The sequence below is a fragment of the Leuciscus leuciscus genome (genome assembly GCF_965113295.1).
Source record: "Leuciscus leuciscus genome assembly, chromosome: 5".
In the NCBI taxonomy this organism is placed as follows: Eukaryota; Metazoa; Chordata; class Actinopteri; order Cypriniformes; family Leuciscidae; genus Leuciscus; species Leuciscus leuciscus.
In genome coordinates, this window is record NC_138729.1 from 33,530,401 (window position 1) to 33,602,489 (window position 72,089).

General features: G+C 41.2%; 1 protein-coding gene across 2 annotated transcripts; it reads left to right on the forward strand.

Annotated features, from left to right (window-relative positions):
- Nucleotides 1-18,020: 18,020 nt before the first annotated feature.
- LOC309499405 (myosin heavy chain, fast skeletal muscle-like) lies at nt 18,021-29,390 on the forward strand. Of its 2 annotated transcripts, XM_082170629.1 has the most exons (40): nt 18,021-18,045; nt 19,002-19,216; nt 19,318-19,461; nt 19,545-19,701; nt 19,808-19,835; nt 20,007-20,109; nt 20,275-20,367; nt 20,493-20,556; nt 20,650-20,748; nt 20,829-20,932; nt 21,013-21,151; nt 21,376-21,494; nt 21,591-21,740; nt 21,828-21,998; nt 22,091-22,391; nt 22,501-22,565; nt 22,651-22,738; nt 22,838-22,955; nt 23,038-23,161; nt 23,267-23,403; nt 23,492-23,747; nt 23,838-24,080; nt 24,187-24,363; nt 24,452-24,597; nt 24,683-24,773; nt 24,856-25,245; nt 25,321-25,447; nt 25,650-25,768; nt 25,849-26,045; nt 26,129-26,312; nt 26,418-26,583; nt 27,063-27,187; nt 27,305-27,613; nt 27,745-27,948; nt 28,031-28,156; nt 28,252-28,422; nt 28,504-28,608; nt 28,734-28,829; nt 28,932-29,063; nt 29,282-29,390. In XM_082170629.1, exons 2-40 carry the CDS (start codon nt 19,010-19,012, stop codon nt 29,294-29,296), a joined length of 5,790 nt encoding a protein of 1,929 aa, XP_082026755.1. In that variant the 5' UTR covers nt 18,021-18,045; nt 19,002-19,009; the 3' UTR covers nt 29,297-29,390. The 2 variants fall into 2 exon arrangements, with proteins under 2 accessions (XP_082026755.1, XP_082026754.1); XM_082170628.1 differs by lacking the exons at nt 18,021-18,045; nt 19,002-19,216 and having other exon boundaries at nt 19,322-19,461.
- Nucleotides 29,391-72,089: the final 42,699 nt, after the last annotated feature.

Sequence of the window (72,089 nt, forward strand, 5' to 3'; positions counted from 1 at the left end):
TGTGTATTGTTCTTACACAATTTAAAACATGATGAAATGTTTGAAAAAAGTGCACTTTTGATGATCTGTTGTGATATTAGCACTATGAGTTTTGAAAATGTACACCGAACTTGTGAAAATAGTACCAAAGCGAATAAAAAAAACTGTTTATTGATGCAAAACACTACAGTACAATCACAACATAGGTTTATTTGAATCAAAGCAAAAATAATTAGCTGTGAAATAGAAAAGAAAAGACATATGTTTTATGTAAAACATAAAATGCAGTGTTCCTCAACTTGATTGCTTGTACTGTAAGAAACAAAACAGGAGTGATTACTGTACTTCTACATTGTCATCAACTCTGTGTTGTGGATTTGGCCACAGGTTCTCATCTACATCACAATGGATGTTTTCATTAGCCAAACATCTTGGAAAAAACCTTCGGGCATGGCGAATCCAGGCCTGACACTGGTCTGCTGTGATGTCATTGCAGGCGTCATCCATGGCCTGGAGAAGAGTGACTTGTTCAAGAAGGTGCCTATCATGAACCTTCCATCTCCATGCGGAGAAAAATTCCTCAATCGGGTTAAGGAAGGGAGAGTATGGGGTAAATACGGGGTGGTACTGTAAACATGGAAGATTGTTTGTCAGTTTCCATACAACTATGCATTAAGAGTAATGCAACAGTTACTTATCATTTTGAGCAGTTGTTTCAATTGACAGTTAGATCATTGTAAGGAAATTAATAGACACCCATTTGAAATGTAATTTGTGAATTGCCTTTTGAAATAGTAGTACTTTGATGTTAAGTTGTGTCATATTGAACAGGTAATTTTTGTTGAATGAACAAATGATCTAAGTTTTATGTGTATTGTATCCAAGCAATTGAGAAAAGGGTTAGAGTTTTGAAAAATGTGCATTTTGATCATTGGTTGTGAGTTTTGTGTCTAGAGTTGTGAAAAATGACATCAAGGTTCTGAAAATAGTAACAAAGTGATTGTAAAAAACTGTAAATGTCAGGGTGTCAAAAAGTGACACATGGTATATGTTAACACTACTTAATTCATTTACACTGCAGCAGTAAATAAACTATGAAAAGAAGAGTAATCTTTAAAGTCCTCCACTAGAGAGGTTCACTCTTAAGAAATTCAGCAACATATGATTCTGATTAATTCAATACACACACAAAAAAAGCTACCATTAAATTAAACTGTTACCTTTAGGTTGGTTATCAAGAAAGGGAATTTATGAAGGCCTCAGACCTTATTTGTCATAACATGTTTTGGTATTAATCATTTATTTGCAATAAAATATTTAATATACAAATATATAAAGCTCAAGACTCCATTATGCCAGGTAATTTGGTGCTGATCTAAGTTTGCAGCTGTTTGTTCGAAGTCCTTATGGTCCATGTTAGCAGTTGGCATGTTCAGAAATAAATGTAGCTTTGACAGCGGAAACCAGATAGAGGAATGTGGGTGTCCGGTTTAGACACTTTTCACTTCTCAGGACACTTTTCACACTCAGTCTTTTGAATGGGGTCACTGCAGCCAAGTGTCACAATTCAGGACCTTGTATGGAACACGACCAATATAAGCAAACTTTAGATGTCTTGATGACTGTCTTGATAAAAAAAGTATTAAACATTTTTCCTTCAAACATGATAAACAATGTAATCAAACATTTATGGCTTAAAGAAAATCTAGATTGAAAAGATTGTTCTTTATATTGCAACCTTATAAAGCTGAATTATTCAGTTTGTGGATAATTAAAAATGTTAACTAATAAAATAACTAAGCAAAATAATTTATATATATCAACTAGGCGGTTCCATGAGTTTTGACATTTAACGTGTTAAAACATTGAATGCACTTTTCTTTAATTTGTAAAATGTATTTTTTAGAAATCAAAACACAATAAATACTGTGTGTAAATCATGTTCTGCTTTATCTGTTTATTTCTGTGCTAAACACTATATCCCCTGAAGGCATTTAGGGCTGTGAGTGATGAGAAACTTGATAGTTGTTGGCTGTTTGTGGCTATCATTTATTGAAGCCTTTATGAGCTGCTGAACTCAGACTATTTAAAACACAGCAGGAGTGAAGCTGTTAACCTCTCATCTTAATGTGTTTTAAATGTTAAAGAGTTTATGAAGCCAAGCTGCCTTACTGCATACTTCTCTAATATGTTCTGGCACGTTACTGACAGTACTTTCATACAGTTCATTCACTCTAGATGCAGTTTTTGTAAAAATAGGCTAACGATTGCGTCATAACCACGCGACTCTCTGTCGCACAGTAGAGAAATTACCGTATGGACAGGAGGAGAAGCTTGCGGGCAATTGGGGGGACGTGGAGGCAAAATGACAAAATAATTAATCAGAATACTTAACAAAAGTTGCTCCTGCTCCTAGCTCATGGACAGCTCATACTCACACTCTCCGTCTCTGCAAGTTTCGGAAGGGAATGATTCAGATTTCTCTTGGCACAGCTACCTGAAGACAGACAGGTTGCTCACGTCACGTCACATCTACGTCGTCAAGCTCAGTTTGAATCTGCGCAGTACGCTCGACCATCAGGAAGTGAGAGCTTCTAATTGACTTCACTTTTCTCTGTTGAATCCAATGGGGGAAGGATCCGCTGTGTCCATTTCTTTTACTGTCTATGTTCCAAATCAAAGTTCACATCTAGCCAAGTCCAGTTCAAATCCCCGGATGTGTTCTTGATCCGCCCCTTTTACCGAGGATGCATCGAGAGGTGACTTGTGCGGACTTGAGACAGCCAGGTCTCCCAGAATGCATCTCACACCAACCAGCAAGCGTCAATAGCAGAGGAGAAACCCCGCGTAATTTAAAAATACTGCTGTTATTGTGTCACGAAATGTAGTTTTAAGAGCTTTTCAGTCGAGAATGTAGTTGTTTAAAGATCAAATCTTCGGTTTATTTATAAAAATAGCGAATATTAGAAAATTTGATCTGACGTTTTCAGAGTTGTGAGATCCAGGCAATCGGACGCTCATGTTCCCCGCCGAGAACAGCCTTTCCTCGGTTAGTGCTGCTGACGTTTGCCGCTGGCTCGGATGTCTCTAGTCTAGTGGTTTAACATGAGATATAAATCGTCTTGTGAATATTTAACGGGCGCTTTATATATTTATTTATTTTATTTGTCTCATTATTCTATAATTTGTTCCCTGGCAAAACGTTTTGGCTGAGGGCAAAGTGAAGTTTCATAGCTTTATATATTTAGTCACTTTAACGTTGTAGCCTAGAGAGCTGACTTATGTTTGACCGAATCGTTTGCTTTATTATTGTATAGCTTCTTATTCCTTTTAGGCTACTTATAATGGCTATTATTGATCATTAAAACTGACATTTAACAAAAAAGGTTAAGTCATTTTATTTTATATATTTCAAACATATAAAATATTTTATTATACATGTTGCCTACATTCTCTTCACTGTACATATAATGCACAGTTTTAATGATCAATATTATAATGTTTTTTATGTATCATATTTTTTGTCAGTGTTGTGTTTTATATTTCATGTTGTTATAAATATATGCAGTGAAGATAATCAATTGCGTTGCCTGAATCACATTTGTGTGGCCATTAATATGTTTAAGATTTCTTCAAATGAAAATGAAAAGAGGCAGAGTGGTGGTTTATAACATATTTTGTTTTATTGTAGCCTAAATATACATAAAGAGATAACCGGAGTAGCCAGAGCGAGCTGAGTGACGCTATCAAGTACGCCGCTGTTCCGTTTGCAGAATTATCAGACTTGAGTCCTTCCGTCCTCGGGAGTTCGTTCTCCTGAGTCGAACTTGTCAAGTCCGAACTACCAAGGACTCAAGTCCGAAGTTTGCGTACTTGGTATTGAGAAACAGCCTGTCACAGAATGGAACGCACAGAATTGTGGGATATTAATTAAAGGCAGAGAAGGATACATCTATGCTGCAGTTAAAACATTTATCAGATGAAGGTATCCATTACAGTTCCCCTGTACTTTGGGGAACCCAGTTCCCCTGTACACTTGGGGTGTTCTGTTGCCATGGTTACTAATTACCTGCACCTGGTCCTCATCACCACACGAATCAGCTCCCCTCCTAAAGGTACACACACTCACCCAGTCTAACAGTATAGGTATGTCAGAAATGAGTATTTTAGAAAAGAAAATGAAGACTCAAAAATATAATTATTATTTATTTTTATTTTATCCGCAGAGTTTGCTGTCTTGTAAACATATCGAAGTATGACTGAAACAACATGATCGGAACTGTTTTTTGATCGGCTGTGTTTGTTGTTTACAATTTACATGCAAATGTTGTACACCTCCCCAAATGACCTACTTCTAAAAACATTTTTTATAGTTGTCTTTATAAAGAAATGCTCGCTTATATGTAGCCTTGGAGCCATTGCTATGACGCAAATGCTTCCAGTGTGAAAAGCTTGCAGTGTGAAATGGCCGTTAGGCTACGTTCACACTGTCAGTCAAAATCCGATTATTTGTGTGTCCAATTGGAATCTGATCTAAAATGATTGATGTCCACACTGTGTATCGCAACAGTTCAAATCTTATTTGTGTGTCCATGACGCTCTTTCATTTTCCGGATTATCCGAATTGGTTTCTATGGCAATAAAGTTTTGTAGGTAGGCATACGGCAACAACAACTGCAACATGGAGGGGTTTGCAATACAGATGTTGTCTGATTTACAACATGACAATGTGTTGCTGCCACGCTGGACTACTGTCTTCTGAGGCAGCGGCAGAACCGTAGGAGGGCTAGTATGAGTGGCTTTATTCCGTGCTGTCATCTCCACCGGTTTCAAAAAATGTCTCCTTTATATTGTCATTTTCTGCTCGTCCTGCACTTTAAAACAACACAACCTTGTTTCTGCAGCAACTTTCAGCATGTTTCCTATAACAACATCTGACATTTGAGTTTTACGTAAGGTGAGAAAGTCACATTAACCACGCGAAATCCGCTCAGAACGGTCTGACTTCCAGAAATATTTTTATAGTATTTCAAACCACATATGAATGTAGCTCGAAACTGATTTGTAAAAAACGTGTGTGATTTTTGGCCGATCACACTTATCATCTTATCATCTAATCGGATTTCAATCGATATGCACAAAAATCGGATTTGGACTGACAGTCTGAACGTAGCCTTATTTCTGGCCTCATCAAGCACTCAGACTTCCTTACCTGCAAACTTACAGTACTCCTATTTATCTCCTGTGTAGCCTATATATTGTCCTGCGATCCCCTGTGTGGATCTGTAATCCTGTGTCTGTGCATGCTGTTCTTCTTCAAGTTTACTTGCCTGTTTCACCTGTTCCTGCACATACTGTTCAATAAATTAAAAATGAATTACCTGAAACTGAGTTATACCACTCCTTGTCACTTGAGCATGGTAAATACTGACTGAAGGCCAGAACTCTTACAACAAGTACCTTGCAGGAACCGGTATGACTCCAAACCGCCCAGCCAACCTGTTGTTCTCTTTCCCAAAATGGCCACCCGATAGAGGAGAATGCATTGGAATTCTGAGAACTTTCTACAGCTGTGTTTTTTAATGATGTGACATTAATGGCTCTTTTCCATGAGGGCTTGGATGAGCCTTTGTTTCCACAGATGTCCTAGGAGACAAACAACTGCACACTGGATCAGTATATCCTCCATTCTCTCCTAAGTGGATCCAACTCCGTGAAATCACTCCTCATGCCTGCCCCTGAGTCTCCAGAGTCCGTTTCAGCCCCGGAGCTCATCCCAGAGTCTGTTACAGTCCCAGAGCTCAGCCTAGAGTTCTCTTCATCCTCCAGTTTGGACACCTAATTGACTCCAGCACAGAGAGGGAGGCATTTGGGGCTGGCATCCAAGTTGGCGGATGTCGGTTCGTGCGTCTATGAAAATGTGTGTCTCCGGGTGTCTCCACTCTTTTCCAACACTCATTAAATGGTTCTACTTCAAGTTTACTTGCATTTTTCTGTTTCTGCACATACTGTTCAACAAATTATCTGAAACACTTTACACCTTTTTTCATTTCTTGAGTCTGGTAAATCCTGACATTATCTCAGGAGACACAAAGTGAAGCTAATAATTGAATTGGACGTGGCTTGATTCCGAACTTCCGAAGGCAGCGTTTTTAAGATTTCATTCGCAGCCACTGACTCTGCACCTGTCTTTTGGATTAGGCAGGTTTTTCACACGATTATTTTTGGTCAATATTGAAATCACGATTATTTAACATGATTATCGGTGGGCGATATGATCAAAGGCTTATTACATGATATGAGTAATTTTAAATATCAGCGAAATTTCACAAAACAATTACATTAGACAAGTAAACATTCAGCAATTCAAAAATAACAAAGAAGCTAATTACAAACAAAACAGACAACTAAATATAATGGAACAAAAATGCAAATGAAATAGTCCATCCATCCATCCATCTTCTTCAGCTTATCCGGGGCCGGGTCGCGGGGGCAGCAGTCTAAGCAGGGATGCCCAGACTTCCCTCTCCCTAGACACTTCCTCGAGCTCTTCCAGGGGGACCCCGAGGCGTTCCCAGGCCAGCCGGGAGACATAGTCCCTCCAGCGTGTCCTAGACCTAGGTCTTCCCCGGGGCCTCCTCCCGTTGGGACATGCCGGGAACATCTCGGGAAGGTGTCCAGGAGGCATCCAGAATAGATGCCCGAGCCACCTCAGCTGACCCCTCTCCATGTGGAGGAGCAGCGGCTCTACTCTGAGCTCTTCCCGAGTGACCGAACTTCTCACCCTATCTCTAAGGGATCACCCAGCCACCCTGCGGAGAAAGCTCATTTCGGCCGCCTGTATCCGGGATCTTGTCCTTTCGGTCATGACCCACAGCTCATGACCATAGGTGAGAGTAGGAACGTAGATTGACCGGTAAATCGAGAGCTTCACCTTGCGGCTCAGCTCTTTCTTCACCACGACAGACCGGTACATCGACTGCATTACTGCAGAAGCTGCACCGATTCGTCTGTCAATCTCCCGTTCCATCCTTCCCTCACTGGTGAACAAGACCCCAAGATACTTGAACTCCTCCACTTGAGGCAGGAACTCTCCACCAACCTGAAGTGGGCAAGCCACCCTTTTCCGACTGAGAACCATGGCCTCAGATTTGGAGGCGCTGATTCTCATCCCAGCTGCTTCACACTCAGCTGCAAACCGTCCCAGTGCATGCTGAAGGTCCCGGTCTGATGGGGCCAGCATGACAACATCATCCGCAAAGAGCAGAGATGAAATCGTGTGGTCCCCAAACCTGACACCCTCCGGCCCCTGGCTGCGCCTAGAAATTCTGTCCATAAAAATTATGAACAGAACCGACGACAAAGGGCAGCCCTACCGGAGTCCAACACGCACCGGGAACAAGTCTGACTTACTGCCGGCAATGCGAACCAAGCTCCTGCTCCGGTTGTACAGGGACCGGATAGCCCTTAGCAAAGGGCCCCGGACCCCATACTCCCAGAGCTCCCTCCACAGGACGCCGCAAGGGATACGGTCGAATGCCTTCTCCAAATCCACAAAACACATGTGGATTGTTTGGGCAAACTCCCATGAACCCTCCAGCACCCTGGAGAGGGTATAGAGCTGGTCCAGTGTTCCACGACCGGGACGAAAACCGCACTGTTCCTCCTGAATCCGAGGTTCTACTATCGGCCGTGTTCTCCTCTCCAGTACCCTGGCATAGACTTTCCCGGGGAGGCTGAGAAGTGTGATCCCTCTATAGTTGGAGCACACCCTCCGGTCCCCCTTCTTAAAAAGAGGGACCACCACCCCGGTCTGCCAGTCCAAAGGCACTGTCCCCGACCGCCACACGATGCTGCAGAGGCATGTCAGCCAAGACAGCCCCACAACATCCAGAGACTTGAGGTACTCGGGGCGGATCTCATCCACCCCTGGTGCCTTGCCACCGAGGAGTTTCTTGACTACATCGGTGACTTCAGCTTGGGTGATGGACGAGTCCACATCTGAGCTCTCAGCCTCTGCTTCCTCAATGGAAGACGTGTCGGTGGGATTGAGGAGATCCTTGAAGTGTTCCTTCCACTGTCCGATAACATCCCCTGTCGAGGTCAACAGCTGCCCACCTCCACTGAAAACAGCGTTGGTAGGGCACTGCTTCCCTCTCCTGAGGCGCCGGACGGTTTGCCAGAATTTCTTCGAGGCCAACCGGTAGTCCTTCTCCATGGCCTCACCGAACTCCTCCCAAGCCCATTTTTTTGCCTCCACAACCACCCGGGCTGCAGTCCGCTAGGCCTGCCGGTACCCGTCAGCTGCCTCAGGAGTCCCACAAGCCAGCCAGGCCCGATAGGACTCCTTCTTCAGCTTTACGGCATCCCTTACTTCCGGTGTCCACCACCGTGTTCGGGGATTGCTGCCTCGACAGGCACTGGAGACCTTACATCCACAGCTCTGAGTGGCCGCGTCGACAATGGAGGTGGAGAACATGGTCCACTCGGACTCAATATCTCCAGACTCCCTCGGGATCCGGTCGAAGCTCTGCCGGAGGTGGAAGTTGAAGATCTCTCTGACAGGGGATTCGGCCAAAGGTTCCCAACAGACCCTCACAGTACATTTGGGTCTGCCGAGTCTGTCCAGCTTCCTCCCCCGCCATCGGATTCAACTCACCACCAGGTGGTGATCAGTTGACAGGTCCGCCCCTCTCTTCACCCGAGTGTCCAAGACATACGGCCGGAGGCCAGATGAAACGACCACAAAGTCGATCATTGACCTCCGGCCTAGGGTGTCCTGGTGCCATGTGCACTGATGGACACCCTTATGCTTGAACATGGTGTTCGTTATGGACAAGCTGTAACTAGCACAGAAGTCCAATAACAGGACCCCACTCGGGTTCAGATCAGGGGGGCCATTCCTCCCAATCACGCCACTCCAGGTGTCACTGTCACTGCCCACGTGGGCTTTGAAGTCCCCCAGTAGAACGGAGCACTTTCCAGCACCCCTCCCAGAGACCCCAAGAAGGCCAGGTACTCTACACTGCCGTTTGGCCCATAGGCGCACACGACAGTGAGAGACCTATCCCGACCCGAAGGCGCAGGGAAGCGACCCTCTCGTTCACCGGGGTGAACTCCAACACATGACGGCTGAGCTGGGGGGCTATAAGCAAGCCCAAGCCGTGCGTGGAGGTGATCCCGACTATCTCTAGTCGGAACCTCTGAACCTCACGCACAATCTCAGGCTCCTTCCGGGCCAGAGGGGTGACGTTCCACGTCCCTAAAGCTAGTTTCCGTGCCCAGGGATCGGGTTGTTGAGGCCCCCACCTTCGACTGCCGCCCGATCCACTATGCACCAGCCCCTTATGGTCCCTCCTGCAGGTGGTGAGCCCGTGGGAGGGTGGCCCCACGTCGCTCCTTCGGGCTGAGCCCGGCCAGACCCCATGGGGGGAGGCCCGGCCACCAGGCGCTCGCATACGAGCCCCAACCCCGGGCCTGGCTCCAGGGTGGGGCCCCGGCTGCGCCATGCCGGGCGACGTCACGGTCCTCGCATTTGTTGACATCATAAAGGGTTTCTGAACCGCTCTTAGTCTGACCCATCACCTAGGACCTGTTTGCCTTAGGAGACCCTACCAGGGGCATATAGCCCCAGACAACATAGCTCCTAAGGTCATTCGGGTACTCAAACCCCTCCACCATGGTAAGGTGGCAGTTCAAGGAGGGGCGAATGAAATAGTGTTTTAAGTATTTCAGGAAGATGTACTAATGATGGTATTCAGTTAAGTAATAGCCTACAACAACAAAAAATTAATATTCAAATGTAAAATAACACTGCATAGTCTCATTGTACACATTAAATATAGATGAAGCCTTATTAAAGCTAAGTTATTCAGTCAAGATCAGTGATTGATTTTCCTTTGTCATTTGTTGTTTGATTATCATTAATGACAGACTGCAGCAGGTATTTTAGGCTGCTGTCAAATTAAGAACTAATGTACGGATCCAATATACTGTTACACATGTCCTTTGTTTCTCAGCTGTGAATGTTTACTTAAGACATAACCCCTTGTGTTTACTTGAATACTCTCCAAAAAGACATTTTGACATTTTTGTGTATAGGCCTACATGTTTAGGCTTGTATCCGAAGCCATTTGCTTATCCGTGTTGAGCTCCGACTCGGAGTGCGCACACTGAAATGCGCTTTTTAATGTGCTTTTAATAACACTGTATAATATCAAACATGTACCGCAGTTTAGTAAGAGTAGACTGCATTTTACAACACAAACTTATCTAGCTAATTTGGATGTTAAGTTTGGGCTTTTAGAGAGAAACGAAAGTGCACCACAGTGAAAGATTTGAACTAGTTTAAATACAATCGGATTATTAGGGTCCATTTAAACGCAGCTTCTGTCTCCACCTTAAAAGGGATGATTATCAGCCCATGACCTAGACACAAATGAAAGACAATACTTATTACACTCAAGAGAACCACCAAAGAGAAAATTTCAATAAAACTACTTCTCACTGGCAACAACCTTTCCCTAACTAGCTTACTACTTGTTTGATAGTGTAAGCCCGTCTGGACTGGTCCAAAGGCGGCATCCGATAGAACGGGTGAAGGTCTCTGCTTGTTACTGTCTTTCCGTGCAGCAAAGTAATTTAATTCCATTTAAGTTTTTATCTGACTCCATTTTATAACGACCTCAAATTTAGGTTAGAATTAGATTGTCAATTAGTTATTGGTCAATCATGTAATAGTTTAGCAGCACATTTGATTATTCTTTTCAACTCTTTACTTATATTTTATCCGTTCATATTAGGAAGCTATGTCGCTCAGAGGTCCTCACGCTTAACGCGGGTCTCACGTTCACAAGCTCGTCAGTTTTCATCATCAAACAGAGGTAATTGCTATATACCTGAGATTGGTCACATTCACGCTTACACAATCAAAGATACTTTGGTAAAGCCCCCATGGAATTGCATACACTTGAATTTAATGTAACGTTTACTTCAGTGGAGGTATGGCCACTACTACAGATAAGTCAACCAACTTTACTTCTCTTATAATAGCTTTGGATTGGCCATGCCGTGGTTTCCCATGTACACTTATCTAAAGTAACATTAAATTAAAACAGAGGTAAGACACCCGGATTTAGGTTGGTCAAGCAGCACGTTTGCTGCCCTAAACGGAAATTCACTTCTTGTCTTTGCAAACCAAGTACACTTGAATTAGTGCCAAATATTAGTCTTCACTAATCTGACGCAAAACTTGCGGTCACATACAAATGTTTTTAATCTACTTGGGAAAAAGTCAGTCTGAATAAATCAAATGTAAGAACTTATTATGTCAGGTAAATGTATTATGCCAAATTCATGAACAGTTCAAAGATAATAAATAGAAAACATCAAATGCTCTGGAATAAAGAGTAAGATGCGAACCTGACATTATAAAATACATGATTCGAAGTGTTTTGCATACACTCAGCATCACGGGCTAATTTGAATTACAAATCACCCCGAGCCTCTTGTTGCAATTCATTATATACCCAGACCAAGACAGAAACTTCTTTCACAAACATTTGCTAACAATGGGAATCTGCATTCAGAGTTTACACCTTTTGAGAGCAGGAGGCCATTTGCCTGGAAGACGCAACCTCCTCTGTGTGCAAGCTATCTCTAAACTCTTAAAAACGTTATTACCTTTTGTTTTACTTCTTTGGGAATGAGACATTTGTATCAGTTACACTGAGACATTTCAAATGATACCAAACATGTATAATTACTTATTGTACACATTTAACATTGCATAGGTTTTTAGTGAGTTTTAGGTGAGGAGGAGAAGAGTGGGAGCAGGGGGAGATGATGAGACTGTAAAAGTGAGGTGTGAGCTGCACTGTGTGGTGCGTCTCGGATGTTGCTGTTACATATGCAAGAGAGAGTTCAAATGTTAATTCTCAGGAGAGCCTTTTGCTTTCTCGCGTGGTAGCCCAGACTTACTGGCACTCGCCTTACAATAGGTTGTCTTGATGACACCCAGATCAGTACAACCATCCCTTGTCTTTGCTCATAAATACTTTCCGTATACACAGTTGCACAACATTAAACTTCAGGTTAAATGATGAAACTTGGGTGTAAAAATAAATAACCTACAGTATATATATGGCACACATACAGTATGTGGCAGATAATCTCTCTTGCATTTTTTATTTGGTTAAAGGGCATACTATGGGTTAAAGCAGTCCAAAAGGACCATGTGTGTTTCACAGGCTGGAATAGAAATTCGATTTTCCAGCATCTAAACTGTTCCATTTAAGAAAGTCCTAATAGAAAAATATTTAATTACCAGATATGCATCTTGAGATGTGGAAAACTTGTTGAGGAGGCTGAAATTACATCTTGGTTAACTGAAAGGTCAGGCTAATACAATGACTCTGAGTATTTGTATAAGGTAAGCTTGCCAGCAGGATCAGGGGAAGGTATCTGTTGGTATAGAGTGTTATGAGATAACACATTTTTGTTATGAAAAGCAGTTTAGATCAGTTCATCAAATGAATATATGATCATCATCGTTATTCATATATGCTTAACTGATTGGAAAATCTGATAACACTTTATTTTACATTGTCATTGTTACACATGTTGTAATAACTAAATTATGCATAATTACATGCAACTAACCCTACACCAAAACCCTATTCCTAGCCCTAAGTACATGTAGTTAATTAGTATTACTCTTTACTTAAATATATAATTATACTGTAACAAGGACACCTTAAAATAAAATGTAACTGACAATCCTCTTCTAGTAGGCTTTTAGCTGTGTCCGGAAATGACATCACTCATAGTTTTGTCATGACAACTCTCAGGAGATTGGCTTGGTAATGGATATAGCAATGTTAATGTATTTGTTCTTGGCGGAAAAGATCTGCTACACTATGGAGCTAATAATATGACAAAATGATTTGAATTTGAATTGTGTAAATTTGAATTATTTACAAGTGTAATCTAACAAATTTGAATTTTATGTGGTATTTTAAATAGTTCTGAATTTGATTTCTTTAAACGAATATTGAACATTTGAAATTTAACGAATTGAAACATTTCAATTCGTTAAATTTCAAATGTTCAATATTCGTTTAAAGAAATCATATTTAAATATGGCTGAATTTTATAGACATGTATTTTCAAACAGCTATTTTTTTGTTCTGATTTCTTAGACTGCAAATATTCAGTTTTAAAAAATACAGATTCAAGTTTTCAAGATGAAGAAGAAATTCAGAACTTACAGAAAGTAGGTCACAGGTCATCCACAGGGAAGAGTAACCTAAAGGATCTCAGAAAAGTCGAACAGAGCATTTTGGCTGCACTGCAGTAGTTTTCTGCCGCAAACGCGGTGGTGGTTCAAGAGAATCCATGTGTCTTTCGTTTAGTCGGTTTTTTTCAATTTAATATTAAGAGTAGAAAAATTTGAAAACAGCTTGAGTATTAGATTTCTAATATTCTAGTAATAATAGTGCTCCGCTGCTGCAGTTGCACGGATTCTTAACGCGCTCATTGCAGCCTACGTAGTAAAAATGTAGGCCTATAGGCTACATTTAATATTTCTCATCAAACAACCAGACTAACCAATAGCTCGACACAACTGTCACAGGAAGAGACAGGGCTTTCTCTCTCTGTAGATATAAATTAACCTACACTTTGCATCAGCTGGGTATGGCAGGGTAAATGACGGTTGTCATAGCCTGCATAGTCGCCCGGTAAGTTAAAAAAAGAAAAGAAATTAAGATATAAATCAATATAATTAGTAGTAAATTAAATGATTTAAACACACACTAATACAAAAAGGAAAGAATAATGCATTGATTGGGTATATAATAGGCCTAACGTTCACGCATGAACTGTCATTCAGACTGACTATCAGAGATATTAAAATACATAATCTTTTGAGTTTTATGATGTAGGCCTTGTGTTTTATTTTAATTAAAATGTATTATAATTTACATCTCAAACGGATACGCTTTGTGCATTCTCTGACATTACATTTATTTATTTCATTAATATTGAGTATCAATTGATGTCAAACAAAACTGTGTGTTATTTTCTCTGACAACTAAACTTCCCAAAAAAAAAAATAAATAAATAAAAAATAAAAATAAAAAAACTTCCAAATTAAAACCATTGTGCATTCTCTCCGCGCTCCGCAGCTTTTCCACACAGATTTTGAGAATTGGCCAGCTAAACAAAATAGGCCAAAGAAGTAGACTAATGCATGGCTAGTGTCCGGGAGATGCCAGGTATACGTTCATATTTATGAAATAAACATAACTGATTTTGTCTACACCTAAATACATTTCCAAGGACCCCCTAATAATAACAGTGTTTAAGCCCAAATGTGGGTGGGGGTAATGAACACAATATGTTTGTTTGTTTTTTGCCCCATATATGCACCCGAGTGCAAGTCACACCGGATCATGTTGAGAGAGAAACGCGCAAGCGTCAAATCGTCATAAAAAACGCATTTTAATATTAGCTTATTCAGCAATAGTGTAAAAGACCTGTAAATAAAATACAACATTTACATGATAAACACTATTAACATGTAGGCTATGTGTAGCCTATTTTACTTTCCCTTACTGTATGACAAATCCTTAAATGAATGCAAAACAACAATAATGAAAAATAAGTAGCCATGTATAATAAAATAGGCTGCATAGCCTATAAAAATAGCCTGTATTGTGCCCTTTATTACAAACAAACCTTTTATTTTAAACGCCAAGCCTAAACAAATTTATTTAAATCGAAACGGTCGCGCATCTCTCATTCAGTCAAAAGTTTTCATATTTGCAATGTAACATTTGGATGCTAACTATTCATTTAAAGAAGGCTTCATACTTCAGTCGAGTCCCAATATACACGTATATTGGCTAAATCAGCGTCTTCACAGCAATTGAAATGTTTGGAATAACAGTAGGACTGTGCGGCACAGCTTTCCCTTTATATTGTACAACAGACCAATTAAATTAGGCAGAATAACTTTTTATATGTTTGGTTGACTGTGTTTTATTTTGATAATGAACAGTCTGCGATATGAAGCAACGCCAGAACTGATACTATGTTGTGTGAGAGCGCGATGCGCCTGCAACCACTTGGATTTGTTCCACTGCTGGGAAATAACTTATTAATAACTTAATACTCTGTTATTTATAGTCATACAGATAATATGACATCATTCGAAACAGTAAAATGTATATTTTTATTTGTGCACATTCAAAATGACTACAAAATATGGCATTGAAAAATAAATAAAAACACATGATGCGCTGCTTTAGCGCGTCTCGGTCTCCTTTAATATCTTAATGGCGCACACCAAAAATTTACCAAAATACAGCGAATAGACTTCTTGGCGCGCCTACTTTTGAAAGTCAACATTTAGATTATTTAACGTTAAATGCATTATATATGCCTGAGTTTCTTTGGAATAAATCACAGCGTGTTTCATGATAAAACGTGACTTAGCCTACAGTCCGGAAAATAGGCTACAGGTTATAGCAAATTCAGACCAACTGCTGGTCTACACAGAGAGAAAGCCCTGTCTAGGCTCTTCTGTTATGTCGAGCCATTCGTTAGTCTAGTTGTTTGATGAGAAAATGAAATGTAGCCTAGTTGCAATACACGCGTTAAGTTTTGTAAGCTCCGCAGCAGCGGAGGACTATTATTACTAGAATATTAGAAATCTAATAGCCTACTCAAGCTGTTTTCTCATTTTTCTACTCTTAATATTAAATAAAAAAACGACTGAACGAAAGATACACGGATTCTCTTGAACCACCAACACGTTTGCAGCAGAAAACTATTGCAGTGCAGCCAAAATGCTCTGTTCGACTTTTCTGAGATCCTTTACTCTTCCCTGTGGATGGCCTGTGACCTACTTTCTGTAAGATCTGAATTTTCCGCGGTTTGAATTTTAGAAAACTGAATTTGAAGTTCTGAATTTCTTCTTCATCTTGACAACTTGAATCTGTATTTTTTAAAACTGAATATTTGCAGTCTAAGAATTCAGAAAAAAAAAAAATAGCTGTTTGAAAATACATGTCTATAAAATTCAGCCATGAAAACATTTCAATTCGTTAAATTTCAAATGTTCAATATTCGTTTAAAGAAATCAAATTCAGAACTATTTAAAATACCACATAAAATTCAAATTTGTTAGATTACACTTGTAAATAATTCAAATTTACACAATTCAAATTCAAATCATTTTGTCATATTATTATCTCCATACTCTGCTGCTGCTGCAGAGCAAGTACCGAGACTTGCTACTGTGAACACCTTCACAGACATTTCTGTGAGCATTTAAGACATGCTGCTGCTGCACATGTAACATGAATTAACCCCGTAGCAGATCTATGCAGGTGGAGCTGGGGAAGGTGGAGGGTTCTAAGAGTGTGCTGCAGACTGTAACAGCAAACAATGCCAACTATTTGAACGTTTGAGCAGCAAGCTCATTGGCCGCTGATGCAACACTAACTGTTCTATTTAGATAATGACATGATTGCTACCAATAAGTTAAAGACCTATCAGCCTGCACCATTCAGAGTTTCATGCCAGAGCTATGTAATTAGAAGTCACAGAGGAAGGCAAAGAGTGCTGCTAGTGAGATGATGGTTGTAGTCACTCTTTGAACCGTGGCACTTTTAATTAAGTGTAGTTGGTGTTTAAATTATAATTTTTGTCAGTTGGAGTTTAAAACAGCCTTGGCTCATTTGAACATTCCATCAATGTAAGTCTATGGGACTTTTCCGAGTTTTTATCATCATTTTAGGAAAAACGAAAGTCCAATAGAAAAGATATAGCAACCCGAGTCAGAACAGTCTGAAGGTCTGAGCCGAGTTTGGTGGATGTAGCTTTAAACCTCTAGAAGGAAGCTTTAAGGCCACCTAAGCACTGCAGCTAAATTCAGCTGTCAGTTCACCTTTTAGTGCTTAATCCTGTTCTGTACACACACAGTTTAGTAATTTAAGGTAGTGACAACTGCATTTACAAAAAAAAAAAAAACCACAAAAAAACTGAACATCTAGTTGTTAGTGACGTACAACGAGAGATATGAGAGACAACAGGCGAGATATTCTGTTTACAGCATGGTAATTAGCATTGTTTGCTGGCTTTGACCACTCAAGGGTGAACATGTGGTTTTTAATAATTTTAGTCTCCATATGGCTGAGGCTTAGACTGTAGCTGTTGAAGACCAAGAAATGTCTACAATCTTTGAATATTTGCAGAAATTATCTCAAAGGGATTTTTTCACAATGGGAATGTGCCATTTTTAGCACTACTGGCTTTCTTCTACACAGAAAAACTGACACTTGTCGTGTGTTTTCACTGTATTAGACATATTTTACAGTGTCTATATTCTTCTATATTCTTGAACAATATATCTTGTCAGATCTGTAACATATTTTATTGTTTAGCCCAATTGCTGCCACATTAGCCTTCTACAAGAACTTCCATAGGTGAAATGTTTTCTGATTCAAAAAAAGGGGGAGGGGGAGGGGTGGCTGTATGTAGGTCTGACTCTACCCTCTTTCCAAAAAAGGATTTATTTTCTTCAGTGTGTGTCATATGTCAAAGATATTAATAGACTAAAAAGAAATAATTATAATACACAAGAACTTTGAAATGGAAGTTTAGGATAAAGGTTTGACTTATAACTGATTTCATCAGGTAGGATGTCTGTCAGTCTGTTAATACATTTCTTATAAAATGGGTCAAGAAAGCTCATCATATATCAAAATATATGAGGTTGCCCATGTATAGATTCTGCTTAGTGTGCATTACCAACTTCTATAAAAGCCAAGAGCGTAGACCAGAAGAGATGCAGAGAAGAGAAGAGATCTCAGAAGTTCCATCAAGTGGTAAGAGCCTGTGCTGACTGTGACTGAAAGGAATTTAACATCATCACTTATGCGTCTGTACTCAAAGTAATTGTGTTTTTTTATTTTATATTAATACATTGAAATTATTATTATTATTTTTTTTTATCCAAGGTTTGTGAACATTTCATCTGGTCTCAAGAACAAAAGGCAAGTGAGTTTATGATTCAGTGTGTGGATTAGGGTAGAGGAAAACTGTCGTTATAGTCTGTATTATAGATGAAAACTGGTGAAGCATGCTGTTTTTAAAAACCTATGTAATTTATTTACAAAGAAATGTGTTTAAAATGTATTAGTAAGATGAATTTAAGGAAGGGGTCCCATTGACCCTTTATTTTGGTGCCAAATATACCACCTATTGTATTCGCTTTTATTGTGTTGTATTGTATTATGTTTTTCTTCTACCACTTTTGAGTCTATGAGAGCCCATAGAACCCCTTGTGGGAAAGTTATACAAATTTAGCCCAAATGCAGAGGACATTTGACACAAAAAGAAGCGGGAAAGGGCCAATTGATGATGCTATAATAGAGCAAAACATGAAATTGGTTCAAACTACAGAACTGATGGTCTGATTAAATTCAAACTTGGGATGCAGTGTTGCTATCATAATCCATCATGAGATTTGCATAAATATAAATCATTAGAAAAGTTAATATAATGAAACCAAATCTGTGACAGAAATTTCGTAATATTTGTTAGGAAATATTTGTCTGTTTCATACTCGTAGCAGGAGGATACACTCAGGCAGAGAGACCACAAGTGAGACTCATAGTTGGCAGTGAAAATCTCTGTATTGTCCTGAAACTCATATATGCCACAATTCATATTGTACTGTATGTGCCATCCCCTGACACCAGCATTTCAATTTCATCACCAGAAAGACATATTCAATTGACATTTTTGCCATTAATGGGCCCTTTACCTGCTTCTTGCTTTCTATCTAAATGTTTATCTAGTATTGTTTTATGTGTCTGTATTCATGTGTAAGCCTACACTTATATGCCTCTTTCCTAACACAATTCATGTGTTTTATATTTTATGTGTCTTGCCTTTGTTGAATATTTATGAAATTTGTAATGGATAAGTTGATATTTTCTCTCTTTAGTAAGCCGCCACCATGAGTACAGACGCGGAGATGGCCGCTTATGGCAAAGCTGCCATTTACCTTCGTAAGCCTGAGAGGGAGAGAATGGAGGCTCAGGCCAGACCGTTTGATGCCAAGTCTGCCTGCTATGTGGTTGATCCCAAAGAGTTGTACCTCAAAGGAACAATCAAGAGCAAAGACGGTGGCAAAGTCACAGTTGTTTTGCTTGACACTAAAGAGGTACATTTGAATTTCCATTTCAAGTAGATGCTCATTAAATTACTTAGGCCTATTACATTGTTTTATTTTATATCTAATATCTTAATTTATCAAATTTATAGGAGAGAGTTGCTAAGGAAGAAGATGTCTACCCAATGAATCCTCCCAAGTATGACAAGATTGAGGACATGGCCATGATGACCCATCTCAATGAAGCCTCTGTGCTGTATAACCTCAAAGAGCGTTATGCTGCATGGATGATCTACGTAAGTTCTGAAACGACATAAAAAGCATTTAAGTTCATTTTTTCTGTGTTGTTAGAATCTGACCATGTCTATGCTCATTTCAGACCTACTCTGGACTCTTCTGCGCAACTGTGAACCCCTACAAGTGGCTCCCAGTGTATGATGCAGAAGTGGTGTCTGCCTACAGAGGCAAAAAGCGTATGGAGGCTCCACCACACATCTTCTCTGTCTCTGACAACGCATATCAGTTCATGCAGTGTGGTAAGACATTATGGAATTAAATTCTACCGAATTAATTAAGATGAAGTAGATGTTGCTGTTAATATAATAAATATTTACCGGATATTTTACAAATTGCAATCAACAGATAGAGAAAACCAGTCTGTCCTGATTACGTAAGTATTTTCATTTAATTTCAGACCATGACAAAAATGAAAAGTATAACATAGACGGAAAATTTATGGAGATATTTACAAAATAGAATTTAAGATTGAACAAAGATTGAATATACTTTGAAAAGTCTACATGTCTTTCAAACTTCTGTCTTCTAATCTCTTATAAACCAGTGGAGAATCTGGTGCTGGAAAGACTGTGAACACCAAACGTGTCATCCAGTACTTTGCCACAGTTGCAGTGTCAGGTGTCAAGAAAGAGACCAGTAAAATAAAGGTATGAGATACAAAACTATGTCATATATATTATTTTAAAAGATGATGATTTACACTCATCTCACAAACTATACGATATGTGAATTAGTGAAATGCCTATAAATTGTGTTTAGTCATGAAATAGAAAAACAATTGAAAATAAATGAAAACCCTTCAAACATCACAGGGCTCTCTTGAGGACCAGATCATTGCTGCCAACCCTCTGCTTGAGTCTTATGGAAATGCCAAGACTGTGAGAAATGACAACTCCTCTCGTTTTGTAAGTTAACCACTGTTTATTTACAGTACAGATGGTCAGTTGTGTTCAATTTTACTGTACAGAGTTTTCTATAAAGAGATTATAATAATTATTATTTATGTATTATACTCTTATGATTTAAACAGGGTAAATTCATCAGAATTCATTTCGGCGCCACTGGAAAACTGGCTAGTGCTGACATTGAGACATGTAGGTGGACATGATTTAATTGATCCATCCTGAACAGTTGTCTTTGTCTGTCACTCTTTAGATGATTGTGACTCAAGTACATTCTCTCAACAGATCTGCTGGAGAAGTCTAGAGTGTCATTCCAGCTTCCAGATGAGAGAGGCTACCACATCTTCTTCCAGATGATGACCAACCATAAGCCTGAGATTGTTGGTAGGTGCACATATTTCATTAATTCAATGTTTCTGATAATATTGTCAGATGCTCTTTCATAAATGCTGTGAATTTTACAGAAATGTCGCTCATCACCACCAACCCCTATGACTTCCCCATGTGCAGTCAGGGTCAGATCACAGTGGCCAGCATTGATGATAAAGCTGAGCTGGATGCTACTGATGTGAGTCATTGCTATTTGAATATTGACATTCTATTTAAATATGGCAAATTATATATTTTATTATTCTCTGTAATTTACAGGAGGCTATTGACATTCTTGGTTTCTCAAGTGATGAGAAAGTGTCCATCTACAAGTTCACTGGAGCTGTGCTTCATCATGGTAACATGAAGTTCAAGCAGAAGCAGCGTGAGGAGCAGGCTGAGCCTGATGGCACAGATGGTGAGACTTGTGTTATCCTGGGCTTTACAATAGTAACCACTGCACCGACTTTGCTGATAACAGAAACTGTGTTTAAAATGTTTAGTGTAAATATAAACTAAAAGTTGCATGCATATCAATAAATCTAAAAATGAAAGGGAAAGTACCTAGTACCTGATTTATTATAATTTTACATAAAAGACTCTATAAAGAAAAGATAATTTATTCAAAAATGTATTTAACAGAGGCTGACAAAATCGCCTACCTTCTGGGTTTGAACTCTGCTGATATGCTGAAGGGTTTGTGCTACCCCAGAGTCAAGGTCGGAAATGAGTATGTGACCAAAGGCCAGACCGTACCACAGGTATAGTAACATTTCACGCATGCCATGTGTTTAACCTAAAAGTCTGGCTAATTATTGCAGAAGCAGAATAAAATATCCATTCTATTCTACTTACAGGTGTACAACTCTGTTAGCGCCTTGGCCAAATCTATCTATGAGAGGATGTTCTTGTGGATGGTCATTCGTATCAACCAGATGTTGGACACAAAACAACAAAGAAATTTCTATATTGGCGTACTGGATATTGCTGGCTTTGAGATCTTTGATGTAAGAATGATTCTTTTATCTCTTTTTATGTCAAAATGAATGCTATTCAGAAGGTAGTAAATGTTTCTGTCATTTTTTGTCCTCCAGTACAACAGCATGGAGCAGCTGTGTATCAACTTCACCAATGAGAAACTGCAACAGTTTTTCAACCACACCATGTTTGTGCTGGAGCAAGAGGAGTACAAGAAGGAGGGCATTGTTTGGGAGTTCATTGACTTCGGCATGGACTTGGCTTCTTGCATTGAGCTCATTGAGAAGGTTATCAATGGTTTATGAATTTACTAATTTCCATTGATCCTATTCTCAAAATCTCCTATTTTTGATAATAAACAACATTCTTTTATAAACAGCCCATGGGTATCTTCTCCATCCTTGAAGAGGAGTGCATGTTCCCCAAGGCTTCAGACACTTCCTTCAAGAACAAGCTATATGATCAGCATCTTGGCAAGAACAAAGCTTTTGAGAAACCAAAGCCTGCCAAAGGCAAGGCTGAAGCCCACTTCTCCCTGGTTCACTACGCTGGAACTGTGGACTACAATATCACTGGCTGGTTGGACAAGAACAAGGATCCACTGAATGATTCTGTTCTGCAGCTGTACCAGAAGTCGTCTGTCAAACTGCTGGCTACTCTCTACCCACCTGTTGTTGAGGGTAAAGAAAAAATCTATTTAACAAAACTTTGACTCAGTTTTGAACTTTCTTTCTTGTTTTTGCATTTATTTTGCAACTTCTAGTTTCCTTTGTATTTTTATCTCAATAGATAATACTAAAAAGGGAGGCAAGAAGAAGGGTGGCTCCATGCAGACTGTGTCCTCCCAGTTCAGGGTATAGAGATGACATCACAGCAATATTGTTTTATTTTAGAAAAAAAGAAATACAAAGCATGCCAACCTTTTTCTATTCTCCACAGGAGAACTTGGGCAAACTCATGACCAACTTGAGGGCCACTCACCCTCACTTTGTGCGTTGCCTGATTCCTAATGAGTCCAAGACTCCAGGTAAAGTATAAAAAAAAAAAAAACGTACAGATATTTTGGTTCTCAATATATATGATGAAGTTAATTTACCAAGTTCATGGTGTAAACTGTTTGTTTTAGGTCTCATGGAGAACTTCCTGGTTATCCACCAGCTGAGGTGTAACGGTGTTCTGGAGGGCATCAGAATCTGCACAAAGGGCTTCCCCAGCAGAATCCAATATGGTGACTTTAAGCAGAGGTAAATGGGACCACATGAAAACAACATTTCCTAGGAGGCTCCTAATTAAAAGATATGAAGTATTTTGATACATTTTCCACAGATACAAGGTGCTGAATGCCGGTGTTATCCCAGATGGACAGTTTATGGATAACAAGAAGGCCAGTGAGAAACTTCTGGGATCCATCGACATTAATCATGACGACTACAGATTTGGACATACAAAGGTTCATTATTCAGCTTTACAATCTCCAAAGATTCAGTGATCATGGTCATTTAGCTTATACAGTTTAAATCAATATATTTTGATTTACTGTTTTACATAAATTCAGGTGTTCTTCAAAGCTGGTCTTTTGGGTGTTCTTGAGGAGATGCGTGATGAGAAACTGGCTGCTCTGGTCACAATGACTCAGGCTCTCTGTCGTGGTTTCCTGATGAGGAGGGAGTATGTGAAAATGATGGAGAGGAGGTGATTATTGTCATGAGTAAAGATGACATCAATGTTAACTGTGCAAACTTAATGATGATTATGCCATTTAATGATGAATTATTCACAGGGAGTCGATTTACACCATCCAATACAACATCCGTTCATTCATGAATGTCAAACACTGGCCATGGATGAAGGTTTATTACAAGATTAAGCCTCTTCTTCAGAGTGCAGAGACTGAGAAGGAGCTGGCAAACATGAAAGAGGACTATGCAAAATGCAAAGAGGCTTTGGTTAAGGCTGAAACCAAAAAGAAGGAGCTTGAAGAGAAGATGGTAGCACTGTTGCAAGAGAAAAATGATCTGCAGCTGCAAGTAGCATCTGTGAGTATATTTTATAATTAACTGAATTTTGGCTACATTAAAAAAGAGCAAGGTTGTTTCCAATGAAATAGCAATCTATTTTACAAACAGGACTCTGAGAATCTCTCGGATGCTGAGGAGAGGTGTGAGGGTCTGATTAAAAGCAAAATCCAGCTTGAAGCTAAACTCAAGGAGACAACTGAGAGACTGGAGGATGAGGAAGAAATCAATGCTGAACTGACAGCCAAGAAGAGGAAACTGGAGGATGAGTGCTCTGAGCTGAAGAAAGACATTGATGACTTGGAGCTCACCTTGGCTAAAGTGGAGAAAGAGAAACATGCCACTGAGAATAAGGTTAGAGATTGAGTTGGTTTAAGATTAAATTGAATCTCTGTTTTATATATTGATATAGAATATGAATTGTAATATTTAAGCTTATTTGGAACAAAAAATCCTACAGGTCAAGAACTTGACTGAGGAAATGGCAGCTCAGGATGAGAGCATTGCTAAGGTTACGAAGGAGAAGAAAGCCCTCCAAGAGGCACATCAGCAGACACTGGATGATCTTCAGGCCGAGGAGGACAAAGTCAACACCCTGACCAAATCCAAGACAAAGCTTGAGCAGCAAGTTGATGATGTGAGTTGATGATGTAAATTAATTATATTAATTCATCAAATCAACTGTTTTCGGCTGTTAACATATTTTATATATCATTGTCCTGTAGCTTGAGGGTTCCCTTGAACAAGAGAAGAAGCTCCGCATGGACCTGGAGAGAACCAAGAGAAAGCTTGAAGGAGACCTGAAATTATCCCAAGAGTCCATCATGGACCTGGAAAATGACAAGCAGCAATCTGATGAGAAAATAAAAAAGTAATTAAAGCAGGACATCTTTGAAAAAATTGACATTTTTTATTGTTGTGTTATGTTTTTTTTACAACTACTTATTGTTGAACAGGAAAGACTTTGAAACAAGTCAGCTGCTCAGCAAGATTGAAGATGAACAATCTCTAGGTGCTCAACTCCAGAAGAAAATCAAGGAGCTTCAGGTATTTAAAGATTTTTCAAACATTACATCATTATGATCAAATACAGATAACCAAAAATCTAATTAACTACTTACCACCATAGGCCCGCATTGAGGAACTGGAGGAAGAGATCGAGGCTGAGCGCGCTGCTCGTGCCAAGGTTGAGAAGCAGAGAGCTGATCTCTCCAGGGAACTTGAGGAGATCAGTGAGAGGCTTGAGGAGGCTGGAGGAGCCACTGCTGCTCAGATCGAGATGAATAAGAAGCGTGAAGCTGAGTTCCAGAAGCTGCGTCGTGATCTTGAAGAGTCCACCCTCCAGCATGAAGCTACTGCTGCTGCCCTCCGCAAGAAGCAGGCAGACAGTGTGGCCGAGCTGGGAGAGCAAATCGACAACCTGCAGCGTGTCAAGCAGAAGCTTGAGAAAGAGAAGAGCGAATTCAAAATGGAGATTGACGATCTTTCCAGCAACATGGAAGCTGTTGCCAAAGGAAAAGTAGGACATTTTATGTTTAAAGAATACATAACATGTTGAAGTTTTTCAATTATCTAATGACTTTTGTATTTGCAGGCTAATCTTGAGAAGATGTGCCGCACACTTGAGGACCAACTTAGTGAAATAAAATCCAAGAATGATGAGAACATTCGCCAGTTAAATGACCTCAGCGCTCAAAGAGCAAGACTTCAAACTGAAAATGGTAACTAATGACAATCATGAATAAATGTATAGTATTCCAACAGTAACTGAGTGTGGTGTATTAAGATTATATATAGCACTGAATTTCTGACAGTCTTATCAGAAGAAAACACAATTATTTACATTTTGCTTTCAAGGAGTTTGTTTTGATAGTAACTGATAGAGACAGCACAATCTGACGCAGTGAATCTAAATCTATACAGGTGAGTTTGGCCGTCAGCTGGAGGAGAAGGAGGCTCTGGTTTCTCAGCTCACCAGAGGCAAACAAGCTTTCACTCAGCAAATTGAGGAGCTTAAGAGGCTGATTGAAGAGGAGGTTAAGGTAATACAGCATAATCAATTCATGAATTACTTTACTGTAGAGACAATAATACAATAATATTATGCGACTCTGTCCCTTAGGCTAAGAACGCACTGGCCCATGCTGTGCAATCAGCCCGTCATGACTGTGACCTGCTCCGTGAGCAGTTTGAGGAAGAGCAGGAGGCAAAGGCTGAGCTGCAGCGGGGAATGTCAAAGGCCAACAGTGAGGTTGCTCAGTGGAGAACCAAATATGAAACTGATGCCATCCAGCGCACGGAGGAGCTTGAAGAGTCCAAGTATGTATATTATTGTATAATATTCCTAACTCTCACAGCTATTTTATAGATTAGAATTCAAAATAATGTGTATTACTTAACAGGAAGAAGCTGGCTCAGCGTCTGCAAGAGGCAGAGGAACAAGTTGAGGCCGTGAACTCCAAATGTGCATCTCTGGAGAAGACCAAACAGAGACTCCAGGGTGAGGTGGAGGACCTCATGATTGATGTGGAGAGAGCCAATGGTTTAGCTGCCAACCTTGACAAGAAGCAGAGGAACTTCGACAAGGTAAACAGTTTTAGTCATATTATATTCTCTTTGTAAAGTATTGCTGGAATGGGCTTTGTTCAACATTTTTTAAATAAACTCTATCCTAAAATATCTCCACCAAAGGTCCTGGCAGAATGGAAGCAGAAATATGAGGAAGGTCAGGCAGAGCTGGAAGGTGCCCAGAAAGAGGCTCGTTCACTCAGCACTGAACTGTTCAAGATGAAGAACTCCTATGAGGAGAGCCTGGATCAGCTGGAGACCCTCAAGAGAGAGAACAAGAATCTGCAGCGTAAGAATGAAGCCGTTAAATTAGGAAAAAAACTTAAAGGGATTGTTCACCCAAAATGAAAATTCTTTTACTAATTACTGACCCTCATGTCGTTCCAAACTCGTGAGACTTTTGTTCTTATTCGGAACACAAATTAAGATCTTTTTTTATGAAATCTGAGAGCTCAATTTATATGGATTAGTTTTATGATCTCTTTATAACCTTTTTGAAGCGTCAAAGAATCAATTGTGTAGCTGTCTATGGAGGGACAGAAAGCTTTCAAATTTCATCAAAAAGATCTTCATTTGTGTTCCAAAGATGAACGAAAGTCTTACGGGTTTGTAATGACATGAGGGTGAGTAATTAATTAATGATAACATTTTCATTTTTGGGTGAACTATCCCTTTAAATGTTCTAATTCTCAGTGAGCATTAAAAAGTAAGCTCATATGATTAATGAATGTGCATTATGATACATATTATATGTTTTTCTCTCTATAGAGGAGATTTCAGATCTGACAGAGCAGATAGGTGAGACTGGTAAGAGCATCCATGAGCTGGAAAAAGCCAAGAAGATAGTGGAGACTGAGAAGTCAGAGATTCAGACCGCCCTGGAAGAGGCTGAAGTGAGTATCTGGAGATCAATATGGAATTCTTGCTAAAACCATCATACAGTGTTGTATTCATCAATACACTGTGTGTATTTTCATTCTTATATTTAAATGTTGTTTTATTTTCCATAGGGTACACTGGAGCATGAGGAGTCCAAGATTCTTCGAGTCCAGCTTGAGCTAAACCAGATCAAGGGAGAGATTGACAGGAAGCTTGCAGAGAAGGATGAGGAGATGGAGCAGATCAAGAGGAACAGCCAGAGAGTCATTGAATCCATGCAGAGCACTCTGGACTCTGAAGTCAGGAGCAGGAATGATGCCCTGAGAATCAAGAAGAAGATGGAGGGAGACCTTAATGAGATGGAGATTCAGCTGAGCCACTCCAATCGCCAGGCTGCTGAGGCCCAGAAACAGCTCAGGAATGTTCAGGGACAACTCAAGGTATGCATAGGAATTCTTCTTTTTGACTTTGGGATGTATTCATATATATGTTTTAATAATCTAACATATGGTAAGTACAGCCTAGCAGAAATCACATCGAAAGCTCATTCTTCAGCTATTGTTATGTTCAGGATGCCCAACTGCACCTTGATGATGCCCAGAGAGGACAGGAAGACATGAAGGAGCAGGTGGCCATGGTGGAGCGCAGAAACACTCTGATGCAGTCTGAGATTGAGGAGCTGAGAGCTGCTCTGGAACAGACAGAGAGAGGCCGCAAAGTGGCTGAACAAGAGCTGGTGGATATCAGTGAGCGTGTTGGGCTGCTGCACTCTCAGGTAAGGGCATATTGTTTCCCTGAAATTAAGGGAATTGAGAGCATCATTCAAAATGTTCAAACTGTTGCTTTCCCTTTTGTAGAACACAAGTCTCCTGAACACCAAGAAGAAGCTTGAGGCTGACCTTGTTCAGGTCCAGAGTGAAGTTGATGACACTGTACAGGAAGCCAGAAATGCAGAGGAGAAGGCCAAGAAGGCCATCACTGATGTGAGAAACAGTAGCTGTCAAATGTTTCATAAGACGCTTACGTAAATTTTACGTAAAAAATGTGGATCTAATGACTTTCTGTATTAATGCAAAAGGCTGCAATGATGGCAGAAGAGCTGAAGAAGGAGCAGGACACCAGTTCTCACCTTGAGAGGATGAAGAAGAATCTGGAGGTCACAGTGAAGGACCTGCAGCATCGTCTGGATGAGGCTGAGAATCTGGCCATGAAAGGAGGAAAGAAACAACTCCAGAAGTTGGAGTCCAGAGTAAGCCTCTTTATAATTATGATATGGGCAAGGTGAAGTATGTTATATGACTGGTTTGAATAAAAATAATATGTTCTTTAGGTCCGTGAGCTTGAGGCTGAAGTTGAAGCTGAGCAGAGACGTGGAGCTGATGCTGTTAAAGGTGTCCGCAAATATGAGAGGAGAGTGAAAGAGCTCACTTATCAGGTATGACCATATTCCTCACAAGTTTGTTCAGACAAAAGAGTCTGTATAATAGTGTATGTACTGACAATGCCTATTTTTAGTAAAGGATCAATGCTTAATTTTGTAAAAAAAAACTTTTTTTTAAGACTGAAGAGGACAAGAAGAACATCACAAGACTCCAGGATTTGGTTGACAAACTGCAGCTGAAGGTCAAAGTCTACAAGAGGCAGGCTGAAGAGGCGGTATGTAAAATTTAATCGAACATTTTGACACTGTAATTATTTATATTGGAATTCTAATTTGATGAAACACGATACATGAACCATATTAAAAAAAAACTTTAGGAGGAGCAAGGCAATGTTCACCTGTCCAAGTTGAGGAAGGTGCAGCATGAGCTTGAGGAGGCTGAGGAGCGTGCTGACATTTCTGAGTCTCAGGTCAACAAGCTCAGAGTAAAGAGCCGTGATTCTGGAAAGGTTAGACTAAGTAGATGAGTTGTTTTGCATTATTTATTCAACTTGTTTATCCAAATACATGAACTACCTCTTAGAAGAAGTAGTGGAACTATAATAATTGCATTTTGCTGATGTTACATATCCTAAATGACATTTGCACATCTGTATTCTCTTCATTATGTAAAGTGAAGAACATTTTTGTTAATAAGACTAATGTTTAACTCTTCCTTCTTTCCCAGGCCAAAGAAGAATGAATCTTTAAAACTTGAAAGGAGCATTTACTGAAGTCATATAATATGAATGTTTATTGTACAAGTACCTTTCTTAATAAACCTGTTTATTTCAGCAAATAATTAGCCTTTTTGTGATTTTTCAACAAGATACACTATTACAACACTAATATCTGATCTGTATGATTACATTAAACCTTATTATTCGCATCACAAGAGTGCTGAGTATCAAGAGTGTCTTGAATCCAAATTTGAACTTTTAAAGGTTCCATAAAAGTTCAAAAGGTTTCATAAATTTTAATTCTCAGGTTTACTGAATGCATTCACTCAAACATTTCTGCTATAAAGTTTCCACCCTGGACTGATGTTATTGACTATTGCAATATTCTGTGAACTAGCCTTCCAGTTAGCACAATTAAGCCTCTACAGATGATCCAGAGATCTAAAAAGTAAATATAATACCTGGAAAAAGCTATCTGTAAACTATAACATTTATCATTTTCAATAAATTATATTATATTATATTATAATATATATTTTATATATATGTTTATTATAAGTAGGCCTATATATAATATAATGCAATTAATTTATAATATAATACATGCATTTATAATATAATACCCCATAATGAGCAAGCAACAGGGTGTTTTTCTGAAATACAAAAATATGAGTGAATGACACGTGTATGTACTATGTAATATGTGAGTACTATGATGTATCACACAACACTCCCACATCAAGCACTGAATGAGCCAGAGATGGCTCAGTCACATCCAGTCTAATATCTCGCAAATGTTTGCGGTAAACATGTTTACCACTCAGTGAGAGAGTGGTAAAACGAAATGGGTCCCCCCCCCAGCACAAGAGACGAAGAGCGGACTGCTCTTTCGTAACAAACTCATCCTCTGCACATTGACTTTATAGGAGCAAACTCCGGATTAGTTTTCAATGTAACTTTCGATCCACCCACTAAAAACTGCATACAGTGAGAATGTACAGACAAAGCGTGTAATTCACTCACCCGCTTTGATGTAGTTCAATAGCGGCAAGGGCGAAATTGTCAATCACACATTGGGGGGGACAGCTTGGGACTTTTTGTGTTGGCGCATGCACACATTTTTTTAATCAAAATAAAATAAAAGTCAGAGTCCGAATGTTTGTAATTGTATAGAACACAAGGAATTTTATTACATCTGATCGTCAAACCAACGTAATGATTACAGCATCGGCATCAATTACAAGCCTGAATTGACAACAAAGCGGCCAGTGATCTCTCTCTTACATTCTTCTATTAAACATATAGTGGCTATAAACATTTTGATTAAATTACTGTTACAGGATAACAATATTCTAATATCAAGTCTTGAGCAATGATAGTAAAACAGTTATGTACTAATGAGGGAAAATGCTGTTTATTTTGTACAAATTTAAACAAAAGTAGGCCTAACTTGTCAGCTTAAAAATAAACTCGCTGAATTCACCTGGTCGTTATCTAAGGGATTATGTCAGCCAAATACAGGATATTTACCATTCATAGATATGTGCCAAATGTCTGTCAGATTTCGCGCTCCTAACTCTTCTTCTGTTTGGTTTTTCCTAACTCACTGACGGTGCACGAGCTACTAAAGGTATAGGGAAAACATGACATGGATTTCAGGAGAAATAGGTTTTGTTAATGTATAGTGTAAGGCAAGTCGAATGGATTTGGGAAATGGACCGGCCGGGATTTTATATTTTCGGAGCTGGAAAGAAAGACGTATTTGCAATCACATCGATATTTCCCGCATAATCATACAGTATGATCAAATATTGGGGGGACAAATTGTCCTTCTTTGAATATTGGGGGGGACGTGTCCCTCTGTCCCCCCATAGAATTACGCCTATGAATAGCGGGCTGGAAGAGCACATCCAGAACCACAGATAAATCCCAGGATGGGATGAGAGACTTAGTGACCGGAAGTAACCGTCTCGCCCCCTCATAAATCGTCATACTATATTAAGGGGTGCTGGCTTATTGTTTCTGAATCCAGCCTCACATGACAAGCTGAGATTAACTTTTACTGTTGAAAAGGCTCTACCTTTATCTAATAGTTCCTGCAGAAAGCGGAGAACATCTGATACAGAGCATAAGAACGAAAGAATTCGTCTCTCTGGTCAACATCGTTCAAAAACGTCTCGGGTTACGACTGTAATTCTTGTTCCCTGAGAACAGGGAATGAGACACTGCGTCCTGAGACACTTTGGGGAACGCCTCAGCATGACTGATGACTGAAGTTCTGTATAATCACTGCAATCGTATTGGCCGGCGACAGCCATGACGTCACTACTGGTGTGACCAGGAAGTTTAAAAGGGTGCCTAGAGAACATGTCATCCACTTCTTCGTCTGAAGGAACTGTGCAGGCAGCCCGGAAGCATGGCGACGAGACGCAGTGTCTCGTTCCCTGGGCCCGTATTTATAAAACTTCTCAGAAATGCTCTTAAGAATAGTCTTAAGCTTTGACTTAAGTGTCAAAACATTCTTAGTAAAAAGTAGGACTTCTCTAAGAGTAGGAGACTTTTATAAAAAAGCTAAAAGCAACTTTCTGTAAAGCCTTAGACTGATTCTTAAGTGCTGACTGAAGTGGGACTTAAGTGCTGCAAACTATGGACTACAATGATGTCAACCAGGGTTCGAAATGACTTAGGACTCTTGGGGGGTCCCCTAAAATGTAATTATTAAATTATAAAAAATTCTGAAGACTACCTTGCTACACTATACTGTAGGCAAAATTATATGGGCCAATATTTAAGGTGGGATAATGGTCTTGGGATGTTTTTCATGGTTTGGGCTAGGCCCAGTATTGCAGTATTGTAGTGGTGTCTGGAGAAGTGGCTATAATCTAACAGGTAACCCTCTAACTCTGGAGCAACAAAGTTACAGCACCTTATAGCTGGGCTTGGCTGCACTGCGCTGAGCTGGGCTGTACTTGGCTGGGCTGAACTTGTAGGGTAATAAAAAAACAAAAAAAACTCCGCACATCACTTTTGGCCACTACTGTATATTTGGTGTGGTCAGTGCCACAATAGTGCTATTCAAGAGCCTACTAACTGTGGACTGAAGTGCCGGAGTCATCACAGGTGCACTGCTGCATTTTTCCAGTCGCCAAAAATATAATTATTACTTTAATTTCATTTAATTGCTATAAATTTCTTAAAGGTAGGTTACAAAAAGAATACCTTGATGATTAAACTTTTATATCGTTTGATCAACTCTGTCATCATTTAACTCCAATACATCATATTTTCGTTGAAAAGTGCATGACCGCGTCCTCTCTGCTGCCATCTTGTTACTCCTAACTAGGTTAGGACACCTCTCCAGCTCTCTTAAATAATTCACGAGCTGAGACCAAAGCTGCGTCCGAAATCGCGTGCTATGTGAGTAGGTACTACATTTAAATTAGAACGTACTTCACGACCGTTAAAAAAGTACGTTCTATATAGTATGAATACGGGTAGTATGAATGGAGTCCGGTGTGGTGAACAAATGAGTCTAATGAAGAGATGAGTCCGAGCTTAGGACCCAAGCAATCCGATTGGTTCAAAGCACGTTTTATGGGTAATCGCTTTAGTGCCTGGTTACAAATCATACAAAATCACTTTATTATAGAAGACGTTTGTACTACGTTATAACGAGTCATTAATGTATTTTTAACTTATACGTTTCATATGCTAGTATTTAACCGAAGCTATAGATTGTGAAATTAAACATTTCTCGTTGTTAGTGTGTTTTTTAGTTAGCTTAGATAGTAGCATAGCATACAGCTAACGTTATTCGATGATCGTGCTAGCTGAGCTTTACCCAGGGGGGCAGGGTTTCATAAAATATTGAAGCTTTCCCGGGCGCCGCCATTGATTAGCGGACCATCACCTGCTGTTAGCATTCCATTGACTCCCATTCATTTTGGCGTCACTTTGACAGCGAATAACTTTACATCTGAGGCGTTTAAAGACTCCATTTGTCCATTATTTATTTCTAAAGAAACACGAAAATGTATAAAAGGCTCCATTACCTTGTATCGTACGTTATGGCCCCGTAGATGCAGTTTTTGTAAAAATAGGCTAACGATTGCGTCATAACCACGCAACTCTCTGTCGCACAGTAGAGAGATTACCGTATGGACAGGAGGAGAAGCTCGCGGGCAATCGGGGGGACGTGGAGGCAAAATGACAAAGTAATTAATCAGAATACTTAGCAAAAGTTTCTCCTGCTTCTAGCTCATGGACAGCTCCTACTCACACTCTCCGTCTCTGCAAGTTTCGGAAGGGAATGATTCAGATTTCTCTTGGCACAGCTACTCTCAACCATCAGGAAGTGAGAGCTTCTAACTGACTTCACTTTTCTCCGTTGAAACCTGAAATTAACAGTTTAGACATTTAAATAAATGACAAAATGCTAGCTATGTTTTGGGTACTTAGTATAAATATGAATTGGTTGTCTAGCCTTGACTAAAGAACAATAATAAAATTACGGAATCACAAATCTTCATGTAATCAATCAAACCCCTTAATTCATATAATAATCTTTTATTTTTATACTGATTAATGAAAGAGATAACATTTTTAAGTATGTTTTGTGATGAAGTTATTTATTATTAAGCAATAGGGCATAATATACTTTTTTTTATTACAAGCATGTCATTTGTGTACTAATGATTTATGTCATAATTAATTCTTAAAACAGAACATCATACAATACAATAACATTTAATGTAATAAAATTAGTGAACCAAAATTTATAAAAATTAAATTAAATTACACAATACATTACATAATGAATTCAACTGAATTATGAGATGTAATATATTTAATTTTTATTAACACAAAACTACAAGCAAAATGCACATCGTTTTAGGACATTTATAGAGCTTTTTAAAATGCACAACAATACAAAGCAGCTTTAAACACATACTCTAGTATGTCTTTAATTTCCTAAATTCTTTTGTGATAGTCCTCTGGCTATACATTGTGAAGATTAAAAAACAATTAATGTTGAGTTAGCTGTGTTAAAATATTGAATGAACTGTAAGGTTAAAGTATTTTTTAGGTCCATCCTGGATTAGCTAATGAGACACAAATAGATGCAGTGTCTTTTGCTGTATGTAAAGTCAAATCTTTAGTTTGAAGTAAATTCATGTTGTATGTGCAGTCAATTCTTTGTGGAACCATCCTATATGGAATGCCAAGTCTGCCAATATTAAAAATAAATAAATATACAAATAAATGTAAAAAATTAAAAATTAAAATAAAAATAAATATACATAGAAAAGCAAAAAACGAAAATAAATAATTATTTATACATTTATTTCCTTATTTATGTATATATATTTTTTTCCATATTTATTTATTTATTCTTTTATTTATTTATACATTTATTCATTTCTACATTTATTTATTTCTACATTTATTTATTTTTACATTTATTTATTTATTCATTTATTTCTTCCTACATTTCTTCCTGCATAGGGTAATGAGGAGGGCGTGGTTTACCTCAGACATAGCAATCGAGCTCAGAGTAAGCGAAGGCGAAGGGTTGAGGCCACAGTGACACCCTGTGGCGAAATACAATAAGTATCACTCACTGACGTTGATACGGTCTGTGACTGCGAGGTATATGGTCAGAATCCTAAATCTTACTGTGTGACATGGATAGGCTACTCTTTATTCCGGACATGGCCGTAGAACATCGTTTGGTCTGGATTTGTAAAATGTCCTGGGCTAACAAACATGAAACAGGGACTCTGAAACGGAATTGATATTTTCCATTTTTCGGTCAGAACTCACAGAAAGGAAGCAGGGCACATATAGGCTACAGTGAAGTCGACGCAAGCATATTGACCAATGCTTTTGAAACGAGACCATTGCATTTGAATGTAGCCTAATTTCCAAAAACAATACTGACAGCAACAGAAACCAGGGCCGCGGGAAGAGGTTTTAGGTTGTGGGTGCTCACCACTTTTGAATAAGAAACAATATCAAGACTATAAAACTCGTCAAAAAACGTGCACACACTCCAACCACCTGCCTGCACATTACATTTTTGACTTTATTGATTCTGCTTTTATTCGTAATACAATGGACCGGTCAATGGGACATACATTTATCCTTAAAGGATGGGACTTTATGGGACATTTGCACAAAAAGAATAAATAAATTACCGTAACCTATTTTATAAGTCGCTCCGGAGACGCATATATCAGTCAAAAAATGCGCCACGAGGAAGAAAAAAATATATATAGCTAAGTTGCTTCTTTTTTTTTTTTCTTTTTTTTTTTTACAAAAAAAAAGTTACAGACAGTTCTCCGCTACGGACGTGAGCGCTCTAAAGCGGCACTAAAAGAATGTTTTAAAACTTTCACAGAGACCTCAAACTGAAAGCACAAAGCCTGTCTTTACATTTAATTTCGTTTTGTATTAATTGTATCTTAATTTTAATCGATGTTTCATCAAAAAAATTGTCTGGTTTTAATAAATAAGAAGGCTATTAGAAAATAGATAATCAGGACACGGAGGCGCTGGCGAACCTGAAGCTCGTCTCATAATGAACCGAAACTCAGCGTAGGCCTATAAGGTAGCCTATTGCAGGGCCGTGCAGAGACCTCTGGAGGGGCAGGTGCTCAAAGTATAAAAGGGGGCACATGGCACAAGGCTTTAAATAGGGCTGTGCTCAAAATATCAATACAGCAATATATCAATATGGATGATTCTGTATCGATACGGCAGCAAATGCATTGATGCAGTTTTGAAAAAGAAACAGAACAGGAAAGACAAATTTTAAGTTTAAAAGTTAAAAAATGTAAATAATTATGTGTACATATTAATAACTCTGGGATTAGAAACTGAAGTATCTTAAGTTGCCCCAACCTGATGGCTTTTCCTTCTCTGTTATAGCCTACAGAATAATAAAGAACAGCTGTTATAGTAAACTGTGTAGGACAAAATCAACGTGGCCCACGTTTCGTACAGTACAGTATAGTATAGTTTTATTTAATGCCATGTCAGCATCTGTGGCTATTTTCATGGCATAAACAGATTTACAAAAATACAAGAGTTACATTTATACAATGAAAATAAAAACAAAGCAAACAGAAAAAAAATGCAGCAATTAATACTTTACAATATTTTTAACATTAATGTGATACCTGTTTCTGGTATCTTCTTACTAAAGTCCTTAAGTGAGTTTGCTGCCTTTGCTGTTGCTGCTGCTGCTGCTGATGATGATACTGCTGGAGTTGATCTGAGACTGTAGACATTAAAACAAACATATAGGAGATATATTAGCTGATTAAACAATTTTTATGTGACCATGACAAGATGTAAAGATAGCTGACAGTGTTTGGAACTGGCTCACTAGCTCACTGACCTGCTGTAAAGCTGAATAGGGGAGATGTTCACAGAGGCTGCTGCACACAAAACATTTAGATACTGGTAAGTCTTACCAGTGTTGTGATCATTTTTAAGGCACTCTACGTTTTTTAAATAAATATTGTAATAATAATAATAGTTTAAAGTATAAATAACATAAAAAGACCAGACCCCTCGACACCCGTGAAACTTTTCTCCCTAAACAGCAAGCTAACGTAACTTCTACAGCCTACACACAGACAGCAATGTAAACAACATTTCTGCATGCTCTCTTCACGTCGTTCTTGTAAAATAATAATAATAAGTAAACAAACATCATAAGCACTTCGCTGAGAATGAAACACCACTTACCAGCAGCCGCAGAGTTGAAGATATTCTCTGGTAGTGCGCGTAGCTGCGCGAATTTTAAAAATGCGCGTGCAGCGTGAGGAATCGTCCCGGTTGAGTTCGTCAGGTGAAAGGTCATCATGTGGGTCATTTTATTTACGGCTAAATTATTATTCATTAATTTTACTAATAGTTAGATTGGGCAGGCATCCACAAAAGGGCCTTTAATTACAAAAAAGGAGAGGAAATTTTGCCTTGAAAAAAAAGGGCACTTTGGGCACCAAGGGGCAAAAGGGCATGTGCTCGAGCATATTAGGCTATAGGCTATATGTTTTTTTCTTCCTCGTGGCGCATTTTTTGACTGATATGCGTCTCCGGAGCGACTTATAAAGGCTACGGTAAGTTATTTGGAATGGAATGGAAATTATTTTATTTGAAACAGGGACAATGCACAAATAAACATTAAACTTGTTAAACAAGAGAATATGTCTTGGGCCAGGTTATAGCAACAATTGCTAATTTCCACCCGTAGTCCCTGCAGGTATGACAAATTTTAAAACTAACAATTTTAAAATAGAAATTTCACAGAATTATGGATAAAAATGATGTCCATTGAGATTACAAACAAACAAGTTTGCAAAAAACAGAACCAGGGAGGCCATCAACACACACACACACACACACACACACACACACACACACACACACACACACACACACACACACACACACACACACACACACACACACACACACACACACACACACACACACACACACACACACACACACACACACACACACAGGGCCGTGCAGAGACCTCTGGAGGGGCAGGTGCTCAAAGTATAAAAGGGGGCACATGGAACAAGGCTTTAAATAGGGCTGTGCTCAAAATATCAATACATTGATGCAGTTTTGAAAAAGAAACAGAACAGAAAAGACTAATTTTAAGTTTAAGAGTAAAAAATATTATAATTTATGTGCACCTATTAATAACTCTGGGATTAGAAACTGAAGTATCTTAAGTTGTCCCAACCTGATGGATTTTTTCTTCTCTGTTAAACAGAATAATAAAGAACAGCTGTTATAGTAAACTGATACCTCAAGGGATAAAATAATCTAGAAGGGATTTTTATTTGTTATACTCCAATATTTATTATAAATATAACATGGTGAAGCTTTTTTACTTTTCACCATCATATGGGAAATAATAAAATATCTTGATATTCTGGTTCAGACTTACAGTTAAAAAAAAAAAACCAATTCCTGAAAAATTATGAAAATATTTATTGATTTTTTTGTTGATTTTCTATAAACCTATTGTATGTGTTATCAAAAACAGTAGCCCAAACATTTAGTATAAATATAAATGAATAAATAAATGAATAAATAAACTGCCATAACTTCTAAACAAAACATTACAGGATTACATTTAATAAATGTATGACTATATTAATATAACAGCATTTTTAATATGAATACAGGCACATTTCTGCCAAAAATTTTTTTTTTTTTACTACAGTTAATTCATAAGTTGTGAAATGTCTTCTTAACTGGTTTGTTCTCGGAACAATGTTTCGCCATGTTTTTTTGTTTTTTTTTGCGTCAATATGTTGAGAATATCAGCGCTGTTTCATCTAGCTTTTTACAAGCTTAAATCACATAGTCAGTTGTGGGTTTATAATAGAGATAGAGAATTCTGCGCTGAATTGAACTGCTTCTCAGTGGTCGCGCAGTTCTGTGTAGCCTAATAATGTTCGCGTGATCGAGATCAGCCCGCACAGCTGTTTTGTCCACGATCTGATAATGCTCTGCGCTGCTCAGATCAAAGTACGTTTTGTTCCGATTTTTGAGCGTTTGCCATTTGATGTTTCTCATGCAAATGACAGCGTATAATCAAAGAGAGTTGGGTAATTTTGAAGAGGCAAAAGTTCAAATTGAAACGTTTAGTTGAAAAGGTTGCAAAATGATACCATTTATTCGAAGTCTGGAACCCCGACGGCAAGTTGGAGCTATTTATAGAATGTGTTTAGCGGGCAACTCATACGGCCACGTTGGAGACCACTGCTATATTATAACTTAACTAGGCTATTCAAATATAATGTAAGCAAATTTAAAAGTGCAGCCTTGTTTTTTACACGTAGCATGATATAAGTGATCATATTAGTGCCCCTGCTGTTGGCTGTTCATATTGCTTTATTATGAAAAAGCTGTATGGTGATGATACCAGAGAATGTCTAATAGGAAGAGAATTGGCTCTCTGGAGGTCTATGGCGAAAAACCCTCAAAATCCACTTTTCTCAGGATATAATTTTTTGTCTAGTAATTTTAATGTTGTATTCGAAAGGAGATGCAAAGAAATTACACATTGCTGGGTGTTAGATTTTTTAGAGTCACTTATTTGGTTTAAAAAGTCTTTTAAAATGTCAATGACGTCAGAATGCTGACGTCATTAGCAGAATGCTAGCGTGTTATGGGCAACAACAACTCAAACTGTAAGAAATCGAAAATAATTAAGTACTCGTTCATTCAACTTTCGACCTATAACCCATGTTGAACTTGCAAAACCTACAATAAAATCTGAGATTTCTCAACGGCAATCGGGTGAAAGAGACACATTTAGCCGTCTAGCCCCATAGACTCTCATTCAGTCTGCACTCGCCCGCGATCACCTCCAGTGGAATTCTAATGGAACTGCAACCAAGATCGATACAATGGGGCTAATAGGAAGTGCCAAGGCTCTCCGTAGACGGGCTCTGATGATACCCCCTATGTTGGGTGGACCTCTGTCCTTCTAGAGGGGTTCGGGGGCATGCTCCCCCGGAAGATATTTTTTTTTTTACATTTTAAGGTTAAATGCATCAATCTGCTGCACTTTGAGAGCTCAAAATTAAGAGCTTTAACCGGATTCAACCCATGAACTATGCACATTGAACAAAGAAAAAGCATTGACTTGTAGCCTACCTAAAGAGGGCTCAAACATCTTTTTAGTTATGATAGCCTATAGACTATCAGTCTACATTACATTATCACTGGTGTATTAGAATGCCAAACAGTTATTAGGAATAATTATACAAATCATTATTATATTATTATATGACGTAAAATCATTGCCTATAAATGTCTATACTTTATAAATGAAAATGAATATTTCAAAAGTATATTTTATATTACACTATAGTATAGGGAAATTACAATACTTTTGTCCTAATTTCTTCACTTGCAAGAAATAAACCCTTGAGTGTTTTTTAACGCCAGATCACCAGCTGATCGGTGAGCAAAGTGCGCACTTTTCTTTATATCACGCAGCACAAACAGACTGGCTAATTAGTTAAAGTCTTGTTCTGTTTTAGAAAGGAACAAACAACAAAGCCATATCACGGTTTCAATTTTAGTTTGTTGGCAAAATATAACGCTAGAGACCTTTATGTTAGGCTATAAATTTGACATCTCATATGTGTTGGGAAAATGGAGAAGAGCGAGTTCGGCAAAAGGCGGATTCGAACTCGGGTCGAACGCGTCAAAAGCTGCTTTCAAGCACCTCACGATATTGTCATCATCAGACAGCCAAAAAACTGATCATGATGCTTTTTTTGTGTGCAAATAAATTATTGTTAACATAATGTGTTTGTAAAAAGGATGTAATCGTCCTCTGCTCTTTTTCTGGGGTGCATTCTACTCCAGACGGCCAAACAGCAAAGGGACTAAACGAACGAAAATTCGCAAGAGCAACAAGAGATTTGAAGCTCATGCAGACACACCCAAGAGATGATTCGCGCTGTGATTGGCTGAATGTTAGTTCACTCAAGTCTAAGTAACAAATCAGAGAACACGGGCGGAAATATTGACGCTGGGTCAAAATAAATGCGGGGGACAGAATCCCGTGTTTCTAAAAGTGCGGGGGACGTCTCCCCCCGTCCCCCCCGGTTGCTACGCCTTCAGCGTGCTACACCAATAATAATGTTGAATATATTCTGACATTGCTTCGGTTTCTTTAGTTGTGCCCTCTCTTTTGGTTTGTCACTATGCATATGTGTCCTGTAATTGTTTTATTTGTTGATATTTTTCTAAACTGTGTACTTGATGCATTTAATAATTTGGAAACAAAGCTAGCTTTTTGAAGCTTTCCAAAGCAAGTTATATATTTTTCAGAAACTAGATTCCGGTTGTGCAGTGAATCACATAAATGAGTAGCCTACATATAGCCTGTGTGTCTCAACACTATTGACCTTGTTCTTGAGTAGCCTTCTCTACGATTTGAGTAGGCTAATGTTACTGTTAAAGGTGAGCACATTCAAATGCTTAAGACAGTTTGACTTACAAGTGATAAGAAAGGCCTTTAGTTGCCTACCTATGGAAAAAATATTTAGAATATGCAGCAAGATCATGTAGGTGACATTCCTGCAATATATTAATTTTAATTGTTTTACATTTTACTGAATCTCAGCAGATTATACAAGTAACCATCATAAATTGTAACCCTATCACATTTAGTGCCAGTGCTTCCGATTTCTTTTTTATGCCAAGCACACCTGCCTCTCCCAACAATGCATCCATGTCTTCCCTATTCTAGCCCTGTAAAATAAGGTTTATAAGTATCTTTAGGAGTCAATTCACTCTATATTTTGGTCTCTACCCTACATAAACAAGTAACAGTAGTTAGACTGTAACGTGCAGTAGCATCACCATTATACATTCAGGCAAAGTGCTGACTTATATGTTTGAAATAATAAATAAATACACAAAATAAAATATTGTGCCCTTACAATTACTGCTTTCCATTTTGTTGTGATTTGATATTGTTTTAAAACGATGGAGTAATGTTTAGATGCCAGCACAGGCCTTGGTTGGGAGCTGAAGCATGGAATCAATATGGAATAGCAATATTATAGAGTACATAATAGCAGTAATATATGGGAGAAGTGCTTTTCTTGTAATTGAGGTAAATGGTTATATAACTAAAGAGGAATACATGAAAGTAATCAGTCCCCTGCCTAACTTTGCTGTCAAGGATTTTCACTGTTAATACACTGTATTTTCAGCATCATTATGTCACTCAAACTTCATTGTTATGGTTACAACCACTTTTTTAGAGCCATCTCTTAGATTTAAGATAACCAATATGTCTTACTGTATTGTTTTGTTTTCATTACAGATTGACAGCTCGGTAGTTGGAGAAATAGATGATGCCACTATGACTGCTTACATTCCAGCATATGGTGATAGGATTGCTACAAGGTGTTTCTGTATGGAAAAACTGAGAAAAGGTGGTGATGATCTAAAAAGACTGTCCTTATTTGAAAAACTTAGAAGAAAGATGGGCACATTGACAAGCAATAAAGACACAGATCAAGATTTTGAGGAGGAGCATTCTATGCAGCCAACATAGATACATCTGAGAAATAACAAAAGGGCCGTGAAGATGACAAGGAAAATAGAACTAGGATGGATACACGACAAGAAACAAGTGAGAAAACGCAAGTTCTTGATATTTCCAAGAAAGCCACAAAAACAGAGATTCTATCACAAGCTAAAAAGCTATTTTTCCCCAATGAGAAATCGAGAAAGGGAAAGTGGGAAGAGTTCAGTCACAACATTGTTGACTTTCAGGAAGCATACCTTGATGAGGGTGTTAGTGTGGGAGAGCTCTATGAGACACATAAATTGGGGATTTTAAGATTTTACTTGTTCACAGAGCACCTGACAAATGGAGATGAAGTGTTCACAGAGATGACAGAAGGAACTGATGAACAGACAGATGCAGCGAGGCTAAATGAGCGACAGAAAAACACAACAGAAGAGAATGAGCAGCTGACACAAAAAACACACGACAGTGAACAGCAGACACACACTGTGGAAGCTTTTGTCTCTACTGCTGTAGAGATTGTTGATCTTACATCTTTGTGTGATACATCGGAGGTCATTTTTGGCCCTTTGCAAGGTGGACCATTTTTAGAAGATCTTGATGACACAATCTTACATGAGCCTATAGAAGAGGCACAGATAAACATCAACGCCTACAGCTCAACTCCTGTCCATTCTGACACAGTGCCTGCTGGCCCATTAAGTCCTACTTATGAACTTTTGCATGTGACAGTGAAACTCCACAGAGTCAATCTCTTGGAGGAACTGATTTCCCAATTCAAGGATGAAGCGATGATGTCCTACCCGGTGAAATACAGCTTCATTCATGAAATGGGGGCAGATGCTGATGGCGTGTCCAGGGATGTATGCTGCCTTCTGGACAGAGTTTTTAGACTGTGCAGCAGAGGGTGCAGATGTGAGGGTGCCATCACTATCCCCAAAATGGCAAGAGGAAGAATGGAAATCTGTTGGTAGGATAATGGTCAAGGGATTAAAGGACCATGGATATTTTCCTTTGGTCCTTTATTTTCATATTTTCCATTTTCCTTTAAAGTATCTTCTTATTAAATTGTACACTTACAAAGTTCTCAATGCTTCGGTTTGCATGTAGGAACCCTCATTATGCTACCGTGTTAGTGTGAGGCTATTTTGAGCCTTGTTAGTGGTATTGACTAGCGATTTACTTTTACGTAAAATATGCCCCATATACTAGCGTTATAAGCGAATCTGTTTTTAGAGATAAAACTCTTTATATTCGATTATCATGAAAACGCATCCCAGAGAACGATCGACTCGGTAACCATGTGTTAATTACCTCTAGGTTCATTTTTCACCTTTAAACAGTCATCTCTACATTACCAAATTTACCAAATAGGCCTATTTCCTACATACACAGTAAATCACACTGGGGAGAAAAATTTTTGCACTGCACTGGTTTAGCATATATTTATATGATGCCAAATAATTGTGTAAAAAAAAGTGCTTTATGTGCAGCCCAGAGACACATGATAACAAGATACAATCATATGTTTGATTTAAAGGCCATCCAAACATCATGTAGGTTGCCCTGTTTACAATGAGCCCAAAGTGTGTCAGACCACATCTGGTGATACGAAATTGTTCCACCATAAGGACAAATGTGCCATTTTTGACAATGGCAACATGTGATTCCTTTTTATTTGCAGGTACAGGATTGTTCCCAGTTCTGTGGTTGAGATGTACTTTTTACATAATGATGAATAAAAAGAGATGATATGGAGCTCAGTTGGGAGATGTAAATTATGAAAGAGTTGTCTATTATTGATTGCTTAAACACAGTACTTCTGTCAAACATTTACAATGAATGTCATGGTATATAACCTTTTCCGTCCAAACTGCAATTCTGTTGTTTTTTTGGCTATGAGTGGGTGCTCACATTCAGTCATTTGATCCAGTAAAACAACTTGTGATTATTAAATTTGGGTACGTATGTAAGCACGTAAGAACATGTAAAGATCAATGGCTTCCTCTGGAGAGGTTGGTGGATGAAGACTGTTTTCTGTCATGGCAAGGCAACAAATGTCAAACACTGTATTATCACAGGGATATGGTCCTCTCTCACGACATTCCTCCCTACAAGCCTGTATCTTCTGTTGGGATGCCTCTTTAAGGTACTCTCTAGCACCAAAAAGTTGGGGTAGGGTGTACATCATCACTGGACGTCCACCTGGAGACACAGCATTTCTGGATGGGCGAATTCTGTGAGTATTCCAGAGGTGAACAACATCCTGCAGTTCTCTCTAAATATAAAGAAAAAGAGTGGGAAAGTAAGAAAATTAGTCCACACCGTTGCAATACCACCTGCAGGCAAAATAAATGCTTATGGTCCAGTATGATACAGTAGAGCCGTTTCTCAAACAGTTTCATGCATGTTAAATTCTATATTTGAAAACAATAAATCTCTATGTTAAGATTTGTGTTATATGATCAGGGTCAGATAAGTCATCCCTCTCTCACTGTTACGGTGGGACAGATGCAAGAGGCGTGCGGATCCATGTGCAAAGCTTTTAATCAGCGAGATGCGTTCAAAACAGGCAGAGAGTAGTACAAAACCAGGCAGATGATCAGGACAGGCAGCAAACACTCAGAGTCGAAGGACAAAGCAGAGGTATCAGAGGCAGGCAGCAGACAGGGAGATATCCAAAACAGAAAGGTCACAAAACGGGCAGGCAGACACAGAAATGAACACTCAATAAAGTTCACAATAATGAACCAATACTCCGCAACCAGTGAGCTCATGTATCAGTAATTTATAGTCCCTGATATTGACTACAGGTGTGGAAATAATCAAAGCAATGAGGTATGGGAAATGTAGTCCAAAGTAACCTGTAACTGTGTGTGCAGTGAAAAAGTCTTAATCGTGAACAGGTGACCTCTAGTGGTGATAGGATGGAAACAGCAGGCGTAGAATGTGTCACAGAGCCCCCCTCCTAGGAGCGGCTTCCAGACGCTCCTAAAACAATATAATCCAGGTGGGAGGTGGAGCGGAGGCGGATCCGGGGGTGGGACGGAGGGCCAAGGCGGAGCAGGCTGGGGAGGCGACCAGGGCGGAGCAGGCTGGGGAGGCGACCAGGGCGGAGCAGGCTGGGGAGGCGACCCCTCGGGCAGAGCAGGCGGCACTTTGGTCCACCAGAGCTCGTCAGCAGACCACCACGGAGGCCCAGATGGATCAGGAACCCATGGCAAAGACTGAAACCTAAGAAAAACTGGGAAATAAAACATAGACAGTGTATTCACAGCCCGTCGGGTCGAGGCCGGAAATACAATCAGAATCTGTGTGGAACTGTCTGAATCAGCATAAAGCTCAAAATCAGGTTCATGAATGGAAACTAGGCAAATAGGCAGTTCAGAAAACTCAGGGATAGAAACGGAATAGTCAGGTAATTCATTTGTGGCCACTTTAGTCATGACAAGGCTACTAGAGCTGTCAGGAAATTCTTCCATAGTGTCTTGGGTCATGACAGGGCTAACAGGGCAAAGACAAGGTTCCTTTATGATCTCTTACCCCTTTTCCACCAACAAGAACCGGGTGCTGGTTCAGAGCTAGAGCTATTGCCAGTTCGGAGTTGGTTCGACTGACGAACCGGTTTGCGTTTCCACCGGCCAGAGAGCCACAACAGAGCTATATCTTACGTCACTGCATACGTATCATGTTGCCCAGCAACGCTAGTCCGGCAGCGCCAAACACAAACACACCAGACTTGTTCGAGATGCATCGGCTTCTCGCAGAACGATCAGCACATGAAATCAAAGCACTGCGAAAGCGATCAAAAAGCACAAGGAGTCGTATGATCTCCAAACACTCCCGCAGCTCTGATCGGTCCACGCTGCTCCGATGCATCTCGAACAAGGCATCAACAATAATAGACGTTGCGTTACTATGGATGCTCATGGGTTTGCGAAAATAAATCGGCATCCAAACACGGCGAATCCAACGCGTTCGTGCAGCTCGCCGTAACTTACATAGACGGATATTATAATCGAGCTGCTATTAGCTCGACTAGCTGCTATTTAAAAATGCCGGTCACAAGTTTCTCTTCAGTCTTGTTGGCCACGGTAACCCCGCCCCCAGCCTCTGACGCAAGCGGTTCTTTCTTGGCTCCGTTCTAGACCCTGCAATGATTTGGTGCTACTTAAGAACCAGTTTTACTGGTTCGGAGCTGGTGCTTTGGCGGTGGAAAAACAAAGAACCGATTTGAAACTAGGCTCTGGCTCCGAACCAGCACCAGCTCTGCCTTGGTGGAAAAGGGGTATCTGTGGTCGGATCAGGACTGAGCGAGAGTTCAAAAATAGTCTCCTCGGTCGGTTTAGAACAGGACAAGAGTTCATTGACAGGAAGATGATCACATGAGTATTCAGGACTGGCTTCTACAATTGGGTCAGAACAGGGCCAAAGTCCATAATTGTCCTTTCTGGCTAGTTCAGGACAGTACCATAATTCATTGTTGGTCTGCTTGTTGTTCTGCTTGGCTAGTTCTGAACAAGATGGTAGTTGAAAGATTGCCTCCGTAGCCAGGTCAACACAGGAGGAAAGTTCATTAACGGCCTCTGAGGCAGTTTCAGGGCAGGAAAACAAGGGTTCAGAGATAATCTTCATGGCTGGTTTAGGACAAGGCAAGGGTTCATAATCGGCCTCCCTGGCCAATTCAAAACTGGACCAAAGTTCATCCCTAAACGTCGTCACCGCGCCAGGAGCTGAAACGAGTGCCACCACCTCTGGATATTCAGCGGTGGTGTAAGTGGCCCAGACACACCATAAAGCGAGCCTCATTACGGGTAGAGCGGCCAACGGGATAACCTCGGGAGTAGAAGGGCTAGAATGAGTTGGTTTGGGAATCCCAGCTGTGCGTACTGACACCAGTGGTGGATCCTCCACGCTGGATGCAAACCTCTGACGCTGGATAAATGTTTCCCTCCCCAAAATGTTCCTGGGGAAATAGGTGAGGACTGACTCAGGGTTGAAGGCAGTCAGCGGCGAAGATGACTCCGAGCTGGACAGGACCAGCGACGAAGTGGGCTTTAGGAACTCTGGCTCGAGGGAAACGACACTCACAGACTCTGGCTCAACTGGGCAGACAACTGGCTCTTGCTCGACTGGGTAGACGGCTGGCTTTTGCTCGACTGGGTAGACGGCTGGCTCTTGCTCAACTGGGCAGACAACTGGCTCTTGCTCGACTGGGTAGACGGCTGGCTTTTGCTTGACAACTGGCTCTTGCTCGACTGGGTAGACGGCTGGCTTTTGCTCGACTGGGCAGACGGCTGGCTCTGGAAGATCTGTTGAGATGTAACAGAGCTCTGGTGCGGCTGCCATCATAGGCACGGAAGAACCAGTGCATTCCTCTGCGACCCCCACAGTGAAAGACGAGCCAGTTAACAATATAGCATAATCCAAAAAATGACAGAACGATGTTCGAGGACCCTCACGGATTAATCGAGATCTTAAGGGTTGATTTATGCCGTCACAAAAAAAGTCAATGAGAACACAATCAGGCAGATCAGAAAAATATGCTAAATCCAAAAACTCCTGAATATATTCCTCTAACAGTCTCATGCCCTGTTTTAGGGCTAGTAATTGTTTTGCAAGGTTCAAACCTGACCAGTGTTCTTCAGAAAAGCCGCTGGATCCTTGTTTGGCGGAGTATTCTGTTACGGTGGGACAGATGCAAGAGGCGTGCGGATCCATGTGCAAAACTTTTAATCAGCGAGATGCGTTCAAAACAGGCAGAGAGTAGTACAAAACCAGGCAGATGATCAGGACAGGCAGCAAACACTCAGAGTCGAAGGACAAAGCAGAGGTATCAGAGGCAGGCAGCAGACAGGGAGATATCCAAAACAGAAAGGTCACAAAACGGGCAGGCAGACACAGAAATGAACACTCAATAAAGTTCACAATAATTAACCAATACTCCGCAACCAGTGAGCTCATGTATCAGTAATTTATAGTCCCTGATATTGACTACAGGTGTGGAAATAATCAAAGCAATGAGGTATGGGAAATGTAGTCCAAAGTAACCTGTAACTGTGTGTGCAGTGAAAAAGTCTTAATCGTGAACAGGTGACCTCTAGTGGTGATAGGATGGAAACAGCAGGCGTAGAATGTGTCACACTCACATACTGTGTCCCACTAATGCAGAGAAACAATTTTCTTTCACCAAAATGTACATAAAAGTACCAGAATGAAATGAATAAAAGTAGGCTACTCATAGTGCGGTAAATTTTCCTTGTCAGTGTTTTACTATTATGATGTTTTTGGGTTAATATTAGATAGCAGTTTGTGCAACATCCATATAACAGGATTAATATTACAGCTGCATTAATGTTTGTGTTGCATTTTATTGTTGTAGATGTAGGCTGCTGCTAATTCTAACTACTTATACTGAGGTCCACTTATCTCTTAAAAAGTCAACTATATGTAGGAAAAATTGTGATCTACAAATTAATTTAATAATCTAACTAAATAACTAATGGTTATCGCCCATTTGCTTCTGTTATGGAACTGTTGTTAGACCTATGGAATGAGATAATTATGCTGCATGTCACAACATTTTGGCGTATTGACAAAATCTATAGCTGAATAACATATCACAATTTACATGTCTAAAGCACATTTCTTACCTCAATTATTTCAAGACATGTGAACTGTATTAGACTTTTGTCTAGGAAGTCACCGGAGAAGTCGTCAGAATCTTTTAGATCTTGAAATAGGTTGATCCAGAACTGTGCATGCTGCTTCCTCAAAAATCCCCACCAATGCTCTATCCATTGGTTATGATTGCTTGAGCCATACAAATAACAATTTCTCGAAAAGTCGTCCGTATGATCATGTCTCAAGAACATCTGCATCTGTTCCATGTAACAGTTCTCTGTCCCTAAGTCTGAGCGAATTCGGGTGGCTGTCCCATTCCTTGATAACACTGCATCAATAAAGTATCCAGCGATGACCTTGGGATCACTACTTGTAGAGTATGCATGTAGCCATATCATCATTCGTGAAAACCCGTCGATTGCACCATTGATGCAGATCCCGTATGGTTTGAGTTTATCATATGAATCAACATGCCATAAAAAGTTCGGGCCTGGATTATGATACAAACGTCGCCGAAGACGATTCCGGCGCCTCAGTTGCACTCCATGGGGATCCAGTATTTTCAACAATTGCCTGATTGTCTCTTGTGTCATGTAGCCAGCCTGAATGCATTTCAGATGCATCATCTTATATCCGTGAAGCATACCATATCTGTCAGGGTTCTGCCCTGGCAGCGTTGTCTGTCTTGTCTCTGTTTAATGTTTCTATGTTTACGTTGTGTTTTAACACATGGTTGTGTCTTTGTTTGTGTTTGCCATGTGCTCCTCTGTCCCTTCCTCCTTGTTTCCTGTTACCACGCCCCCTTGTTTAGTTGAGTCCTTGTTTGAGTGTTGGCACCTGTCGTCTCGTTAAGTCCTTGTTTGTCTGAGTGTGCTCACCTGTTCCTCATGTTCCTAGCTCCCTTTATATGTTCGCTCTTTCCCTCTTGTGTTTGCCAGTTCGTTAAATGTTGTACTTCAGAGTACTACTGTGTCTCAGTATCGTTCCTCTTAAAGGAGAAGTTCACTTTTGAAAAAACTTTTGCTGATAATTTACTCACCCCCATGTCATCCAAGATGTCCATGTCTTTCTTTCTTCAGTCGAAAAGAAATTAAGGTTTTTGATGAAAACATTCCAGGATTTTTCCACATATTATGGATTCCATTGGGACCCAAACGGTTCAAGGTCCAAATGACAGTTTCATTGCCGCTTCAAAGGGCTTTAAACGATACCAGACGATGAATAAGGGTCTTATCTAGCGAAACGATCGGTCATTTCAAAAATAAAATAAAAAGTTGACGTTTTATAAGCACAAATGTTCGCCTTGCTCTGTTCTGTGATGCGCGTTCGTGACGTCACGTAATACGCAATTACGTTGAAAAGGTCAAGTTTGATGTGTTTACAAATGTGCGGAAGGAGGACCATATAAACATTTTCAAATGTATTTGTGTCAGTTTATCGTTTAAAATGCCCATTTCGTGTGCGCATCCTGAGTGTTTTAATATTAAAAAGCCAAAAAGAACATTTTCTTCAATTTTTCAAGCGTGACCTTTTCAACGTAATTGCGTATTACGTGACGTCACGAACGCGCATCACAGAACAGAGCAAGCCGAACATTTGTGCTTATAAAACGTCAACTTTTTATTTTATTTTTGAAATGACCGATCGTTTCGCTAGATAAGACCCTTATTCATCGTCTGGTATCGTTTAAAGCCCTTTGAAGCGGCAATGAAACTGTCATTTGGACCTTGAACCGTTTGGGTCCCAATGGAATCCATAATATGTGAAAAAATCCTGGAATGTTTTCATCAAAAACCTTAATTTCTTTTCGACTGAAGAAAGAAAGACATGGACATCTTGGATGACATGGGGGTGAGTAAATTATCAGCAAAAGTTTTTTTAAAAGTGAACTTCTCCTTTAAGTCGTTAGTGTTTTGTTGTAGAAGTTTGTTAGTGCTCTGTTTACCATTGGCTCTGTCTTGTTCCCCTGTTCCAGTCCTGTCCAAGTCCTGTCCAGCAAGCAGCCCTGTTCTGAGCCTGAGATACCTGAGTGTCAAGCTGTAAGAAGTCAAGCTGTAGAAGTTCCTGTCTGGCTTTAGCTGGTTACCTCTGGTCTCACTCTGATCTGCCATATCTTCACTCCAGCCCACGGATACCTCATTACATCTGCTGCTCTGCTGTTGTCACTGTCTCATCTCTACCTATTGTTTGGATTGCTACCTTCTCCCACCTCGTCGTGTCATCTGTTTGTCAATAAAGCTGTTAATTGTCATCCTGCATTTGAGTCCTCCTTCACAGATCCATAACAGAACGAACTGGCCACTACAGGACTCAGCAGGATGAGCATCAAGGTCCTGCCACCTGCCAACATGCAAGAGAGAATGGCCCGTCATCGTAGTCTCACTGCTCTTCGCCAGGATGGCTTAGGAGTTGGGGGTTTTGCCCAGATGTTTTGGACCTGGTCTAGGGGGCTAGATTATAATGATGCTGCTCTCAAGCATATCTTTAACTCCTGCCTGGATGACCCCTTGCCTGCATGGGAGATGGATTCTCTTCATATTCTGGATTTCTGGGGTTTCGTTAGTTACCTTGGTAATCGCAGTAAGTGGGGAATGCCACCAAGCCCACCTGCATCTGCCTTCAACTTTCCCCGCCTGTCTCGTCACATCTATGATCCTCCTTTGGCTTCTACGAGGAGACTGAGATCCAGACGGAATAGGGCAGTCCAGTTTACCACATCAACCTCAGAGCCAGTCAAACCAACCCCCACCACTTCTCAGAAATCCAGGTCAGTCCCAATCACTTCAAGATCTGACTCACTATCTGTTATTCAAGAGACAGCTAAGTCAACTGCTGTCATCTCTCAGTCAACTATGCCAATCACTTCAAGAGCTGACTCACTATCTGTTATTCAAGACACAGCTAAGTCAACTGCTGTCATCTCTCAGTCAACTATGCCAATTACTTCCAGATCTGACTCACTATCTGTTATTCAAGCTACAGCCAAATCAACTGCTGTCGTCTCTCAGACAGAAATGCCAGTTCCAGTCACTTCAAGATTTGAGGTACCATCTGTTATTCAAGACAGTCAAATCTACTGCTATCACCTCTCAGACAATAACGCCAGTCAATTCAAGATCTGAGTCACTAACTGTTATTCAAGACTTAGTCAAATGAACCGCTGTCACCTCTCAGACAATCACGCCAGCCCCAGTCACTCCAAGCTCGGAGTTACGGTCTGTTAGTCAAGACACTGTCAGATCCAACGTAGTCATCTCTCAGAGAATTGTGTCACTCCCGGTCACTTCAAGATCTGAGTCTCCTTCTGTTCTTCATGACACAGCCAAGTCAACCGCTGTCTTCCCTCAGTCAATTACGCCTGTTCCAGTCATCTCTGAGTCTGTCGACTTAACCTCTGTTTTCCCTGTTACTAACGAGAACTATCCTGTCTCTTCAGAGCCGGCTCAATCTGTTTCAGTCAGTGCTGATTCTACGAGGGTTACTGCTTCTCCGCCTGGGTTGGCCGAGTTGGCTACAGATACTACAGAAACAGCCCAGCAAGCAGTATCAGCTCGTCGTAAGAGGAAGAAGAGAAGGGTACGTGCTGAACAGTCTACATTTCTCCATTCCCAAGCCCCAGATCCAGTGGTTTGTGAGGTGTCAAGCCAAGTGAGTTCTATTCCCATGCCATTGATAAGCGATGTCATTCCCGCCGAGACAACCTCTACCAGTCCTGTTATGTTTACTGATCCCAGTCCCAAGATGCCTATTGTCATTGCTGCAGAGGCTTTATCTGAACTTCTAACTAGTCTTGTCAAGATCCTAGAGATGCCTGTTAATCCTGTCGTGTCCACTAGTCCCAAGCCTGCTGTTGAGAGGGCGTTAACTGAGCCCACCGCTGTTAATGAGCGGGCATTTCCCGAGCCCGCCGCTGCTACAGAGAGGGCGTTTCCCGTGCCCGCTACAGAGAGGGTATTTCCCGAGCCCACTGCCGCTACAGAGAGGGCGTTTCCCGAGCCCGCTGCCGCTACAGAGAGGGCGTTTCCCGAGCCCGCTGCCGCTACAGAGAGGGCGTTTCCTGAGCCCGCTGATGCAACTGAAAGCGCTGTTCCAGAGTCCGCTGATGCAACTGAAAGCGCTGTTCCAGAGTCCGCTGATGCAACTGAAAGCGCTGTTCCAGAGTCCGCTGATGCAACTGAAAGCGCTGTCCCAGAGCTCGCAGATGCAACTGAAAGCGCTGTCCCAGAGCCCCCAGGTGCTACTGAAAGCGCTGTCCCAGAGCCCGCAGGTGCGACTGAAAGCGCTGTCCCAGAGCCCGCTGACGCGACTGAAAGCGCTGTCCCAGAGTCCGCTGACGCGACTGAAAGCGCTGTCCCAGAGTCCGCTGACGCGACTGAAAGCGCTGTCCCAGAGTCCGCTGACGCGACTGAAAGCGCTGTCCCAGAGTCCGCTGACGCGACTGAAAGCGCTGTCCCAGAGTCCGCTGACGCGACTGAAAGCACTGTCCCAGAGTCCGCTGACGCGACTGAAAGCGCTGTCCCAGAGTCCGCTGACGCGACTGAAAGCGCTGTCCCAGAGTCCGCTGACGCGACTGAAAGCGCTGTCCCAGAGTCCGCTGACGCGACTGAAAGCGCTGTCCCAGAGTCCGCTGACGCGACTGAAAGCGCTGTCCCAGAGTCCGCTGACGCGACTGAAAGCGCTGTCCCAGAGTCCGCTGACGCGACTGAAAGCGCTGTCCCAGAGTCCGCTGACGCGACTGAAAGCGCTGTCCCAGAGTCCGCTGACGCGACTGAAAGCGCTGTCCCAGCGCCCGCTGATGCTACAAGAGGTTCTGTCCCAAAGCCCGCTGAAGCTACAGAAGGTGCTGTCCCTGACCCTGCTAGTGCTACAAGAAGCACTGTTTCCAAGCCAGCTGCTCCAGAGTGCACAACCCGGGAGGGTGTCCCCGTGCACGTCTGCATAGCCCAGGAAGGTGTCCCCGTGCACGTCAGCACAGCCCAGGAGGGCGTCCCTGAGTCAGTCCCCGTGCATGTCTGCACAGCCCAGGAGGGCGCACGTCTGCACAGCCCAGGAGGGTGTCCCCGAGTCAGTCCCCGTACATGTCTGCACAGCCCAGGAGGGCGTCCCCGAGTCACTCCCCTTACCTGTTCCCAAGACCTTCCCTGACCCTACCAGCCCTGTCTTTGCCCCCAGGTCTGTCAAGCCCCCTTGGAAGCCCAGACCAGCTAGGCCAGTTCCTGATCCCCAAAGTGCCCCATATCAAGTTCCCATGTCTCCTTCAGCTCCTAATCTTTTCCCCGGTTCTGTTCCCACCTGCCATATGCCACCTTTTGTGTTCCCTGGTCAGTTTGGGACTTCCATGTCTATGCCCTTCCCTCCCCCCCAGTTGTTCTCTCCATGGTCTCTGCCTGTTTTGGACGCCTGGAGGCGTCCTTTAGAGGGGGGGTACTGTCAGGGTTCTGCCCTGGCAGCGTTGTCTGTCTTGTCTCTGTTTAATGTTTCTATGTTTACGTTGTGTTTTAACACATGGTTGTGTCTTTGTTTGTGTTTGCCATGTGCTCCTCTGTCCCTTCCTCCTTGTTTCCTGTTACCACGCCCCCTTGTTTAGTTGAGTCCTTGTTTGAGTGTTGGCACCTGTCGTCTCGTTAAGTCCTTGTTTGTCTGAGTGTGCTCACCTGTTCCTCATGTTCCTAGCTCCCTTTATATGTTCGCTCTTTCCCTCTTGTGTTTGCCAGTTCGTTAAATGTTGTACTTCAGAGTACTACTGTGTCTCAGTATCGTTCCTCTTAAGTCGTTAGTGTTTTGTTGTAGAAGTTTGTTAGTGCTCTGTTTACTGCCATTGGCTCTGTCTTGTTCCCCTGTTCCAGTCCTGTCCAAGTCCTGTCCAGCAAGCAGCCCTGTTCTGAGCCTGAGATACCTGAGTGTCAAGCTGTAAGAAGTCAAGCTGTAGAAGTTCCTGTCTGGCTTTAGCTGGTTACCTCTGGTCTCACTCTGATCTGCCATATCTTCACTCCAGCCCACGGATACCTCATTACATCTGCTGCTCTGCTGTTGTCACTGTCTCATCTCTACCTATTGTTTGGATTGCTACCTTCTCCCACCTCGTCGTGTCATCTGTTTGTCAATAAAGCTGTTAATTGTCATCCTGCATTTGAGTCTCCCTTCACAGATCCATAACAATATCGGTTCAACTGATCCTGGAGAAACACAGCAATGTCAAGCAGATGTTTACTTCCATGCAATCCAGCTAAAATAGAGCTACTGGCAGGATTTTGAGGGATCTCATTAATTCAGAAAAACAGGACAAAATATTTTTTTAATGAAAAATGATCTCATAATTCTGAGATAATTAACTCAATAATTCAGAAAAACAGAGCAAATACATTTTATTTCAAGAAAAAAATCTCTCATAATTTTGAGATAATTAAGTCATTAATTCAGAAAAACAGAGCAAAAACTTTTTTTCATGAAAAATTATCTTGTAATTCTGAGATAATTAACTCGTTAATTCAGAAAAACAGAAGATTTTTTTCCTCAAGTGAATGCAATACGCTTCCGTAGGCTGCGTCCTTCGAAGGGTGAGATTGCCACTAGGTGTTCCCCATTATGCTGTCGCCTAGCAATGCTGCGGCAGGAGAGCTGCCATCCTACGCAGCTTATTTAAAAAAAATGGAGCAAGATTTAATCATTATTTTTTATTTATTTGATGTTTTACTGGAGGAGATGGTGGGGATGTTTCATCCCCGGCGCCGCCGGGTGATGTATCTCCGGCTTTGTCAAGACCGTGGCCAGGTAAGGTAAACTGGTTTGCTGCATCCCAATTCAGAAGTTGCGTCCTTAATTGCTGGAGACTGTACACTTTAAAATGTACATAAGTATTGGGTGTACTTGAGTAATGTAATGATAGGCTACTTATGAAAATACAAAATACACAAAGCTGTTCAAATGTTTAGTTATAGGCTACCTTACGAAGATGTGATTTTTATGGAGTTTATTGCGTAGCTACGGGTGGGCCTGGATGGGCCTGGGCCCACCCAGGGCCGTCCATAAGGGGGGATAAAGGGGAACGTTTTCTGGGGCCCAGCCGCTAGGGGGCTGAACCAAAATAGCAACATTAATTGTTGAAAGTGAGAAAAAAAAATGCATTTTATTTAATGTTGCTCGAGTAAAATATAGCCTGTGTCATAATGAAACACCCCTTTCCTGAAAATGGTCTGAGCAGGCTGGCGAGCGGGCACGGGCGCCGTGAGCGCTGAGCGAGCAGCAGGAACGAACGAGTAGTGAGTTGTCGTCGAAAAATATGGATAAAGCAAAAAAGCTGGCGGGGGCTAAAAATAGAAAAAGAAAGAGGGAAAAGGAGATGGCATGTCAATTGATGCGACAGCAGCTAAATAAGTGGATGGTGAAAGGCAACAGGTAGGATTTAAAGTGTGAGGTCCAGGCATGTAGGCTACTGGCCATCGGGACTACCGGGAGATTCCCAGTGGGCCGACGTGCTTTTTGGGCCGATGCATCTCATACTTTTTTTCTTTTTTTGTCTTAACGGCCCATAGAACTGTACATTCGTTTAGTTTTATTTTGCTTAATCGGCGGCGCTGGGTTATTGCCGGTGTAATGCATTGGTCAAAAAAAGTCAGCATTAGTTTTTTTTCTGACACACCGGCCCATGAAACACGTAGATCAGCGGCCCATTGGTTCTTTTCTTGATGGTCACTGGGCTGGCCCAATCACATCTTTAATGTGAAGTATATACATATACTCTTTCAAGTATAGAAATTAGTAGGGGGAGACCGGGGACAGTTGCAACAGGGGATGGTTGCAACATGTAATTTTTCTCCAATCAGAAACAAGCTAGAGTGATGACACTCATACTGCACAACCACAGTTAGACCCTCCACCCACCAAGAAGACAGTAGACATATTCAACATCTGCTGATGTATTTATTGAACAAAACTTGTTTTGGAGGTATGAAAGTAAATTTTTTCATGAGATATATTTTTGTCATACTGTCCTGAAATTTTGTATGATTTAATCAAAACTTACATAGTTTGAATTTTTGTTTTGTTGACTTCTAAGAGACATGGTTAGCATGTGTCAAAGTCAGTGTGTCTAGCAGGCACATGATGTTCTGTCATGGCTGATAGGGTTGGGGACGGTTGCAACATGTTATAAATTGCATGTTTAATAAAAGTTTGTTGCATTGCAAATTGTTAAATTCTTCCTGTCTGACACTGAAATATGGAGAGATTGAATAGCATCTGTAACACTTGCACACTGAATCTATGTAGGCCTATGTTCTACACATGAACAAACAAAACTCAATAACTGTTATTTGATAAATATGACTAAATAAATAAATAATAGGCTACAATAATATTATTGAAATAAATAATACTATAATATTATAGTAGGCCTAAAACAGTTAATATTTTCAGAATTCTTTGCTCATTGAGACAAAAAGCTTAAGTTAATTAATGAAATTTAAGGTATTTTTAACATGTTGCAACCGTCCCTGGGTTGTGTTGCAACTGTCCCCTGGGTCGGGGTCAGTTGCAACATCTGACTTCTTCCATTCAAATAAATACTGTGAACGATATGTCATATATAATCATCTTTAAATGGTATGGGTAATTAGCAGACAGATGCAAGTTTAATATATACAAATTTGGTTGGTCTAGTCCAAATAGTCTCTGAGTAATTGAGAGAAATGCAAAAAGTGTTGCAACTGTCCCCGGTCTCCCTACAAAACGAATTATGAAAGTTTCCTTTATTTTTCAGTGCATTTGTTTTACAATATATGGCTATTATATAATGGGATTAATATTATAACTATTATTATGTAGTAGTGTAATGTAGACAGACACTGTAACTAAAAGAGATTTAAATTTTTAATTTGCACACTGAATATGGGTTGGAGTTTTTAATTTTGAACTCTCAAAGTGCACCAGATCGATGAATTTAACAGTAAAAAGCACAACATTTTCTTACGGGGGGGAGACCAAACAAAATTGTTGCTGCATACCCACCCCTGAGTCTCTCTCAGTTAAATGTATGTGTTAATGTAGGAGAGAGAGAGAGAGAGAGAGAGAGAGAGAGAGAGAGAGAGAGAGAGCACACGCATGATATGAGTAGCCTATAGCAGATTTGGGGAGGGCCCATTCACTGGACCTTTTCAGGGGCCCAGTCATTTCTGTGGGCGGGTCTGGGCCCACCCACCAGTCAGTCAGGCCCATCCAGTCAGTGGCCTCACAAGGTAGCCTTGTTGAGCCTTACCTCACAAGGTAGCCAAGGCTTGTAAAGCCTTGTTTATACTCGACGCGTCCGCACGAGCGCGACTTCGAGCCGAATCTGGCCGAGCTCGAACTTCTCACCACACCGGCACCCAGTTTGCAAGTCTAAATGAGTTGCTTACATTTAACAAATGAGCATACAATAGCATAAAACGTGTTTTTAATGAACATAAAGGTCCATGTTTAATAAAAATGTTCACGAAACTTAATGAAATGTTTAGTGAAATTAGAAAATATAAGAGATTTATATTGTATACACATTCTCATATCCATATATTTTGTTTTATTGTCACTAGTAATAATCTCAGGGTTTACTGGGTTTTACACGATTCTTCTTGTAGTGTGGTATTGGTGGCCGTGTACTAAAATAAACATTGGCTGTTTCTCAATTCCAAGAACGCAGAGAACGGACTTGTGTTCTCGTGGAGACCGGTCTTGCCAAGCTTCCTTGGAAGAACGAACTCGGAACCGGCCGCAATGACTTCTGGGACACCAGGCGAGTACTAGCTCAAGTCTGCATTCGATGCATCCTCGGTATCAAGAACACATCCGGGTTCTTTCATGCGTCCTCTGTACTTGCGTTCTTGAGAATTGGGTCTGAACTTCGACGGTTAATGATGACGTAAAACGAGAACACAAGGACGCAAGATCGCTGAAGAACGCATATTGAGAAACACCCATTGTCACGTGTGTATAGCTTTTTCTTCTAACCGCTGATTCCTGATGGTTTAGAGGATAATTACTTGAGTCGCCCCCTATAGTTTCAAAGAATACAACGGCGAGCGCATCAAGTATAAACGCCTCGTCCGTTTGGGGAGGTGCGCACGCAGTCTGCGGAGACTCGCGCTGCGGAGCCAGGCGAAAGTATAAACAAGGCTTAAGGAGGGAATTCTGTTGCGATTATCACAATACTTAAAAAGAAATAAAAAATAAAAAATCTTAATGTTTCTTGATTCTTGTTTGGTTGTCATGGTGATGGCGAAATGCCCGCGTAGCGCATTTCGCAGTCAGATTGCGAACAGCCCATCCCCCCTTCACAACGACACACACATTTCACAGAGGGACACTGAAGTTTAGCCAAGTATGTTAAACTAAAATTAAACAGAGCAACTTACTAAAGTTCGTGTCAAAAAGACCACGGCCGCCACAGGAGGAAGATAATGCAGATGTTCAGGAGCCTCAGCCATCAGTCTCGAGTAGTAAGGAGCTGAACAGCTCTGCTAGTGATTACGTTAATTCAGCCATTTCTCCATCACCAGCAGTGCTCCATTCTCTAACATCTACCTCACCTACACGCCTGTGTACAGGTACATACAGCCATGTCTTAGGCTAATTAATAGGCCTATATACAAATGTGCAATAATGAACACGAATGAATCATGATTTACTATAGCAGCGTTATCTGCGTTCATTGTTTCAGACTCGGCTAAGCCTAGGGCCAGCACTGAGGATGTAACAGCCCCATCCGACTTATCCACCATTGATGACCCTATTACCCAGCCCAAACTCAGTTAATTTCCAGTCACCACTATAGCAGGCAAAGGAAGAAGTTTTAATGTCCGGTGGTATGAAAAGTTCCCATGGCTAGAGTACAGTATTTCGAGAGATGCTGTGTTTTGTAAGCCATGTCGCCAAAGTTGTAATAGACCTCGTTTTATTTTGTGCAAAACAAGACATTCCCTTGCGTGGGCATCGTGAAACTGAAGAGGCACTGAACAAAGGCAACTTCTTAGAATTATTTCAACTGATGTCCAACTATCAACCAGAAATAAAAAGGCGACTGGACGAATTGCCTAGAAACGCGAAACTCACTAGCCCTGATATTCAAAATGAAATCCTGGAAATCGCCGCATCAATTATCCGCAAAATAAAGGCGGATTTGCACGATGAGACAGACACACATTATGCAATTTTAGCAGACGAATGTAAAGACTTATCAAAAGAAGAGCTTGTGGCAGTCTGTATCCGATACATACATAAAGGCCTGCTGAAGGAAAGGGCTGTGGGGTTTGTAGAGACAGGGAACATGAGCGCAAGTGCTATATCAGCAAAAATCCTGGAAGTATTGGAGCCATTGCAGCTGGATACAGCTTTGTGCGTTGGATTTGGGTTCGATGGGGCATCGGTTATGTCTGGCAATAAAGGAGGAGTACATGTGATTTTAAAGAAAACCTTTCATCACACAGTATATGTGCATTGTAATTCCCACCGCCTTAACCTCGTCCTGTGCACAGCATCAAAGGTGTCCCCTATATCAACATTTTTTGACGTCATTAACAACCTGTATAGTTTCATGACAGGGTCACATAGGCATGCTAGATTTATGGAAATCCAGTAACAGCTGCGGCCAGGGAAAACGAATTTGGAGCTAGAGAGGTCCTGTGACGTCAGATGGAGCTCGTGGTCAAGTGCAGTGAGTAAAGTGCTGACACTTTTGGGTCCTATATTGGAGACTCTTGCTGAATTTTCTGAAATCTCAGGAAAGACAACATTGATCTAATCGAAGGGCTTAAGGAGAGCTACACTACATTCAGGAATGAAGAAAATGACATTGATAAAGTTATGGCACTGACGGATGATTTGATGAAAATGCATGACATTGTGAATTTGGACGTCACTGGGGCGCGAAAGAGGAAGTTGCCAGCTAAGTTAGGCGATATGTTGATCGAGTCTACCGTGGGCAAAGTATCACCTGTCAAGGACAACTCTGACCTGAAACAATTGTGGAATGATATACTAGACAGGCAGATCATGGAACTGAACACCCGTTTTAAGGCTGACACGTACGGGTTAATGAGAGCAGCCGCTGCTTGCCTCAGTTGAACACCTTCGGCAAAAAGACTTTGTTACAGCCTGCCGGTGCACACTTTAACATCGCTGTTGATGATTCTGAACATGAGCTGTTTGTTCAGCAGCTAGAAAAAAAAAAAAAGTATCAAATGGCAGGGCATTTCCATCACTTGTGGAGGTGCTCGATGCATGCCCATGCGATATCTTTCCAAGAATGAACCGTCTCCTACGAGTCCTCACACTACCAATAACAAGCTGTACTGTCGAACGTTTCTTTTCCACTGTAAATCGGATAAAAACTAGTATCAGAGCAACAATGTTGACACATAGACTGAACTCTTTGTCCCTGCTTTCATTTGAAAGAGAATTGACTGAATCGTTGGACTACAACAAAATCATTGCAGTGTTCAACTCTAAGCCCCGTCATCTCCTGTTATAAGCTAGTCATCAAAAGTGAACTCTTCGTAGGGGCCGCTCGTTGGTCAGAGGAGTCTTCGATGGAGGAAGACTCCGGCCAACCACCAGTTGATCACATCTTTGTACAGAAAGGGAGGGGGGAGGGGGGGGGGGGGGGATTGGTCAAAGGGCCAGTGCCCCGGTTGCATAAAGCACCTTAAGTGTAATTTTCCCTTAAATTCTCCCTTATGTTTCCCTTAAACCTAAGGGTGTTGCAGAAAAAAACCCTTAAATGTTACTTAAGGGTTTCTTTAAGTGAAACGTCATAAACACTTAGAATTTCCCTTAAACGCTGTTTTTTCACTTAAGTAATCCCTTAAAAACCGTCAAGTGTTGCATAAAACCCCTTAACGGTCATTTTCCTAAGTACAACTTAAGGTTTGGAAATCGTAACCTTAAGAGTAACGCGGACAAAAATAAGACGAAATGGCTGAATTTATGGAACCAGCTGAAGATCATTATGTGCCAAGAATAATTTTTAGGGATAGGGACCCTTTGGACCATCTTAGCGATAAAAAATTGTTGCAGGAATACCGATTTGATCGACGCGCAATATTAGCGGGAGATGTTTTCCACGTGCATAAATCGTCTGTCAGCAGAGAGGTTCACCGGGTTGCGGGGGCTTTCCCGTCATTTAAACGCAACGGTCAAAAATAGTTTTTCTTTTACCATATTTGTCAAGAAGAATGCATTTCTCCTCCTCTGTCCAATTAGGCTCTCTTTTTTTGTTTTCTTTATCCATTCCGATATCCTAGCCTACTTTATTTGATTGCGAAAGTGTTAGTGTTTTGCGTATCTATGGCAACAACAGACTTTTATAACGTGAATCCAGGATCGCTGTCGTGAAACACTTAAATGTTTCCCTTACCTAAGAGAACCGTTTAAGAGATTATATGCAACACCCATAAGTTATTCTCTTAGGTAAGGGGAAATCGCCCCTTAAGTATCATACTTAAGGAAAAACTTAAGGTGCTTTATGCAACCGGGCACAGGACCTTCAAATGGAGAACAGCAGACGACAGTTTGTGGTGGACAAAGGGCAATGACCATCAAATAAAGTGCGGCAGTCGACAGTAAGTTGTGGGCAGGACACAAGGGGCTACAGGTGGATAACGGCAGACAATGGGCTTCCCCTTTTCACAGGACAGCATCAGATAACGGAATGTCACCTTTCTTTCACAGGCCAGCGGCGATTGAACAGAGGACCAGGACCTTCCAGCGATGAGCAACGAACAGTATGTAGTGGGCAGAGGACGATGACCGTCCGATGAGGTGCAGTAGCCGACAGTAGGTGGCGGGCGGGACACCAGGGACTACAGGTAGGTAGGAGCAGACAATGGGCTTTCTCTTTTCACAGGACAGCATCAGATAACTGAGTGTCACCTTTCTTTCACAGGCCAGCGGCAGTCGGAGTGCAGCGGCAGATAACAGGATCTCGGTTCACAGAACAGCAATGGTGAGTACAGAATCCAGCAGTTAATAACTGAGTCTTCGCTTACCACAGGACAGCAATGGCAGAATGCAGCGGCGGATAACAGGATCTCTCTGTTCACCGAACAGCAATGGTGAGTACAGAATCCAGCAGTTTATAACTGAGTCTTCTTACCACAGGACAGCGATGGCAGAATGCAGCAGCGGATAACGAGATCTCTCTGTTCACAGAACAGCAATGGTGAGTACAGAATCCAGCAGTTAATAACTGAGTCTTCTCTTACCACAGGACAGCAATGGCAGAATGCAGATTTTCACAACGACACACAGAGCTGAACTTCTCCTTTCTTTACCACAGCGGCATGAACTGGGACACCTGTACAAAGCTTTACCCACAGCAGTTCAACTTATTTCCTGACGCCCCACCGGGCTAAACGATCCCCGACAAAGGTTTCGGAGTGCTGGCAGCATTTAATTTTCCCATACTCGTGCATGCATCAAACCACTTTAAATCTTCACACGTGCTCACTTCAATCTTCAGACACTGCAATGACACACCACTTCACAGTGAAAAGTATACCTTCACTCCTTCTCGTCGGGGACGGCCAATCCACCGTTATGATCTTCCAAAGGGAGACACCAGGTTTGACGAACGATCTGAAATTCGGAGCCCACTCTTTTCTCTCACAATATCAACCGCCTTTACTTCTGCTGCTGTCCCACCGCTTTTGCCTCTCTTGCTCTCGTAACTACAACTTTGAACGCGACCGCTCTGCTTGCCTCCCCTGCCTCTTCAAAACGCCGCTTTTAAATCCCCCATTGGAGACACGCGCTCCAATAGCTGCTTGATTAGCCGCTGCAGCTGTCGCTTGTCAACGCGGTCGGCCATGACAGGCCGCCGGAACCGGCCTGGTGTCGCACCGGAAGTCTCCCCCCAGAGCAGAGGAGGTTCCTTCGATATCACCCGGTGACACCAGCATTGTTTTTACACACTGTCCACTACTGTCCTGCTGATTTGATGATGGTGTTGTTTTGCATCTGTCAGATGCGCGTGTGTGTGTGGTGTGGCCGCGCGCAGTGGAAATGACCGCAGTTCTTATCGTTATTTTAACACTGCTTATGATGACATACATGCTTGTGCTCTGATTAAACTGTGGTGTATTCAAGCAGGTGTAGTTGTGTTGGCCTATTTTGATAACAGATACATTTTAGGCTGTGCCCACCTGATTTTCTCTGGGCCCACCTACATTGTGATTCCTGGCAACGCTACTGGTTTCCAGCGTGCTTTGTTTTAACGCAGTTGAAGCATAAAACACAAAACAATAAATAAACACAGTGAAATATACCTCTTAAATAAATACAGTGAAATATACCTCTTTAATACATTAAACACGCATCTGTATAGCAACAATTCCTTAAAATTGTGCTCGTTTCATTTTCAAAATAACCTGTGATTGACTGTAAGCAAGTACATTCATTAAGTATACAAATGTGAAGCAATGAGGTTTTTTTTCTTTCTCACAGGACAGCAACACTACAAAACGTAATCGGTTACTAACGTAACCTCGGTTCTCTCTAGAAGAGGGAACGAGTATTGCGTAAGTTAGCTTACGCTACGGGTAAGTTAGCTTACGCTACGGGTAAAGTCATCTTTTCTCGAGATATGAAGCCAAAAATGATCCACATCAAACAATCTACACATTCAGATTTTTTCACATTTTTATGTGGAGTAGCCTATAGAATCAAAGTTGAAATCTAAGTATAAACGGGTATTTTTATCTCTCCCCCCGCCCCCAGAGTGTGGAAGAACAGCAGGAGGAGGGTCCATCAACTTCTGTTGCACAGATGAACACAGTTCAGTGATTTTCAGTAAATGCCACAGTTTAATTCTGTAGAATTGGTTTAGAACTACATTATGTAACTCTAATCTACTACTACTAAAGAAAAAAGAAAAAAAGGAAGAAAAAAACAGCTGTAAAAATAGCAATATTTTTTGGTAATAAAAGATTAATTTTATTAATAAAAATGTACTGAAAGAATGAATGAGGTGTTTAAACACCACTTCCTCTTTAAAAAAGGGGAGGAGACCGAAAAAAATCTCTGGGTTTACCGAAGAAAACCTGCTCCCAACCAGGTTAGGTTCACAGAGTAAGTTACCATGGTAACTGACTCTGAGTATAAGTTACCTCTCTTTCAGAAACGGGTTTGATTTACTTCTCAGGTTTAACATACCTCCCATTCTGAAACAGAAAACGTACTAAGTTACCTAACGTAACCTCGGTTCTCTCTAGAGGAGGGAACGAGTATTGAGTAAGTTGCTTACGCTACGGGTAAAGTTGTCTTTTCTCGAGATCTGAAGCCAAAAAATTATCCTTAATTTTGTATTTATTGTCAACGCAGTGCGGCAGCCAGCAGACCATATCAGGCTGTATAAGCGTGCTCATTGGCTGTCCTGCGGCAACTGCTGCAGCCTACCAGTGAGCCCTGTGTGACGTCACGCCCAATGAGGGCGCTTTGCGCCCTCCACGCGCCTCAGCCCACCAGAATGGGTGTGGCTAGCGTGTATAAAAGAGGGGCTCACAGGCTTAAATTCTGGTTTTCATAGACTGAAGCGAATAAGCTTGTGGCGCGACACGGCAGGTTACGCAATACTCGTTCCTTCTTCTAGAGAGAACCGAGGTTACGTTAGGTAACCGAGTACATTCTCTTACGAGAGGTTCTCTCGTATTGCGTAAGTTGCTTACGCTACGGGAACCCCTTGTCAACGCTGTGCGCGCCGAGCATCCACTGCATGAGTCCCAGGGGAGCCCGGGGAACACAACATGCGGGAACAGGCGGCCAGCAACGCGGGCCAGCACATGTCATAAGCACATCATAGGGAGAATATAGAGCGGCTTCGCTGGTCTATGTATTGAGGGTATAACCCCTAGCGCAGCTGAGTGGAGAATAGGCGGCCAGCAACGCGGGCCAGCACCAGTGCACAAGCGCGTGATGGGGAAAATACAGAGCGGCTCCGCCGGTCTGTATATAGAGAATCTCATCCCTTAGTGCAGCTCACCAGAAAAGCTAGTAGTACACGAAAGTAGTCTGCACATGAACGACTGGGCAGAACATACATATCACTTAAACTGATAACAGTTTAGCCTGCAAGGCGGGACCCCTGGTGCGCCCACCAAACGAAACAAAGAGCTGCTCAGAACGCCTAAAGGCGGCGGAGCGTGTGATGTAAACTCTCAGCGCCCTGACGGGGCATAAGAGGTTATCACTGTCCTCGCTATCGGATGCTGGCAGAGCCGACAGGGAGATGACTTGCGCCCTAAAGGGAGTGCCAATCGCTTTGTGGACGTAACCGTGTCTCGGTTTTAGGATGACTTTGGAGTCATTTGGTCCGAACTTGAGACATGCGGGGCTAACAGACAGTGCGTGTAGATCCCCCACGCGTTTTACTGACAACAGAGCTGACTGCAATGAATAGCCCTCTCTTACTGTGCTCAGCACCCATTCTGACGCACCTGGAATAGCTTCCCACGCTTTCGCATGTACGGCTAGGGGCAGAATGGCCCCCGGGCTCTGATTACCGCGTTCCGCGGACTTGAACGCCATCCAGAGGGCGGGCAAAGGTGCGCTGCAACCGCCTCTTCCACGGGGGGAGTGGCATTATACCCCTTCTCTGCGGCGCCGTCAACCTGTGAGAGCGCCGAGGAGGCATGGGAAGAGACTCTTGCGGAGAATGGTGCATTCCACGATTTAGAAAGCTCGTTGTGGAGCTCTGGCAGGAAGGGTGCAGTCCTGGATGCGGGTGTTCGGCGGCGGCGATGTAGAAAGCAGACGTCGAGTCTGTTCAGCGCTGGCTCTTTCGGCGGTGACCACTCGAGGCCAAGCTGGTCAATGGCCTTAGTGAGGAGGCGCAGGAGTTCCGCATCCTTGCTGGGTCGAGTACGGCCGGATTCCTGGACTGACGAGGAGGCGGTGGACCACTCCTCGCTGTCAGAGGCCAGGATGGAGCAGCTGTCAGCGGCGGCGTCCTCATCCAGCTCATCCGCTTCTTCCCCTGAAGCGGCGGCGGCGCGGGCGAGTGCCGGCGGCTGCGCGGCCGGCAGGGGGGGCGGAGAGGGAGAGAGAGAAGCTCGAGGGAAGGGTTCCGGCGAGCTTTTAGGCGCCACATCGGTCTCCGGTGGTCTCTGGGCGGCATGCTCGTGGCCCAGGCAGAGAGCGCAGATGAGGTGGCGGTCTCCGTTGCTGAGCGGGGCTTTTTATAAAAATGCGTCGTGCTCTTTTAGAGAGAGAGAGAAAGTGTGTGTCGCAGCGGCGTGTGTCACAGCAGAACAAGGATATGTCGCCGGATGGCGTAGCAGGCACGGATGGCTGAAGGCGGCGAAGGCGGCCGGCATCCTCAGACGCTTCCTAAGCTTGCTGGTCGATGAATTCAACGGCGGCGGCTCTCAAGATCCAGCGATGCGAAGAGCTTCGCTGAAGACATGAAAATAGGAATTTCAGCCTGTGAGCCCCTCTTTTATACACGCTAGCCACACCCATTCTGGTGGGCTGAGGCGAGTGGAGGGCGCAAAGCGCCCTCATTGGGCGTGACGTCACGCAGGGCTCACTGGTAGGGCTCACCAAAACCAAAAATGTATGTCCATAGAATGGGTTTACATGTTGAAATATTTGATGCTTTGATTTGAGGATGCGAGTTAATTTATTTTATTCTTCCCTCTTTTTGAAATGATCTCAGTGAGATGGCAGCCGTCGATTGAGTCAGCCCTGCAAACCTGTTGTCAGACAATGCAGTGGACAGTGGAAATTATGCAGTCAAACCCTCTGGAGACCATCCTAGATGATGTCCCACGCACCGGCAGAGAGGCCTTACCAGGGTCTCTATTGTGGAGCCCACCTGGGTCCAGCAGCATCACCAGGGTCTCTCTGCTCAGCTGAAATCTTGTTTTATGTACTGTTAATTTAAATTATGTTGTCAGATGATATATAAGTTATGTTGTAAATGGTTATTTATTATTTATAAAACGTTATTTATCTATATAATTATAATTTTTTTCCAAATGTTATTACACAATATTGTTTGTTTGTTTTCAAATTGCACCTGTCATTTAAAAAAAAAATCAATGTCAAGAACTATTCCTTTTTATTTCATATCCCAGCACATCAAGTTATTTAAAAAATAAACAATGCACAGAAATGGAACAAAAATAATGTTTATTATGCATTTTAAACGGTACACAAGTTTGTTTTATCATTTAAAAATAAATAAAATACCTAATTTAATATAACTTAGATTGCAAAAATAAACTGTACAAAACTTAAGTTTCCTCTTTTAAATTTATATTACCTCATTTAATTTAAATTACAAAAATAAACTACAGAACGAAAGTTTCCTCTTTTTATATGTATATATATGAAGAGTTCAGATGCAAAAGCCTCGAAGTGCCATCTGAAATTTTCTTCTAGAATGATCATTTTTATCATGCTCGTATATTTAAGTTCAGTAATTTCACTTAAATGGCAATGAAAATGACCTATTAATTGTCATTTATGTGAAATTACTGAACTTAAATATACGAGCTTGATAAAAATGACCATTCTAGAAGAAATTTTAGAACTGCATCTGAACTCTTCATATATATACAGTACCAGTCAAAAGTTTGGAAACATTACTATTTTTAATGTTTTTGAAAGAAGTCTCTTATGCTCATCAAGCCTGCAGTTAAAAAAAAAAAACAAAAAAAAAAAACAGTAATATTATGAAATATTATTACAATTTAAAATAATGGTTCTCTTTTTTAATATATTTTAAAATGTAATTTATTTTTGTGATGCAAAGCTGAATTTTCATCAGCAAGTACTCCAGTCTTTGGTGTCTTATGATCCTTCAGAAATCATTCTAATATGATGATTTGATACTCAGTTATTATCAATGATGGAAACAGTTGTGCTGTTTAATATATTTTTTTGGAATACTTTTTTCAGGATTCATTGATGAGTAAAACGTTAACAGCATTTATTCATTAAAACAGCATTTATTCAAAATAAAAACATTTCTAACAATATAAATCGTTACCATCACCTTTTATCAATTTAACGCATCCTTGTTGAATTAAAGTACTAATTTCTTAAAAAAAAAAAAGTTATTGTTCCCAAACTTTTGAACGGTAGTGTATATTGTTTCAAAAGATTTCTATTCTAAATAAATACAGTTCTTTTTAACTTTTTATTCATCAAATAATCCTGAAAAAAGTATCTCAGGTTATAAAAAAAATATTAAGCAGCACAACTGTTTCCAACATTGATCATAAATCAGCATATTAGAATGATTTCTGAAGGATCATAAGACACCAAAGACTGGAGTACTTGCTGATGAAAATTCAGCTTTGCATCACAACAATAAATTACATTTTAAAGTATATTAAAAAAGAGAACCATTATTTTAAATTGTAATAATATTTCATAATATTACTGTGGTTTTTTTTTTTTTTTTTTTTTAACTGCAGGCTTGATGAGCATAACTATTTCTCCACCATTCACTCAAGAAGAGCAAACAGCCTGTCCATCCTCTCCCTACTCTCTCGAGCTCTCCTCTCCTCTGCCTCCCTTTGCAGTGCCATGTCCTCTCTAATGAGGTTCAGCATCTCCTCCTCATAGTCCCGCTTTCTCCGTGCTGGTGCTCCTGCTGGTGGTGGTGTCGGTGCGGGTGGTGTCGGTGCTGCGGGTGCTGGTGCTGCTGGCTCCTCCTCACTGTGGCCACACACTGCTGAACTTGACCCTGGTCTGTCCTCAGGGATTGAGGCGATGAGGACAGGGGGATTGGTAGAATGCCTCTGTCCCGACTCCCAACACCTCATCCATGAGGACAAACCAGGGCCACGTTTCAGCAGTGGGTTTCCCACTCACTCCCTCTCCTGTCCCAGGACACTTGCAATCCTAAGGCAGAGCAAATTAACCATGGCTTGTTAACAACAACAGCACAATACATTTCAGCAAAGATGTGTGTATTAACTTTCTTACTTTATATTTTGTTTTTAAGTGGTCCCATTTTTTATTTTTTTTGCCTGCATGGGGGTTACCTTCCCCTGCAGACTCATTTTCTCCAGAATTGCTCAAAAAAAGCAGAAAAGGATACTTATGAAAAATTATAACACTGGGGTGCAAGTGAAATATTAACATTAGTGCATTGTTAACACTGAAAAATGACACATCAGGACATGCATTCAAAATAGTTTAGAAATCATATTTCTGGATACTCAAATGTGGTTAAAACCTTTGTAGACATAACTTGCATGACAACACTACAAAAACACATAAAAGTGAAATCCATTGCATCATCTACTGCTTTTCTTATTGTTGTGAGTTTTCTAGGGTGAGTGATATTTAATATAATACACAAGTGAGACAGACTACTGCAAATTTTACAACTAGGTGTTGTCTTACCTCCAAGCCACGCTGGCGGAGTTTTTTGCCCTGGTAAATAAATGGTCATTTTCAGACCGCAATTTAATAAATTGAGCGGTTTTGCGTCTAACCACCTGACAAATGAAGCCACCCAATGGTAACAAAGGAGTTAAGATGAAGTTTATAAGAAAGAAAAACTTGTGGCTTTTGACTGTGGTTTCGCTAATTTAAGTAAATGAAAACATAATACTTACATTTAAAAGTTAATTTTCCCTCCACAACCGAACACTCGGACGCCATTTTTTCAAATGAAAATGCTGTCGTCACCGGTGTGCAATGACTTATGGGGTAGGATAGGCCACTAAGGATCCGTTTTTGTATCCTTCCTTTCACAGGGAAAGAACGTCTATATTGTATTATATTGTATAGGTCAATATAATACAATATTGTTTAGGTCTGTACTCAAACCTTTATTGTATATATAATGTATATGAGAACCGTAGTTCGAATTAAACCAGGACCGGATATGTATCGAGCCCTAAAGCTCAGGGGGTTTGTGCTTACACGTTTTATATTGAAAGCACCCTCGCTTGCAAAGCGGGAACTTCCAGGTTATAAAACCTCATAAATGTGGACGGCAAGGCCCAGCCTGCTGCCACACAGATATCTTCAATGGGTTTTACACTTGACCAAGCCCAAGACGAGGCCATATCTCTAGTGGAGTGAGCTCTGACGCCTAAGGGGCAATTAAGACCCTTAGACTCGTAAGCCAGCGCGATAGCATCAACTATCCAGTGCGATAATCTTTGCTTTGAGACATATCCACACCCTGGTTCAGATGCGCTGCCCTCAGCGAGCGCAGATTGTGCTGAGCCTATAGAATGAGACTCCTTGCCATGGCATGCAGTTTGCTTGACCTGAGACTGCCTTGGCGATTTATGTAGAACACCATGTTGTCCGTTCGGACCAGGACGTGATGGCCTTTTAGATATGGGAGAAAAGCTTTCAGTGATAGAGCAACCGCTCTCATCTCTAGACAGTTTATATGTATGCGCTTCTCCGGGCTTGACCATAGGCCAGAGACGGGTCTGCCCTCGTAAAGGGCTCCCCAACCTAGGTTGGAGGCGTCTGTCGAGATCACTTTTCTCCTGAAACCACACCCATACTCACGCCAGTCGGCTGCTTTCCAGGGAGCCAGGGCTTTGATACAGCCGTGGTTCGCTCTGATTTGTAAGTGGCCAAATCGCCATGCGTGAGCTGGTACTCTGGGTTTTAGCCAGTGCTGGAGAGGACGCATGTGCAGTAGTCCGAGCTGGAGTACTGATGATGCTGAGGCCATGAGACCCAACATCCTCTGAAATCTCTTGAGAGGCGCGGAAGCGTCTGCTCTGAAAGATGCCACTAGGCATTGAATGGTGAGCGCACGCTCTGACGTAAGGCGCACTTTCATTTGTATAGAGTCTATCACTTCACCCAGGAAAGAAATACTCTGGCTAGGAGACAGTGTGCTCTTGGAAGCATAGATCCTTAGACCCAGGCATTGTAAATGGCCGAGGAGCCAGGATCTGTGAGATGAATTTGCACAAGGATATGTCTGGTTGTCAACATCCTGAATGGGTGTATCATAAGCGCTTTGTTCAAGTGTCTGAGGTCTAGGATGGGCCTGAGGCCGCCATCCTTTTTCGGAACGAGGACGCACTTTGGTGCGTAGAATGTGCGCCACATCTCTTCTCACTGTCGTCTCGACCACG

Bases quoted from the DNA above. Each gene is read 5' to 3' on its own strand.
- LOC309499405 (XM_082170629.1), top strand. From the start codon at position 19,010: ATGAGTACAGACGCGGAGATGGCCGCTTATGGCAAAGCTGCCATTTAC. The intron at 21,999-22,090 runs GTTATCAATGGT...TTTTATAAACAG, and splicing joins GCATTGAGCTCATTGAGAAG to CCCATGGGTATCTTCTCCAT. The intron at 24,081-24,186 runs GTTAGAGATTGA...AAAATCCTACAG, and splicing joins AACATGCCACTGAGAATAAG to GTCAAGAACTTGACTGAGGA.